Here is a 60,948-nt window from a genome sequence, read left to right on the forward strand (position 1 = left end):
GAGAAATTAAGGAATAGATCTCATTACAATTGCACCCAAAACCATAAGATACCTAGGAATAAACCTAACCAAGGAGGTAAAGGATCTTTACTGTAAAAACAACAGAACACTTATGAAAGAAATTGAAGAAAACACAAAAAAAATGGAAAAACATTCCATGGATTGGAAGAACAAATATTGTTAAAATGTCTAAGCTACCTGGAATAATCTATGCATACAGTGCAATCCCTATGAAAATATCATGATCATTTTCACACAGCAGGATCAAATAGCCTTAAATTTGTATGGAACCAGAAAAGACCCCATATATCCAGAGGAATGTTGAAAAAGAAAACCGAAGCTAGTGGCATCATAATTCCAGACTTCAAGCTATATTACATAGCTATAATCATCAAGACAGTATGGTCCTGGCACAAAAACAGACACATAAAACAATGGAGCAGCACAGAGAGCCCAGAAATGGATCATCAACTCTATGGCCAACTGAACTTTTACAAACCAGGAAAGAATATCCAGTGGAAAAAGCACAGTCTTTTCAATAAATGGTGTTGGGAAAATTGGACAGCCACACGTAGAAGAATGAAACTGGACCATATTCTTACAACATACACAAAATAGACTCAAAATGGATGAAAGACCTAAATGTGAGACAGTAAATCATCAAAGTCCTAGAGAAGAACATAGGCAGCAACCTCTCTGACCTCAGCAATGTCTTTGACCTTTAGCAAGGGAAAGAAAAGCAAAAACGGGGGCACCTGGGTGGTTCAGTGGGTTAAGTCTCTGCCTTCCACTCAGGTCGTGATCTCAGGGTCCTGGGATCGAGCCCCACACTGGGCTCTCTGTTCAGCGGGGAGCCTGCTTCCTCCCCTCTCTCTGCCTGCCTCTCTGCCTACTTGTGATCTCTCTCTCTCTCTCTCTGTCAAATAAATAAATAAAATCTTAAAAAAAAAAAGGCAAAGCAAAAATGAACTACTGGGACATCATCAAGATAAAAAGCTTCTGCATGGCAAGGAAAACAGTCAACATAACTAAAAGGCAACCTATGGAATGGGAGAAGATACTTACAAATGCCATATCAGATAAAGGACTAATATCCAAGATCTATAAAGAACTTATCAAACTCAACACTCAAAAAAACAGATAATCCTGTCAAGAAATGGGCAGAAGACGTGAACAGACATTTCTTCAAAGAATACATACAAATGACCAATAGACACGTGAAAAGGTGCTCTACATCACTTGGCATCAGGGAAATAGAAATCAAAACTACAATGAGATACTACCTCACACCACACCGGTCAGAATGGCTAAAATTAACTCAGGAAACAACAAATGTTGGCAAAGATGTGGAGAAAGAGGAACCCTCTTATACTCTTGGGGGGAATGCAAGGTGGTACAACCACTCAGGAAAACAGTATGGAGATCCTCATGAAGTTAAAAATAAAGCTACCTCATGACCCAGTAATTGCACTAGTAGGTATTTACCATGAGGATACAAATGTAGTGACCTGAAGGGGAACCTGCACCCTAACATTTATACCAGCAATGTCCACAATAGCCAAACTGGGAAAAACCAAGTTGTCCATCAACAGATGAATGGATAAAGAAAATGTGGTATATCCACAATGGAATATTACTCAGCCGTCAGAAAGGATGAACACTTACCAGGATGTAAACATTAACATGGATGGAATTGCAGGGTATTATGCTGAATGAAATAAGTCACTCAGAGAGAGACAATTACATGGTTTCACTCATATGTGCAACTTAAGAAATAAAACAGAGAGAGGATCATAGTGGAAGAGAGCGAAAACTGAATGGGAAGATATCAGAGAGGGACACAAACCATGAGAGACTCTTCACCATTGGAAACAAACTGAGGATTGCTGGAAGGGAGGTGGGTGAGGGGATGGTGTTAAGGTATTAAGAACGGCACGTGATGTGATGAGCACTATATGTTATAAGCACCTGATGAATTACTAAACAGTACACCTGAAACTAATGATGTACTATATTTTGGCTAATTGAATTTAACTAAAAAATATTTGTCTCAGCTAAGGATAAAACTTAATAGTATTCTTTCTAAAAATAACTACACCATCAATAATGATAAGAATGTGGTGAGCTAACACGCATAGGAATAGAATATATGTTATTTCTCTAATTCAGGAAGCTTAATGGTAACATAATAAGTCAATATTTTGATGTGCATAGACCAGCAGTATAAAACTCTGGCAGATTAGACTGTTGGAAACATCTCAAAAAATTTTTGCTCAAGCTATCTCATGGATTTTTATTTATCATCTCTTTAATATATGATAGAGTCTTACTCAATGAATGACAAACAAAAATCATAATGTACTTTAGTTCATTTGCAGCATAATATTCTTGCAAGCAACCAAAATTGTCTATTAAAATAAGGCAAAATTAAACAAAATAAATTTTAAAAGTATCAATTATACATACAATATATTCTTTAAATATAATGATAATTTATTATCATTAAATAATATTATTTAATTATTTTATTATTTAATTAATAAAATTAATTAATTTAAAAATTAATTAATAAATAATAATTATTTAATTATTTAATAATATTATTTAATGATAATATTTTAGTAATATTTTAAAATTAAAATTTCTTTAAAATAACTTATATACATGGATTAACATTTTTTTGGACATTACAAGAGGGTATAAAATTGAAAGGAAAGGTCATTTCCTTTTCCTATTCCGATTTCATTTCCTATCACTACCACTGTTTAGATTTTGCTTTAATTTCTTTACTAAGTGACATTATGAGGTTTTTTTTTTGACATTATGAGTTTTAATAGTAACTTTATTGCACTGTTTCTTGATTCATCAATTTTTGGAAACTTCTAATAATGAAAGAGGAAGAGGAAGAAGGAGGGGAAGGTGGAAAAGAGGAGAAGGAGGAGAAAGAGGAATGGAACATTGGACAAATATCTTCCTGGAATTAACAAAGCCATGAATTGGATCATGACATCTAGAGTATAGTATAGACTGTCCATAAAATATAAGAGTCTAAAAACAAAGCAGCTGCATATAAGAATTAAGCATGTCAGAGTACCTGGGTGGTTTAGTAGGTTAAGCATCTGCCTTTAGCTCAGGTCATGATCTCAGGGTCCTGGGATCGAGCTGCATGTTGGGCTTCCTGTGAGCAGGGAGCCCTCTTCTCCCTCTCCTCCCTGCTCGTGCTCTCTCTTGCTATCTCTCCCTTTCTCAAATAAATAAAATCTTAAAAAAAAAAAGAATTAAGCATGTCATAAATCCAGTATTCCTAGCAAATGGGGGAATAGCTAGAATGTTAAATTTAGTGTTACTGATACAAATGGACATCCGTCTAAAATGTTTAAGAGTTAGAAATTTTTCTTCACTCCTTAAACCAAATATGCCAGATGAAACCAAAATTGTAGTGAAAAAGAAATGAAATTGCAGCCTCAATATGGAGGATTTTCTAAGGATTTATTGAGCTAGCACATATTTACTGAATATCTTCTACATGCCAGGACTTTTCTAGCTATTTGGGATACATCTATAAACAACTTAAAAATTCTCTCTTAATGGAGCTTACATTCAAGCAAGGCAAATATGTGATTAAAAGAACAGACAAGGGGCATGATCTCAGGATGGGGCTCTCTGCTCAGCAGGGAGCCTGCTTCCCCCTCTTTCTCTACCTGCCTCCCTGTCTCTTTGTGATCTCTGTCTGCCAAATAAATAAATTTTAAAAATCTAAAAAAAATAAAAAATAAAAGAACAGACAAAATAAAGAAGTTATGCAGTGGGTTCATTGAGACATGCTATGAAAAACCAGAACTGATGCAGAATAAGAAGGTGATATCTAAAGAGAGTTGAAGAAGGTGAGGGAAAACGCAGGGGAAAGAGCATCCCTTCCCTCCACTAGAAGCCACGAGGGCAAAGTTTCTGAACCAAGAATATCCCTGGTAGATGAGAAGCAAGAAAGAGGCCAGAGTGGTGGAAAGAGAGAGACCAGGAGGGTCAAAAGTCGGAGAATGAACGGATCGTGGGCTCTTGAGGGCTCTGTGAGACTTTGGCTCTTACTCCTACACAATGGGGGCTGCTCTAAGGAGATCCAGAAGAATCACTCCGGTGGCTGTGTTGGATTGACTTTGAGAGGAAGAGTGTAAAAGTGGGGGCAGAGAGCACAGTTGAGGGTACGCAGAGTGTCCCAGGTAGAGAAAATGATGCCCAGAACAAGAAAGTAACTGTGATGGAGATGATGGGGCATGGTCAGATTCCATGTGTAACTGAAGAGAGACCCGACAGTTTCCCTGAGAGACTGGATTAGGGGGTTAAGAGAAAAAGATGAGTGAATGGTGACCAAGTGATTTGGCTTGAATGACTGAGGTGGTTGGGGAAAGAGAAGCAGCAGGTGGAGTTGGCTTAAGAGGGAAACTCAGGGGTTTCCTGGATGAGATATCAGGCATTCTAAGCATAAAATGCCTGTTTGGCATCCAAGGGAGACTATCAAGTAAGCAGTTGCTTCTGCAGCCTGGAGTGTGGGGGGGAAAATATCTGACTAGAGTCATCAATTAGGGAGATGTGACCTATACATGTGACATAAAGCCTGAACCTGAATGAATGAATGAAGGAGGGCACTCAACGGGCAGGTGGACACAGAAGAGTGTACATAAAGGATAGGACAAAAGCAAAAAAATGTAAAGGAAATTTTAAGAATTTACCTATAAAATAATGTAGGACTTCTTCGTGTTAAAAAAAGAAAATATAAATAAAAATACAAAATAAATTTGAATCACATACAACAGGCATAGGATTACTTACCTTGATATGTAAAAATGTCTTAAAAAGCAATAAAAGAAAAACAACTATATGAATAGAAAATCCAGCCAAAGACACCAGGGCAGACGATTGAAAATTAAGGAGAGGAAAAAAATCAATAAGATTTGACATTGTTATATTAAATAATAAACAAATACACACAAGTGGAAATAATAAGAAATACCATGCTTTTATCAAATAAGAAAATGATTTTTAATAATAAAACACTTATAGAAGACAAGATGATCTCCGTGCTTTGCAAAGTAAAAAAGCATATCTCAAAGCAATATGTACAGAATATCTCATTTTCATTAAAGAAAAGATAGATTACGTTAAATCATCAGAGGATGTGATGCTACACATATGATATGATGTAAACTGTAAAGGGGAAAGTACGTATATTAACATAGAGACATTTTTATACATGGAAGGAAATATGCCAAAATATCAATAATCATCAGTGATGAGGTTATAAAGACTTTATCGTACACTTTATACTGTGTTTCTCAAAATGTCAACTACTAGCATGCATATTTTTGGTAATCAGGGAAGCAGTGGTTTGAAAAAATCACTGAGAACAAAAAATTCCCAGTAAATACACAGTTGACGGAGACATTGATAAAGTATTAGCTGAACATAAACCCACACAGCAGTGAACAAGGCAACCAAAGTTTAAATTTTCTCCTCTAGCTGCAAATAAAATACTTCACACAGATTTGCAAGGCCGTGTTACTCATGTCTTGTTCTTATAATTGCAAAGCTAAATGTGTTTAGTTTTATAATATTGCAGGGACTGAGTGAATACTATCATTCCACAGAGAAGTGCTGAAATAAATTAAGCAGACAACGATCTGTCTAATGTGGCTTACACAGCCCTCTCTGTCACTTGTTCAGATTTATTTGCCTCCTTTTTCCTGAAAGTCCTATTATTAGGTCACTTCTTTGGAATACAGAAAGCACAAGCAGGTGCTACTTAGATGAGGAGGAAGGGGTCCAGAATCCCTTTGTGCAAATGCACAGTAATGTGGACTAGTCCCTGAACTTGAGAAACTGGGCCTCCAGGAGGAGACAAAGAACCTGACCTGCAGATAAACTTGAACCCACACACTGGGTAGGCATGATGGATTGAACCTACACATTTATCTTCAGGGCTTCCTGAAGTCCCAAGGAATTTTTAAAGAACCTGGAAAATTTAGGTTTTTATTTAAATGTCTCCGAAAGGAAAAAAGAAGTGAGAGTGGGAAGAAAGGGACGAGAGAGGACCACAGTCTGTTAGAAGGAGGCCTGTGGACAATGGTCACTGACTTAACAGAATGGAAATGAAGGGTGGTGGGTGGAAAGGCACCAGCAGGAAATAAGCAGGTCTGGACCGCAGGATCCTGAAAGAGTCAGCAACTGACAACAGAGGTTCTTAAGGCCAGGTTCAGAATGTGGCTGAAAATAAGGGATTGATTTAAAGTCCACATAAAAAGCAGTCACATGGGGCGCCTGGGTGGCTCAGTGGGTTAAAGCCTCTGCCTTCAGCTCAGGTCATGATCCCAGGGTCCTGGGATCGAGCCCCACATCAGGCTCTCTGCTTGGCAGGGAGCCTGCTTCCCTTCCTCTCTCTCTGCCTGCCTCTCTGCCTACTTGTGATCTCTTTCTGTCAAGTAAATAAATAAAATCTTTAAAAAAAAAAAAAAAAGGCAGTCACATTCTCAGATTTCCAATCCCAGCCCCGAAAGCAAAGAGTTCCTCCCTCTCCTTCCGTGGAAGTGGGCAAGCCATCTGCACACACAGGTTTCTGAAGCAGCAAAGAATAAACTGAGAGGCTGATCTTAACACAGTTTCTCTCTTATAAATCATAATGAGTCCAGTGAATAAAGGAACATACTTCTGGGACTCCAGATACTAAAATATGTTACCATCCGAGTGGACACCTGGAAGAGTGAGCCCTCAGAGCTGATCCTATAGACATGGCAAGTTTGCATGAAGGAAGCACAGATACAAGAAAGCTTCCTGGCTCATGTCATTTCAGGAAGGCTTTTATTTGAGACTTTGAGTTTAATGTTAGTCCACATTTTAGGAGCCGTTGTTACATATTGGTCAACGGATTTCAAAGCTTTATGACTTTCATGTGTCAAAATGAAAACACAGCCAACAAAATGAAATGAACCAGGAAGATACTTCAGTAAAAGAGGACAGAGAATTGACTTGAAATTTATTCAAATGCCCCTGAATTTATTAGTTGCACCTTGTAACAGAGGTTAACGTGTACCAACATTGTTTTCATTTATTTCCTTAATACCAAATTAATGTTAGCAAAGAGGAATGAAATTCTCAGTAAGTATCTTGTACTTACCATATCTGAGTTGAATTATTAAATCTTCCTGGACCTATTGGATTAGTTTAATTTCTTCACCCATGACTTGTTATGGTCTTCACTTCTACAGCTTTCACTTTTAATCATTAACTAAACTAAATGCACTGAAAATAACTTGGAATTCTGTGTAATATTATAATAAGTTTTGTGTGGTGTGTATCTGTGTGTGTAAACTTTTATTTATATTGTGCATGTAGAAATGTCAGAGAGAGACACACAGACAGAAACAGGAAGAGAGAGATTCCACAAATACATTTTGGGGTGTTTTTTTTTTTTGGTATCTGCTGCAATCATATGCTACCACGTCATTAACACAAAATATATATTTTCCTCCCACCTTTCCAGTTATGCCACTGAATTTAGCCCTTTACAAATAATATTCATAATATTGGCTGATGAATTTGGTGTGGAAAGGAGAAAATGTTTATTTTATTTTATTTCCTGAGACTTGAAAGTAGCCACACCAGGCTCACCTTGTAAAAGCTAATTCTGGGGTTTGAAGGAAGCTCTATTTGCCATGGTGCAGAGAAACAAGAAGCAGCAGGGAAATTGCAAGTCTTGCCAATCGTGAGTTCTGCCATTCTGGGATGCAGAAATACAAAATTAAAAAGGCCAGTCCTGGCCCCTGTGATTTCTTTTTCTCTGGGTCCAACACTTTGGACTCCAGTCAACCCCAGCAGCTGGCATCCCAGACGAGTCTTAGTAGGTCAGGTTAGAATCCTGGCCATTCCCACTCAGCCCTTAATCTGTACCCACCACACACAAGGGGCCATTTGAATGAGACCTTAAGAACCAGAGCTCTGCCTATTCTTCATTTTGGGCAAGATTCATCTTTGTTCCTCAAAAGACAATGGCTGTTCTCCTTTCCTCCCAGTTGAACTCTTGGCAACCTACAAAAAGCAGGGCATCTGTCTCTGTGGTCTTAATTTCCCACTGAACTCACTTTGTTCTTATTGTACACATCAGGTCTCCAAATACATTTGAAATATATTCATGGGTCTTGAATGAACACTATGAGATTCATGGATGATGTGCATTCTCTCGCCAGCTGAGTGAGTTTGGGAACTGGTGATAACGCATAGGGGCAGTCAGCAAGAAGCTGGCAGGACCAGAGGCAGGAATCCCCATCAGCAGTTGGGCCACATCTGTCAGTCACTACTCAAGTGGCGTTCCTCTCCACTCAATCTGGAAAATGTGAACATTTGACTATGGAGGAAATACTTGGTGAGCTCCTACTATGAATCAGGACTGTGTACGGTGGTGGTGGTACAAAGTCAAATAAGGGATCCCAGCCCTCACTATGTTTCAGCTTCGTGAAGAAGAGGAGTATATCAGAATGGGATATTCACTCACTAAACAAAGGTATTTATGCACTACTAAGTACCATGCCTATGACATGTCTTGTCATTGACTTCTTTTTTTCGCTCACACCCACATCCTGTCTGTTCTAAGTCCTGTCAGCTCTATCTTCAGGGTATATTCGGGACCCAGCACTTCTCATCGTGACTGCCAACTGCCATGCCTTGAGCTTTCAGTGTCTCCTACATGAAGTATTAGAGAATCCCCCAACTGACCACCTCTAGCTGTTCTGCACACAGCGGCCTCGAGTGATTCTTTCCATCTGTGAGATGCCCTTGTCCAAAGAGACGGCTCCCAAATAGAGAGAAGTAAAAGCCAAATTTCCTCAGTGGCCCACTCAGTGGCCTTCTAGGACTGAGGTCACTGTCACCTCTCTAAGCTCATTGGATTAATTTCTTCATCCATCCCCTCACACCTGCCTTCCTTGCTGTCCTCCTTGTGCTAGTCACAAGTTCAGCACCCAGCCCAGGGCCTCTGCACTTGCCATTCCCACCTGGAACGTTCTTCCTTCAGATAGGCACATGGACACCACATCAACTAATTCAAGCTTGTGCTCAAATATCGCTTTCACAAGGATGTTTTTTCTGATGGTGTAAAAACATTTTCATCTCATTGCCAATCTTGTTTTATGTATATCCCCACCGATGCCTCCAACCTGCATTATTTTGAGCTAAATACTAGACGTCATATCTTTTCACCTGTAAATGTTTCACAAATAAAGATTTTTTTGTTTCAAAAACTCCACAATATCTCTATCACATCTAACAAATTGACAAATTCTTAATGCTATCCAATATCCAGTAAGTATATACATTTCTCCCAATGACCAATATGTGTTTTTAAGTTTGTTTGATTCAGAATTCAAACAAGAATCTCTCTTAAGGTTTTTAAAAAATCTATTCTCTCTGTCTCTCCATCTCTTCCTCACCCTCCCTCCTTCCTTCCCTTCTCTAGCTTTCTCTTTCTTCATCCCTCTCTTCTTTCCTCTTTCCCAATTTATTTGTTGAAGAAAGTAAATGGTTTGTCCTATAATATTTTATATATTCTAGATTTTGCTGATTGTAAACTATTTTTTATATTCCCTGTAAACTGGTAATTCAACCTAGATATTTGATCAGATTCAAGTTAAAAATTTTAGCAAAAAAATACATACGTAATGTTACACATTTTAATCAATAGGCACATAATGTCTGCTTCTCTCTTTTTTTCTCTCCCCCCCCCTTTTTTCTGTATATATCTGAAGCCATTAATAGATCCACCCATTCCTGGATCTATTATTTCATTAGAGGTAAAAAAAAAAAAGATGTTGATATTCAGTGCTATCAAGCCATTCCCAATTTTTTTAGCTGGAAGAGATAGTAATAAGTCAAGAAATAGTTGTGCTAGGTTTGGATGAGGTCATCCAAGAAGAGGATGTAGAGAGAACCCTAGGGAATAACATTTCAGGAGAAATGAGAAAAAAAAAGCTGAAAAAGAAACCTAAAAAATTGGGAGTCCTGAAAAGAAGGGGAATACCATCAAAGAACCCAATATAGAAGAAACTTTTCAAGAAACAGAGAGGAGTCACAGTGCCAGATGTCACAAAGAATAGGGGAAAAAAATCATTTAGAAACAGCATTAAGTTATGCTCCTTACCACAGTTCCCATTATTGTGTTTGAAAGAATCAAAGGAGATTTACATTATTTATCTCCTGACGTGACATGTCCTGCATCCAAAACTGACTTCCATGTGACAGCCTCTACCATGGGGGGAAGCAGACTTATCAGGCTAGTGGATAAGGCAGGTGCATTCTAATCTGAGAAGGTTGACCTATCCAGGTATAAATGGTCACTGGAGGGGCGCCTGGGTGACTCAGTGGGTTAAAGCCTCTGCCTTCAGCTCAGGTCATGATCCCAGGGTCCTCGCATCGGGCTCTCTGCTCGGCAGGGAGCCTGCTTCCCCCTCTCTCTCTGCCTGCCTCTCCGCCTACTTGTAATCTCTCTGTCAAATAAATAAATAAATTCTTAAAAAAATATATTTAAAAAAAAATTTTGAAAAAATGGTCACTGGAAAATGGATTCTAGTTCTTCCATGATGAATCAATGACCAGGACTCTATGTAAGCAGTCTCAGTTGTGGTCACAGGTGAACCACCTGAAAGTCACCAAATGGAGAACACCATGGGGAAGGAAGTGGAATGATTCAAAATGACTTGGATATTGAGTGGTGAAATCCCAAATAAGGAAAATATCAACCAGCAAAGCAACAGCAATTAGCCCAGTGGGTGGTGGAGAAAGTTGACATTGAGATAAGGAGCTCTGTTGAGGGCCAGGCTCTGTGTGTCCAGACACCGGCCACTTTGGCATGGGCTCCTGCACATGCTGCTGGAGTCATAGGTGGATTGTGGGGCTATTCCAGACAGCTCAAACACTACCTGTTGAAAAGCAGTTGTGTGATAGAGAGGATCAAAGATAATAACAAGGGGTACCTGGGTGGCTCAGCCATTAAGCGTCTGCCTTCGGCTCAAGTCATGATCCCAGGGTCCTGGGATCAAGCCCCACATCAGGCTCCCTGCTCTGTGGGAAGCCTGATTCTCCCTCTCCCCCTCCCCCTGCTTGCGTTCCTTCTCTTGCTGTGTTTCTCTCTGTCAAATAAATAAATAAAATCTTTTAAGAAAAGATAATAACAAATACCTCTTTAACAATTCTACTAAATTCAAAGCAACCGTATGACTCTCTTCCCACATAAAGCAGGGACTGGGAAAAGACAAATTCCAGCCCCAACTCTGCTTCTTGTCGAAAGAGTGAACTAAGGCAAGTTATATTAAGACCCTGAGTTTTTTATGTGATTGGTTTTTGCTTAAGATCTGTAAAATAGAGTGATATTTCCTATCTCTTAATTTGTATTGGGAATAAAAAGGTATACTTTTTAACCTATCAGAGAACCACATCCAAAATAAATACTCTAATCCTAGAATGTTAAAAGTTTAAGTAACCAGTCCTAAAGTCAATCAGGTAATGCCTGGGTGGTGAGCAGATTTTGCATACCTGGCCCTGGGCACGGAGTTTCCTGTCCCATCATGTTGCCTCCCTTCCTTGGGCTCAGTGTTAAGGGCACAAACAACACACAAACTGCTCAACTCCTGGCGAATACCTCGGGCCGCGGCAATATCTTTGCAAGCTCAAAAGTGAGCTGCAACAAAATAGCACTTACAAGACTCAAGCTTTAAGAAGAAAGACACTATTGCAAAAGGATCAAAAGAAACAAAGGAAAATAATTTATTCTTCCCCCTGTAGCCTAATTAGCAACAGGGTCATTTAGAGGCCTCAAACTAGAGAGTGACCTTAAAAGACTTTGGGCAGCAGTTTGACCAGTGTTCATATTGTTTTTGGAAGCCAGGCACTAATCTGGAAATTGGCTGCATGGTATTTACCAGGAAGTAGGTAAAGAGTAAGCCAAAGGAATTTTCAAAGTGGCAGGACCTGGTATGTCCAAAGAAGTAATAAATTTCTCCCAAAAATCTTGGACTTTGTCGCTATTCTTGGAGGAACAAGAACATCAGTAATTAACATTTCAGGGTTCACGTTCACTTATGAAATTGTAGGAAAGTTAACTAGAACTCTCAGAATACTGAATGAATGTTTTATTAATCTTCTAAAACTGGATTGTGAAGTTGGTTAAAATTTATTACAAATCACAAAGTTATATACTTACTATGGGTGAATTCTTTTTTTTTTTTTTTTTTTTTTTTTTAAATTTTATTTATTTACTTGACAGAGAGAAATCACAAGAGAGGCAGGCAGAGAGAGAGGAAGGGAAGCAGGCTCCCCGCTGAGCAGAGAGCCTGATGTGGGACTCGATCCCAGGCCCCTGAGATCATGACCTGAGCTGAAGGCAGCGGCTTAACCCACTGAGCCACCCAGGCGCCCCACTATGGGTGAATTCTATAATATGTAAGTTATGCCCCAGTAAAGCTGTTTGAGAAAAGAGAAACAAAATAAAATTTATACCCTTAAAAAGATTAATTAAATCAATGCATTTTAGCAAGACTTATCAAGGAGAAGAAAAGGATAAAACACAAATTACCAATATTAGGAATGAAAAAGGGAACATCACTACATATCCTAGAGATATTAAAAAGATAACAAAAGTACAGTAAAAACAACTTCACAACTCTAAATTTGACAATTTTTGTGAAACAGATTCCTTGAAAAATACTACTTACTAAAAGTAACACAAAAAGAAATAAAAAATTGTAAATATTTTCTGAGGGCAGAATAACTTAGATACCAAATTTCACAACCACATTACAAATATATACATGCAAAAATATGACATAAAATTAGTAAAATTAGTAATCAAATATAATATATAGCATATATATAGTAATCAAATATAGTATATAGAAGAATATTATATATGTATATTTATTCCAGGAAATTAAGGGTAGCTTAATTTTTGAAATTCAAAACTTTGAATTTCAAATTCAAAACTTTTGAATTCCATAATTCAAAAATTATGTTCAACATAATTCACCACCTGTGGTAGTTTTAAAACATGCCCACAGACGTTTTAATACTCCTCCCTTCAATTGTAGCATGTAATCTCCCTCCCTTTATTGTCAGCTGGCCTTAATGATTCCCTTTTAACTAATAGAATAAAACAAAGGAATGGCATCTAACTTTGGAAACAAGGCCGTTAAAGGACCTGGGCAAACAGCTTTGTAGTGATGATACTAAAGCAAGCCTATGAAAATCCCCACTTAGTAAGAAACCATAGCTTTTTGCCATTAGCCAGAGTAAAAATGAGGTTTCCTGCCAAAAGCCATGTGAGTCAGCCATCTTGGAAGTGGGTCTTCAAGCCCCAGTCAAGACTAAAGACAACTGTAACACTGGCCACCATTTTTCTGTAACCTGAGGGGAAACCCTGAGCCAGAAGCACTAAGTTAAGCTGCTCATAGATTTCTAGCTCTCAGAAATTGTATGAGAAAATAGATAGGTATTGTTTCAAAATGCTAAATCTTGGAAAAATTCATTATGTGGGAATAGATAGAACTTATATGCCATGATAATTTACAATAGTATACAATAACTTACAAAGGAGAATATATATATATATATATGCACACACACACACACACATACACACACACATATATATATGTAATCATCACCATAGATACAGAAAAATCATTTAATAAGATCAACACAATGATTTTTTAAAAATCCTAGCAGACATGAAATAAAAGGGAACAGATATCCTATTTTTTTTAACTCAGGATGAACAATTTTTTCACCTTCACTGAGATATAATTGGCATATAACACTGCATAAGTTTAAGGTGTACAACATGATGATTTAATATACATATGTATTGGGAAATGATTACTAAGTAAGGATAGTTAACACATCCATCACCCACATAGTTACCTTGTGTGTATGTTATGTGTGTGTGTCTGTTGAGAACTTTTAAGATCTCTCTTAGCAACTTTCAAAAATACAATACAGTATTGTTAACTACAAGCACCATGCTGTACATTAGCTCCCAGAACTTATCCATCTTATAACTGGAAGTTTTTACCCTTGAGCACTTTCATCCATCATACTTAATAAATTATTGAAAGCTTTCTCTTTGAAATCAGAAATGAGACAGAGATGTCTACAATCACTTCCTTTTTTTTCTTTCTCTCTAAAGATTTTATTTATTTATTTGACAGAAAGAGAGAGTGTGTGTGCAAGCAAGGGGAGTGGGAGAGGGAGAGGGAGAAGCAGACTCCCCACTGAGCAGGGAACCCGATGCAGGACTCGATCCCAGGACCCCAGGACCGTGACCTGAGCTGAAGGCAGATGCTTAGCCAACTAAGCCATCCAGGAGCCCCCACAATCACTTCTTCTACTGAACACTGAATTGGAGATTCTAGCCAGACAAGGTAAAGAAATAAAACGTAAAGAGATACTACAGAAAGAAATAAAATCTCATTATTTGTGTGCATACAAATCCAAAATATCACCTTTAATAAGTTATTTTTTAAAGAGAGAGAGAGCGTGCATGCACGAGTCAGGGGAGGGGCAGAGAGAGAGAGGGGGAGGGAGGGAGGGAATGTTAAGCAGGGTCCACTCTCAGAATGGAGCATGATGCCAGGCTCAATCTCTGACCCTGAGATCATGACCTGAGCTGAAATCAAGAGTCAGATGCTTAAACAAGTGAGCCACCCAGGTTCCTCAGTTATATAAGTCATATTAGCAAAGTCTCTGAATACAATGTCAATATACAAAAACCACTTGTATGGAGCAACCAAAACACATTCAGTTCATAGGAGCAGAAAATATCACAACCACTTTGGAAAAACTACTGGAAGTTTTTATAAAGCTAAGCCTACAACTACCCTTGAGCCAACAATTCTATTTATCTAAAACCAATGAAAATTAATGTTCCTGAAAAAACTTGTGTAAGAATGTTTGTAATAGCCCAAAACTGGAAACAGCCCATGTGTCAATTTGTAGGAGTATTAATAAATAAATTGTGGCATATTTATAAATAGAATACTGCTCAGGAACAAAAAGGAACAAATTATTTATATACACAACAATTGTTTGATTCCATTTATATAAACGTCTCATAGGCAAAAACTGAACTGTGTTAAAAAATTTAGGACAGTGGTTGACTCTAGAAGTGTGGGAGTGGGAATTGGCTAGGATGAGGCATGAGGGAACACAGCGATGGTAATGCCCTGTATAATTACGGGGATTTGGGTTGCATAAGTATACATTTATCAACCTCGAGTTATATACTTCAGATTTATTCATTTTGTTGTATGATATTTTACCTCAAAAGAAATAAGGAAATTATTTCTGAACATACTGAACTCTAGTTGATGGTAATGCATACTGAAGTAATTAGAGAGAAAATGCTAATGTCTGAAACTTATCTCAGAATGCAGAAAAAAAATAAGATAAATTAACAGATGAATAAAGGGTTGCACATATATATATAAATATGCGAAAAAGCAAGATAAAATGTTAATATTAGAATCTAGGTGACAGGGTATAAGTGTTCACAGTAAATTTGTTCAAATGTTCCATACATGTTCATAATAAAATGTAAGGAAAAATTCGGTTTCTATGTAACAGCAAAAAGATGAAAATTTTAATAAGATATCATCTGCACAAGTATTGAAAAACATTAAACACCTAGAAATGAATCTAACGAAATATGTACGATATCTCTACAGAAAAAAACTAGAAAATATTGTTATAAATAAAGAGCACATTAATAAACAGAAGAATTTATTATACTCATGGTCTAGAAGATACAACATTGCAAATATGTCAATTTTTCTCCAGTTGATACGTAAATTCAATTAAATCCCATTCAGTACCTGGGCATGTTTTTGTTGTTGTGTTGAAGTTGACACGCTGATTCTAAAGAATTACTTGTAAATACAAAAGGTTAGGAATAGATAAGGCTATCTGGAAAATGGAAAACAAAGCTGGAGGTCTTAAACTGACAATTGTGAACACCTGTCATAAAGCTATAGTATTTAAGATGAGGTGGAATTAGTGTAAGGATAGACAAATTTGCCAATGGAATGAACAGAGGATCCAAAAGCAGACACAGCACACACAGACACCACCAGGTTTATAACAGTACACCGGACAAGGTCAAAAAGAGATACCCTTATGAAAAATTTTAATCTTGGCTCCTACCTCAAAATATACACACAAAGAGAGCAATGTAAGGCAAAGTGCTAAATATTTTAGAAGAAAATAAAGGAGAAATCTTCAAGGCCATTCAGAAGGCAAAGACTTCGTAAGCAGGACACAAAAAACACTAACTACATAAGAAAGGGAAATAATAAATTGGACTACAGTAATTTAGGAAAATTTATTCACCAAAAGACACCGTTAAAGGAATAGAAGCTACAAAGAGAGGGAAAATGTTTATGTGACATATTTCCAACAACAGGGTACATCCACAATGTATAAAGAGCTACAGGTCAATAACAAAAAGACAGAAATCCAATTTTTCAAAATGGGATAAAACTTAGACACAATATCACAGGAATTGATTTGATTTCTTTTCTTCCTACAGGGCTTCTTTTTTCCTCCAGTTCTATCAAGATATAATTGACATGCATCACTGTGTAAGTTTAAAGTGTACAGCAGAATGGTTTGACTAACATATATCATAAAATGATTATCATAATAAATTAACTAGTTATATATATAAACTAATAAATAAAATATATATCAATAACTATATATAAAAATATATAACTAATAAATAAAATAACTATATATAACTAATTATGATATATATCATATATCATATATAACACAATATATATAACATATATAGCATAATATATAGCATATATATAACATCATATAGGTGCAATAAAAAGAAAGAGAAGAAAAAAATTATCCTTGTGATGAGAACTCAGGATTCACTCTCTTTAACAATTTGCTTGTATATCATACTGCAGTGTGAACTGTAGTCATCATGCTGTATGTTACATCCTTGACACTTATTTATGTGAGAAACTTATCATAATGAACAATAGAAATGATCCCTGAAATTTAGTCTTTCCAGCACTTCTTATACTACTCACTCTTCTAGGCCATTTTCTATTTTACTAGGAATCAATCTTAGATATTATTATTATTAAAGTTCTCTTCCGGGGCCCCTGCAGGGCTCAGTTCGTTAAGCCGCTGCCTTCAGCTCAGGTCATGATCCTGGAGCCCCAGGATCGAGTCCCACATCAGGCTCCCTGCTCAGTGGGGAGTCTGCTTCTCCCTCTGACCCTTCCCCTTCTCATGCCCTCTCTCTCATTCTCTCTTTCAAATAAATAAATAAAATCTAAAAAAAAAAAAAAAAATGTTCTCTTCCATTGGTTCTGTTCAGTAGAACCTTCCATTGAAAGATTCATCAGTTGAGTTGTAAGGTTTTTTCTTGCTCATCCATTTGTATGGGTTTTCCCTCAACCTGTATAGGTCAGGATTTTGTCATCTCTTAGAAAGTGATAAACAAGCAAGCAGCTGGAAAACTTGGAGCCTTCAGATGGAGGAATCTCTCGGGGCTCGTGCTCTCTGGGCACAAATAAGAAAGACAATCCTCTGACAATCACCTAATCAAATAGGAATTCCACTCAGAGCTGCAGTTCCTTTTAGCCTGTTGGTGTCAGCAGAGTAAGGGGACCACCATCGTTAAAGAATTCCATACACAAGCCACTTCCCCTAACCAGTCTACTGGTTAGTATCTCTTGGGTGACCCTAAAGTATTAAGCCTTCCTAGGGTCTTCCCTTGAGAGACAAACCTTCTCTCTGATTCCTGGACCCAGGTTCCTATCCAGAGACCACACCTACTAGAGCTCTTGGCCATAGGTTTGTCCATGCGGCCCTCTAGGCCCGGTCCTCGGAAAAGCATGGAGTCCAAGAGAATATGATGGTATGTATGAGTGTTTGGGCTTCCATCTTCCCAGGTGTCTCCCATAATAAAGGCAGATTTAAGTATAGACTGATGCTACCAACTAACTAAATTCACGAAACAGAAGTTTTTCTCTCACTTCCCCCACAGATGTCTCATCCATCCACATGCACTTTGTGCTGGTGTCTGTTTTGTCCTTTGGTGTCTGCTGGATATGAAACTCTGTCCTGAGCCTCACTCTGTTCAGAGCCGTGATTATTTAAATAACTCTGCCACATTCACCCCACCCACTAGACTCTTGCTTCAACCTCAACTGACATTAAAGCCAAAATCTTGAGGCCTTCCCCATGAACAAAGAGCCACTTTCCCCTTTATACCAACATAAAGACTTCCTGCAAGCTGACCTTAAATGATTTGGACTGTTGGGTCCTCCTCTTGGGGTACAGTGCATCCTAGAACTCACACTTTTATCTTACTACTCTGTCCCTCAGTTTTTGGCGTGCCCATGAGCAGAGCCAAAGAACATTCTAATATCTATCTCTTTTTAATTTTTTTAAAGATTTTATTTATTTGTCATAGAGAGACAGCACAAGCAGGGGAGCAGCAGGCAGAGTAAGAAGGAGAAGCAGGGTCTCCACTGAACAGGGACCCTGACAGGGGGCTCAATCGCAGGACCCCGAGATCATGACCTGAGGGGAAGGCAGATGCTTAACCAACTGAGTCACTGAGGTGCCCCAATCTCTTTTTACATTTAAAAATGCCTCCTGAGTGGCATTGGTTACGGGAAACCATCATCACTATCTAATTCCAAAACTTTCGTTATCCTAAACAGGAATTCTGTACTCATTAACCTACTACACATTTTAGATGATGGGTTTTCATTTCCTGGATTGCTGGATTCAAGATAAGATGGATTCAACAATTACTAAGTTAAAGCCTTTTCTTATACTTAAAGTTTCATTATAGGGTGCTTTTCTTGGTAAAGGAGGAATGACAATTCATTCTAAACCTCGTCTAGGGGCGCCTGGGTGGCTCAGTGGTTTAAGCCGCTGCCTTCGGCTCAGGTCATGACCTCAGGGTCCTGGGATCGAGTCCCGCATCGGGCTCTCTGCTCAGCAGGGAGCCTGCTTCCCTCTCACTCTCTCTGCCTGCCTCTTTGCCTACTTGTGATCTCTCTCTCTGTCAAATAAAATTTAAAAAAAAAAAAAAAAATCTTAAACCTCGTCTAGTGATCTTGACTGTTTGGGAGCTAACCTTATTGTCTTTAGAATGGTTGGCTCTCCTCCAGAACCATGACATTGACTTCATCCTCTATTTTGTGATCAGCTTTTTTGGACACAATAGTTATATTCCAGGCATTGGGTCAGATACAACACAGATTAAGATGTGTCCATGAAAAATATCTTATGACATTTTAGCAATGCTACTCAGTCACTCACACACATACGCCATGTCCGTTTAGTAATATTTTTATTACCAACATGGTGGAGGTAGGTCAGAGGACAGAGTAGAATGCAGACACCAGGACTATGCTCATGAGAAAAGGGTATGAACTTCAGTGCTATGGTGCCAGGACATCTGTTTTGACTTTTCAAAGTATTGTTTGTTTGTGTTTGTCATTCATTATACTGTGCAGTGGTACAAGAGTGGACTCTGGAGTCAAGCTCTCTTGGTTCAAAATAGAGCTATGGAATTTAGTAGACTTTAGAACTTCTTAAGCCTTTCATTTACTAAGGTAAGTTAACAAGCCTTTTTAAGTCTCAATTCTCCAAGCTGTATAATACATATAAAAATTATAACTATGCCATAAGGCTGTCATGAGGATTAAGTTAAGTAAACTTTCTAAATTGTTCAGCTCAGTGTCTGGCCTATACTTGGGGCAGTTATTATAATATTAAATGGACAAATGAAAGAGATCAATAAATAATTTTCAAAAAGTAAAGTGTTTAGGTGTTATTTCTGAGATACAAAAGCATAACTGAAAAGATATAAGGATTTTAACTAACAATACTGTTCAAAATGTTAAATTTAGAGATTATCAAAACTGTTTCTTTAAATAGTGCTTGGATGTCAAGTTTCTGCATGGAGCAAATTAAACATTCTTTTCATAGCCTTTCCCTTTCAGTTCTAGATGCCAAGTTTCAGACAAGCACCTGAATTCCAAGTGATATCCAGTGTAAGACACTTTCATGATTAATCTATAACCTTGATTTAGTCCATTTGTTGTTGGCGGGATGGGGATTTTGGCATTCAGTCATCATGTGGGGATTCCAGAGAAAATTTCAAGTTGTGAGACGTTTGTCTTTGCAGTTTGAGATTGCTTTAACTCCAGCAGAACATCCCATTTGATGTATTGCAACAGTCTGGGCAATTACACACCTGAACGTGTCCTTGGAATGTGCTGAGCCACAAACAAATGCCAACTATTCCAGCTATGTGTCCACAGTTCAGCACGTATCTTTTTTCAAACAAGAATCGAAACAGCCCCTGGTCCCATTGCTTGACCATGTTCAAGAACCTCGCACTCTCAGGTCAAATGGTAAACATCCGTCAATAAGGATGATTCAGAATGAGGGCTAAAAAATAAATAAATAAGGGACCCAGGCGAAGCCACAGTATTAAGTTCAGAGTTTCTAAGAGATTGTGAAAGGAGCAGTAATTAGGTCTAATCATAACTAGTCAATGATTTCCAAAAGATTAAATATATCCAATGGATACAACAAATTCTAGACCTCTACAGACTTGGTAGCCCAAAAATGTTACCACCAATAGGAGAAGTAGCAGGTGTAGATTATCTGGGGAGCATTCACGGCCCACAGATGTTGGGACTAATACTTGATTCCAGATACAAGAAGAATCTAGCAAAACTAATATAGGGAGAAAGCTGAATAAACAAACAAACATAGTTCCATTGTGACTTACGCTGTAAACCAAGACCTAGTACTTGGCAGATCAGTCATATACCTTGCGGTGGGTAGACACAAGGCAGACCCAGTGCTCCTTCGGGCACTGCCCAACACAGTTCCCAGGAATATGGCAGAAAATCATTTGCAGATTTCATTTTGCACTTGAGGAAAAGCTGCCAATATACCTAGGTGTATACACTGTGGGATCAGAAGGCCTGAGACTGCAGGTAGCAATTTGGGGTTAGGAGAGATAAGGACTGGCATTTGAAAAATCTTTTAATATGATCAATATCAGTCATAAGGAATTAAAGTATTCTTAATATTATATATGCAACACTTAATGTACCTTTTTAATATTTGTCCAGTTGTTCTTAAATTGATACTACTACACCAATATGCCAAAATATTTGCATTTTTGATGCAGAAAAAAAGAATATAAGTGCCACATAGTTATATTCTTGCTATAAAAATGAGTATACATTTTTTCCAATTTTTTATTCAAGTAAATATGTTTAACATTATATACACCACCTTAACCATTTTTTTATTTAAATTCAATTAACCAACATATAGTACATCATTAGTGTAGATGTAGAGTTCAAAAATCCATCAGTTCCATATAAGACCCAGTGCTCTTCACCTCACGTGCCCTCCTTAATTCCCATCACCCCGTTACCCCATCCCCCACCAACTCCCCAGCAGTAGCCCTCAGTTTGTTCTCTATAGAGAGACAATAGTTAAGAGTCTCTCATGGTTTTTAATCCGTCTCTGATATCTTCCCACTCAGTTTTCCCTCCATTCCCCTATGATCCTCTGTTATATTTCTTAAATTGCACGTCTGAGTGAAACCATATGATAATTGTCTTTCTCTGATTGACTAATTTCACTCAGGATAACACCCTGAAGTAATATGTAAATGGTAAGTGTTCATCCTTTTTTGATGACCCACTAATATTCATATGTGTGTATATATATATTTATTTATATATTATATATATTAATAATTAATAATATATACATTCATATATTTATATTTATGAATTATATATTTATGAATATTATATATATATATACACACACACATGACATCTTCATCCATTTATCAGATCCTACTGGCTAGTATCTTGGTGAGAATTTTGGCATCCATGTTTATCAAGAATACTGGTCTACGATTCTCCTCTCTAGTAAGGTGGCTTTGGGATCAAGCAATCCAGACCACAAAGAATGAATTTGAAGTTTTTCTTTCATTTCTATTTTTTGAAACAGCTTCAGAGGAATAGGTATTAGCTCTGCTTTAAATGTTTGGTAGGGTTCCCCTGGGAAGCTGTCTGGCCTTGGAGTCTTGTTTGTTGGGAGACTTTGATGACTGCTTCAATTTCCTTGCTGGTTAGGTAGGGGTCAGTTCAGGTTTTCTGTTTCTTCCTGTTTCAGTTTTAGTAGTTTGTAAATTTCTAGGATGCATCCATTTCTTGCAGATTGCCTAATTTGTTGACATATACTTACTCACAATATGTTCTAACAACTGTTTGTATTTCCTTGGTGTTGGTCATGATCTCTCCTCTTTCATTCATGATTTTGTTAACGTGGATCCTTTCTTCTTTTTGATAAATTTGGCTAGGGGTTCATTGATCTTGTTAATGATTTCAAGGAACCAGCTTCTAGTTTCACTAATGGGTTCTACTGTTCTTTTGGTTTCTCTTTCATTGATTTCTGCTCTACTCTTTATTATTTCTCTTCTCCTGCTTGGTTTAGGATTTATTTTCTGTTCTTTCTCCAGCTCCTTTACATGTAAGGTTTGATTGGGTACTTGATACTTTTCTAATTTTTTGAGAAAGGCTTGTGTTTCTATGTACTTGCCTCTTAGAGCCACATTTGCTGCAACCCAAAGGTTTTGAACACTTGTGTTTTCATTCTCATTTGTTTCCATGGATTTTTAAAATTCTTTAATTTCCTGATTGACCCCTTCATTCTTTCCTAGGATGCTCTTTAACCTCCAAGTATTTGAGTTCCTTGCAAATTCCCTCTTGTGATTGAGTTCAAGTTTCAAAGCATTGTGGTCTGAAGATATACAGGGAATAATCCCAATCCTTTGGTACTGGTTGAGACCTGATTTGTGACCCAGGATGTGATCTATTCTGGAGAAAGTTCCATATGCACTTGAGAAGAATGTGTATTCTGTTGCTTAGGATGAAATGTTCTGTGTATATCTGTGAAGTCCCATCTGGTCCAGTGTGTCATTCAAGGCTCTTGTTCCCTTGTTGATCTTCCGCTTAGATGGTCTGGCCATCTCTGTAAGTGGGGTATTAAGTCCCTATTATTATTGTACTATTATCAATGTGTTTCTTTTATTTGGTTATTAATTGGTTTGTATAAATGGCTGCTCCCAAGTTAGGAACATAAATATTTACAATTGTTAGGTCTTCCTGTTGGATAGACCTTTTCAATATGATAGAGTGTCCCTCTTCATCTCTTATTACAGTCTTTCTTTTAAAATATAATTTGTCTGATATAAGGATTGCTACCCAGCTTTCTTTTGATGTCCATAAGCATGACAAATGGTCCTTCACCCCCTCAGTTTCAATCTGAAGGTGTCTTTGAGGCTAGAGTCTTTTGGAAACAGCATCTGGATGTGACTTGCTTTTTTATCCAATCGGATACCCTTTGTCTTTTAATTGGGGCATTTAGCCCATTTGCATTCAGAGTAAAGACTAAAAGATACTAATTTTGTTCCATCGTATTACCTGTAAAGTCTCTGTTTCTGTAGATTGTCTCTGTTTCTTTCTGGTCTACATTACTTTTGGGTTCTGTCTTCACTTAGAGGATCCCCTTTAATGTTTCTTACAGGGCTGGTTGGTGATCACAAATTCAATTAGTTTCTGATTTTCCTGAAAGCTCTTTATCTCTCATTCTATTCTGAATGACAGCCTTTCTGGATGAAGTATTCTTGGCTTCATCTTTTTCGTTGTTGTTTTTGTTTTGTTTTGTTTTGTTTTTTGTTTGTTTGTTTTTGTTTACCTTTAGTACCCTGATATATCATGCCAGCCCTTTCTGGCCCACCAGGTCTCTGTGGATAAGTCTGCTGCCAGTCTAATGATCCTATCTCTGTGAGTTGAAGACCTCTTTTCTCAAGCTGCTTTCAGGATTTTCTCCTTATTTATGAAATTTCAAGCCTCACTATTATATGTCAGGATGTTGATCTATTTTTATTGATTTTGAGGGGGTTCCCTCTACCTCCTGTGCTTGAATGCCTGTTTTCTTTGCCAGATTAGGGAAGTTCTCAGCTGCAATTTGCTCAAGTATACCTTCTGACCTTGTTTCTCTTTCTTCTTCTTCTGGAACCCAAATAATTCTAATTTTGTTTCACTTTATGATATTGTGGATCTCTCAAATCCTCCCCCTAGTGATCCAGTAGTTGTCTAACTCTCTTTTCCTCACTTTCCTTATTCTCTATAATTTTATCTTCTGTATCACTGATTCTCTTTTCTGCCTCATTTATCCTGGAAGTAAGGGCCTCCATTTTTTATTGCATCTCATTACTAGCTTTTTTTATTTTGACCTGATTAGATTTTAGTTCTTTATTTCTCAGAAGGAGATTCTCAAGTGTCTTCTATGCTTTTTTGAAGCCCGGCTAGTATCTTTATAATCATTATTCTGAATTCTAGCTCTGACATTTTACTAATATCCCTATTTATTAAGTCTCTAGCAGTTAATATTACCTCATGTTCTTTTTTCTGGGATTTTTTTCCATCTTGTTATTTTTTCCAGAGAAGAATAGATAAATGAGAGAAGAAAATACAGAAATATCAACCCTAAAAAAAAAAGAAAGAAAGAAATATCAATCCTGACCCTTGTGAAATACACACTAGACAAATCAGAAGAAGAACAAAAGGGAAAAAAGAGAGAATATAATCAATCAGGTGAACAGAACTGGATGAATACACCAGGTCCTGAGTGTATTTAGGTCTGTTTATTAGAGGACACTAGATCCCAAAATTGTAAAGAAAGGAAAACTTACATATGTACAAAAATAAAATTGAATACATGAAAAGAAGCCAAAAAATGCAGAATATTTATATAAAATATAATGTAAAAGTGAATATTAGGAAAGTCTTAAAAAATCTGATAAAATAAGAAAGTAGTTGAAAAAGAAAAAAGAAAAAGGAAATTTTAAACTGAAATACTAAAGAACCATGAGGGGAAAAAAACCTCAAATTCTATATACTATCTTCCCCTAGTGCTGGGGTTTTTCAGTTCTGTGTGATCAGTAAACTTAGTATTAGCCAGATGTCCCTGCTGGTCTTTTGGGGGAGGGACCTGAGCACTAATTCTCAGGTGTCTTTGCCTGGGCAGAGTTGCAGCGCCCTTGCCAGGGGGCCAGGCTCAGTGTAAGCAGCTCTCAGTTGCTCTATGTGGCTTTTGTTCCCTGAAGGCTTTTTGTGCTACTTCAGAGGATGAAAATAAAAATGGTGGTCCCAGATCTCCAACCTCGGAGCTGAGAGATCATGGCCCCACTCTTCAGTGTGCCCCCAGAGAAAAATAGTCAGTTACTTTTGTGGGCACCAAACTCTGTGGCATGCATCTGCACCACTCCTCTCCCGGGAAGGGGGAGGGTCTTGATGGTTCTGCCCCTTCCTGGGCCTCATCTAGGAGAGCAGTTGCCAGATTGTGCCATGGTTCATAGTTTGTGGCAACACTAAGCTGAAAGCCCATGCCTGGGCTTGCTGATTGCAGCTGGTTTCCCTACTCCAATTTTTGGGAACTCTGCTACTCTCAGGCACCCCCATTCTTTCTGTGACCCTGGGCGTCCTGACACCACAGCGTCCCACCTAGGATTCTTCCCTGCTTCATCACCTGAGCACCTTTCAGGCAGGGACCTCCCTCTCTGGAGCAGACTTCTAAAAGTTCCAGTTTTGCTCTCTGTTGCTATATCACTTTCTGGTAGCCAGCTTACAAAGCCTCCCTCCCCTCCCCCATGGTTTACCTTCTGGTATACACTTCAGATTCACTTCTCTGCACCTCCCACCTTGCAAAAAGTGGTCAGTTTTCTATTTGTAGCATTGCAGCAGTTTTTCTCTTAGATCTCAGTGGAGTTCACTGGTGTTTAGAATGATGCCACCTAGCTGAATTCAAGGGGCCAGATGAAACAAGGGTCCCTACTCCTCCACCATCTTCCCCCTCTCTGCTCTACATTGGCTTTTATGTCAACTATTTTCAGGTTGCATAAACTCTGTAATTATTATTGTAAGTTCTTCATCCTGTAATTTACTTCAATTTTAAATTTTCTGTGTGAAGACATTTTTGCTTGTCAGTATGTGTGTCTGGTAGTTTGTTATTTTTCTTCTGGTCGATGCTGCCAAATTAATTACAAAAGCACTGCATTAATTTACATTACATATATTTGAATGAGGGCAACCACCTTCATCTCCAACACAGCAGCTGTTTTGCCATCCCACAATTATAGAAGATATTTCTTTGGTGCCTTAAGTATAATTTCATTCATAAATAACAATGTTGACCAATGTTTAATGTTTCCATATTAAAACTATCTTGGGGTGCCTGGAAGTCTCAGTCAGTTAAGTGTCTGACTCTGGGATCTCAGCTCAGTTCCTGATCTCAGGGTTGTGAGTTCAAGCCCCATTTTGGGCTCCACACCCATGGAGGCTACTTAAACAAGCAAACAAACAAACAGTCAAACAAAAACATAACTATCTCCTACTAGGTCAATTTTCTTTTTTTTTTTTTTCCATTTTATTTATTTTTTCAGCGTAACAGTATTCATTCTTTTTGCACAACACCCAGTGCTCCATGCAAAATGTGCCCTCCCCATTACCCACCACCTGTTCCCCCAACCTCCCACCCCTGACCCTTCAAAACCCTCAGGTTGTTTTTCAGAGTCCATAGTCTCTTATGGTTCGCCTCCCCTTCCAAATTTTTTTTTTTAATAAACATATAATGTATTTTTATCCCCAGGGGTACAGGTCTGTGAATCGCCAGGTTTACACACTTCATAGCACTCATGATAGCACTTACCCTCCCCAATGTCCATAGCCCCCTCCCCCTCTCCCAATCCCACTGCCCCCCAGCAACCCCCAGTTTGTTTTGTGAGATTAAGAGTCATTTATAGTTTGTCTCCCTCCCAATCCCATCTTGTTTCATTTATTCTTCTCCTATCCCCCTAAACCCCCATGTTGCTTCTCCATGTCCTCATATCAGGGAGATCATATGATAGTTGTATTTCTCCGATTGACTTATTTCACTAAGCATGATACGCTCTAGTTCCATCCACGTTGTCGCAAATGGCATGATTTCATTTCTTTTGATGGCTGCATAGTATTCCATTGTGTATATATACCACATCTTCTTTATCCATTCATCTGTTGATAGACATCTAGGTTCTTTCCATAGCTTGGCTATTGTAGACATTGCTGCTATAAACATTCGGGTACACGTGCCCCTTCGGATCACTACGTTTGTATCTTTAGGGTAAATACCCAGTAGTGCAATTGCTGGGTCATAGGGTAGTTCTATTTTCAACATTTTGAGGAACCTCCATGCTGTTTTCCAGAGTGGTTGCACCAGCTTGCATTCCCACCAACAGTGGAGGAGGGTTCCCCTTTCTCCGCATCCTCGCCAGCATCTGTCATTTCCTGACTTGTTAATTTTAGCCATTCTGACTGGTGTGAGGTGATATCTCATTGTGGTTTTGATTTGTATTTCCCTGATGCCGAGTGACGTGGAGCACTTTTTCATGTGTCTGTTGGCCATCTGGATGTCTTCTTTGCAGAAATGTCTGTTCATGTCCTCTGCCCATTTCTTGATTGGATTGTTTGTTCTTTGGGTGTTGAGTTTGCTAAGTTCCTTATAGAGTTTGGATACTAGCCCTTTATCTGATATGTCGTTTGCAAATATCTTCTCCCATTCTGTCAGTTGTCTTTTGGTTTTGTTAACTGTTTCCTTTGCTGTGTAAAAGCTTTTGATCTTGATGAAATCCCAATAGTTCATTTTTGCCCTTGCTTCCCTTGCCTTTGCTGTTGTTCCTAGGAAGATGTTGCTACGGCTGAGGTCAAAGAGGTTGCTGCCTGCATTCTCCTCAAGGATTTGGATGGATTCCTTTCTCACATTGAGGTCCTTCATCCATTTGGAGTCTATTTTCGTGTGTGGTGTAAGGAAGTGGTCCAATTTCATTTTTCTGCATGTGGCTGTCCAATTTTCCCAGCACCATTTATTGAAGAGGCTGTCTTTTTTCCATTGGACATTCTTTCCTGCTTTGTTGAAGATGAGTTGACCATAGAGTTGAGGGTCGATTTCTGGGCTCTCTCTTCTGTTCCACTGATCTATGTGTCTGTTTTTGTGCCAGTACCATGCTGTCTTGATGATGACAGCTTTGTAATAGAGCTTGAAGTCCAGAATTGTGATGCCACCAATGTTGGCTTTCTTTTTCAATATTCCTTTGGCTATTCGAGGTCTTTTCTGATTCCATATAAATTTTAGGATTATTTGTTCCATTTCTTTGAAAAAATGGATGGTATTTTGATAGGGATTGCATTAAATGTGTAGATTGCTTTAGGTAGCATAGACATTTTCACAATATTTGTTCTTCCAATCCAGGAGCATGGAACATTTTTCCATTTCTTTGTGTCTTCCTCAATTTCTTTCATGAGTACTTTATAGTTTTCTGCATATAGATTCTTAGCCTCTTTGGTTAGGTTTATTCCTAGGTGTCTTATAGTTTTGGGTGCAATTGTAAATGGGATTGACTCCTTAATTTCTCTTTCTTCTGTCTTGTTGTTGGTGTACAGAAATGCAACTGATTTCTGTGCATTGATTTTATATCCTGACACTTGACTGAATTCCTGTACAAGTTCTAGTAGTTTTGGAGTGGAGTCTTTTGGGTTTTCCACATATAGTATCATATCATCTGCGAAGAGTGATAGTTTGACTTCTTCTTTGACGATTTGGATGCCTTTAGTTTCTTTTTGTTGTCTGATTGCTGAGGCTAGGACTTCTAGTACTATGTTGAATAGCAGTGGTGATAATGGACATCCCTGCTGTGTTCCTGACCTTAACGGAAAAGCTTTCAGTTTTTCTCCATTGAGAATGATATTTGCGGTGGGTTTTTCATAGATGGCTTTGATAATATTGAGGTATGTGCCCTCTATCCCTACACTTTGAAGAGTTTTGATCAGGAAGGGATGCTGTACTTTGTCAAATGCTTTTTCAGCATCTATCGAGAGTATCATATGGTTTTTGTTCTTTCTTTTATTAATGTGTTCTATCACATTGATTGATTTGCGGATGTTGAACCAACCCTGTAGCCCTGGAATGGATCCCACTTGATCGTGGTGAATAATCCTTTTAATGTACTGTTGAATCCTATTGGCTAGTATTTTGGTGAGAATTTTTGCATCTGTGTTCATCAAGGATATTGGTTGTAGTTCTCTTTTTTGGTGGGATCCTTGTCTGGTTTTGGGATCAAGGTGATGCTGGCCTCATAAAATGAGTTTGGAAGTTTTCCTTCCATTTCTATTTTTTGGAACAGTTTCAGGAGAATAGGAATGAGTTCTTCTTTAAATGTTTGGTAGAATTCCCCTGGGAAGCCGTCTGGCCCTGGGCTTTTGTTTGTTTGGAGATTTTTGAAGACTGTTTCAATCTCCTTACTGGTTATGGGCCTGTTCAGGTTTTCTATTTCTTCCTGGTTCAACATTCATTATTTTTATGTTCACTTTTTTAGAGGCAGAAGGGGCAGAGGGAGAGGGAGAAAGAGAACCTTGGAGCCCGATGTGGGGCTTGATCTCACAATCCTGAGATCATGACTTGAGCTGAAATCAAGAGTTGGACACATCCAGCTGAGCCACCAGGACACCCCAACATACCTTATTTTTATGATCAGAAAAAGTAATAAATTTCAAAGAAGAAAATAATATTGCATATGACCAAATCAAACCAAATATTTTCTCTATAATTTATGTTTCACATTTAGAGTAAGAAAAGATAGGAACTGATTAATTCTTAATCATAATTTCTGATTCATTCATTTTATATTCTATTTTATCATTTTATATTCTATTCAAATCTTGAATAATCATTTTTCTACATTTTTCTCCACTTCAGAACATAAGGTCTATGAAAGAGAGATTTTGTGTCTTTTGTTCAATGCCATATCCCTACTCCTAGTGCTTAAAACAGACCAGCAGGAAGAGTTTAATATATGTTGGCTGAGTTAATAATTAGGTAAGCAATTTAATGAGAACTTTTTGTAATGAGTTTCTCCAAACCTATATTTCTTTATTTTTTCAAGTATTTTAAATTTCCTTCTAAAATTCAATTATTAAATTTTAAAGTCATTTATTTATAATTAAAATTATAATCCCTATTGGTTCCACTAATTTAATTGTCTAGGAACATGACAGTATGACTGCATTCTAATGATTGTGGTCATATATTATGTTTTTATATGTTTAGGCTAAAATCTATTTGAACTAATCTTTTTCATAGCTTTATAATCTATTTTTTGATAGATAGCTTTATAATCAGATAAATGTAGTACTCATTTAACTGTGTTAGACACAAATTATTTTGTGACTTACATTTGATTCACACCTATTAATTCACTTGTGAGGATCAATTTTTTTAGCCAATCCTCTGCACAGTCCACATTCAGGGATCCCAGGAACCTGTTTTACTGATGCTAAGGAGGAAGAAATTTAGAAAATTCAGAAAAGAACTGAAGTCCAATCGGCCAGGTAGTCCTTCAATCCAAGACTCCCTCACACACCACTGGTCTGTTAGAACTAGAAATGGTTGCTAGAAACAGAGCTTTCACATGAGCTAAGAAGAGAGAGTTAAACTGAATACCTGAGACTCAAAGGGAGGACAGAAATGGGAGGAAAAACAATGGATGAAAAAAAGCTGAAAGCCAGAAATAATACGTCTCAAAATAATGAATGAGAAAAGTCTTCAACTCTTTGAAGAGACCTCAACATGTCAACAAAAAGGGAAAGATACAAAGAATACAAACGTAGTGATCTGAAGGGATACCTGTACCCCAATATTTATAGCAGCGATGTCCACAATAGCCAAATAGCCCATCAGTGTATGAATGGATAAAGAAGAGGTGGTACACACACACACACACACACACACACACACATGCACATACACACAATAGAATATTACTCAGCCATCAAAAAGAGTGCAATCTTGCTATTTGCAATGACATGGGTGGAACTAGAGGGTATTACACTAAGTGAACTAAGTCAGTCAGAGAAAGACAATTATCATATGCTCTCACTCACATGTGGAATTTAAGAAACAAAACAGATGAACATATGGGAAAAGATAGAAAAATAAAATAAGATGAAATCAGAGAGGGAGACAAACCATAAGAGACTCTTAAGTCTAGGAAACAAACTGAGGGTTGCTGGAGGAGAGGGGGTGGAGAGATGGGGTCACTGGGTGATGGGCATTAAGGAGGTCACATGATATAATGAGCACTGAGTGTTATATGCAACTAATGAATCACTAAATTCTACCTCTGAAACTAGTAATATACTATATGTTAATTAATTGATTTTAAATCTTAAAAAAGAAGAAGATGTTAGTTGAAAAACACTTTCAAAAAAAAAAAAAAAGAAGGGAAGGAGTATGGGAGAGAGGAAGGAAGAAGACTATTTCCTTAATATTTTCTGATCATAAATATGTTCAGGGTAGGAAAATTAGAAAACAAAAAGTTATGAAAAGGAAAATATAATTTATCCATAATATGACAAATGAAGAAATAACAATTTCCACCTTCTAAAATATCATTTTGTGGCCAAAAAGTGAGGTCTGTTTATGTTTGTATTTTCATCAATATGTTCCCCTCCATTCATTTCCTGGATATAATACATTCTTTTTTTTTCATCTTTTTCAAATAGGGGATAGATAGATTTCATTGCTTTAATGCAACCTGATCGCATTTTATGGGTGTCAAGTTTCTTACACTTAGTTATTACAAATCTGTTGCTGCTCAACAATTTTTCTCAAAACCTAGCAGCTTATTATCCCACGGTATCTCTAGGGCAGGCATTGGGAAGTGGTTTATTTGGATGCTTCTGGCTAAGGGTCTTTGACAAAGTTCTAATCATGGCATTGACCAGGGATTTCATCATATCTATGCTCAAGTGGGGAAACCCACAACCAAGACCCCTCACCCAAGATCCCTTGTTTCTGGCAGGCCTTGGGTCTTTTCTGGCTCTTGTTGGTAAAAGATTGAATATAAAAATGAACAGTACCAGAATATATTTATAAAAATAGAGCTCCCATCCACAACCTGCCGCAGTCCGCAGAAGGAAACCAGACTGGCAGGAACTCAGATCGCTATCTCTAGTAACAGTACAGGAAGCCAAACAATAATTTCTGTGACAATGAGCCCAAAATTGCCAGGACTTGATCAATAACTACAGATTCCCAAATTTTGTTCCTGCTTGAAACTTAGCACCATTGTGGGACCAACAAGAGAAAGCGAACTCTTCACCCCTAACGAATCAACAAGGATGCCCCACTCTGTGCAGCCACTACTAGCCTCCCCATGTCAGTAGCCTCCAATCAGGGCAAACCTGAAGCCTTCTCTTCTTTCTACTATAAAGCTTTCCCACTCCTTGACCTGCTTTTGAATCTCTGACAAAACGAAAGTAACAGTGGCCGACTTCCTTGTTTGCTACAGCTTTGAACAAATAGCCTTTGTTCTCATCGAGTTAGTCTTTCTTTATTTCCACAGTTAATTGGGGAGGCCCTAGTGAAACCAGTCTGCACCGGCCACTGCTGTGGATCCTGCCTTCAACAAGGTATGATACCCACGGATGCCCTGTGCTCCAATGCTCCTGGCTTGTTCAGCCCAGGAAGACATGGTAAGTCAGCTTTGGCTCTCTTTAGAATGACTTCATTGGCTACCTGAGCTTTGTTATCCATTCTCCTTTGTTTGGGATTCTTGGTGGAATCTAGCCATTCCTGTCATTCCTTTTTGCTGTCTTCTGTGTCACTGTTTCATGTTGGGCTGTTGTAAAAAAGAGAATCGTTCAGAATACAAGCACAGGCCCTATTAGCCTGTCGTTCAAGTCGACCTCATAGACTGGCGAGTTTTCAGTGACTCGTATCCACTTAGACAAACTTTGCTGTGGGTCACCAGTAAAGCTGGAGGAGGTTCTCCTTCCGTCTTAATTTTGTGTTCTGTAGGGTTGGCTTTGATCCAGAGGCAGCAGACAGCCCCACCTGCAGGGAGCACAGACTGTCAGGTCCTGGTTGGGGGCAGCCAGCTGTCCGCTGAAAAGCCCAAGACCAGGTGCCCAAGCATTGCATTGCTAATGACCATCGCCAAGTTTCCCGGGGTCCTGTAAGTCTAAATCCTCTCCTCTACCAGGAAAAACTCCTGCTTCTTGTGTGAACTCTCATTACAATCCTAATTCTTGTGCCCATCTTTCTAAACGGCACGACTTCACCAAAGATTATTTGGGCCTTCACTGGCCGTTCTGGGAAACATTTGATTTGAACAAAATTGGTCATTTGTGAGGTGCCTTTGGAAAGAAAGGGAATGAGTTCTCACAAGTCCGGTGAACAGCATGTCTTGATTGGTGTGTGAGGACTCCAAATGAAATTCTGAATAAAACAGTGCTTCACTCTAGGAGCCTTTGGCCAAGGTCAGTAAGCTGGTTCACAAGTTAAGCAAGAAGAGGCTAGATGCATTTCCCCAGTAAATGCTCCCCTCCTTGGCCTTCAGTTGCATCCTTATCCGGTTGTTTCTCTCCCCTCTTGCAGCCAACCTGCTGGAAGTCAGACTTGGAGGAAATCAGACAGTTCTGTCTCGTAAAAATCCAAACAGCAATCACTATAATAATTGGCCTCAAATGGCCAGGACTTGATTAATCGTTGACAGCTCCCCTTCATTTTGTCCCCCTTTCCAGCTTAGGATCAATCAGAGAAATGCAAATATGTACCCCTAACAAATGTCAGAGTGTGCCTCACTTCTAGCTGCTGCCTGTCCTTTCCACACACCAGCAGCCTCCCTTCAGGGCACCTGGAGCCTTCCCTTTTTTCTACCAGAAAGTTTCCCCACATTTCTGTCTGCCTTTGAGTCTCTGATGATGGAAAACCCCTTTGCTAGAACAAGCTCTGCTTCAATAGTCTTCACCTCTTTTCCTTTGATTGGCCTTCATTTATTTTCCACAATGGAGAAAAAGAGAGAGGAAAAGAAAAAGTCGCAGAGTAGAAATGGCTTCCTCAGAGCAAGTGCCCAAAGGAACAAGAGAGGGCAGTCCAAGACCGGAACCACAGTTCTTTTGTCAGCTAATCTCAGAAGGGACATCCTGCCACTTTCTATGTTCTATTCTTAGAAACAAGTCACTTAGTCCAGCCCACATTCAGGGGACCATACTACACAAAATGTAACCAAGATGCAAGGATATTGGAGTCCGTCTTAGCGGCTTCCCACCACACATAGTGTAGTTACTGATACTCTTAATACCCATTTGGTAAATGATTGTATATTATTTTGTCTTTCCTTTACTTTTGTCATCATCTCTTGATGTTTTAATACCATTTTCCGCAAGATTGTTTTGAATTTCCACTGTATTTTTCGTTGCATTAATCACATTTTTTTACTATGCTTTCGGAGATAAACATGATACGACGATATTTTTTTTTAAAAAATGACCAACTTGGGGCACCTGGGTGACTCAGTCAGTTTGTAAGGACCTATTTAGCCAGAGCGACTCCATCTTGGTTAAAGGCCATTTTGTTGTTTGTGCAGTAAAACTTAAACTGACCCTGCCATCCCCCATGCCCCCCAGAGAAACTTACCTAATTAGAAGCAAGTCTGGGAAACCAGTATAATATGGTCAGCCAGTTCCTAATAACAGAGACCAGAATACAAGGCCAGATCGGCCAGTTCTTGATAACAGAGCCCAGAATACAGGACGAGTCGGGCCAGGTGGAGACATCCAATCAGTAAGAAACACACATACTTTTCCCCTAACCACCAAAGAATGTAAACCCCGCCGTTTGGGCACCAACCTTGAGCACCAATTCTGACCAGAGTAATAGGTTAGGTCAAACAGCTACTATAGGGTAAATTGTAGTTCAATTGGTCACCTGCATGTGACCTAACATGACTACAATCTCATTGGCCACCTATGTGTGGCCAGACTTTTGCTCTATAAAAGGTAGTCCGTAAGCTGGGGGTGGTCGCTCTCTTCGGAGAGGGCCCTGGCCAGTCAGTCTGACTTCTAATGCTTAGCATAGAATAGAGCTTTGCATAACTTTCACCTTGTCTCAGTCTCATTCCCCTGGCCAACCAGTCTAATCTTCTAATACTTATCATAAAATAAAACTAAATAACTTTCACTTTGTCTCAGTCTCGTTTCGTTTAATAACGGACCTAACAAGTTCAGTGTCCCACTGTTGATCTCAGCTCAGGTCTTGATCTCAGGGTGGTGAGTTCAAGCCCCACATTGGGCTCTATGCTGAGCATGGAGCCTCCCTTAAAAAAGGAAGGGGGGACCAACTATTTCCCTCCCTGAAATTCTATTTCATCATTACTTCATCATATAAGAGCAATCCTTTAAGGTGAATTTACTTCTCCTCCCCTTTAGTCTTCATCCCACTGACATCTTTAAAGAAGTCATACGCCTCTTCCTCTGCCCAACCCCAAACAACTCTGTTTTCTTAATGTAAATTAGTACTTATTAGGATTTCCTTTAGAAATTGTCTCTTTGTTTGAAGAGTTGTCATATGTACTTGTTTTCCTAAGATGCTTAGTGTTAACCTTCACACACACACACACAATCACACATACACATGCAACATGCCAGGTTTGTTTTCAACTATATCCCCTTCTTTTTCCAGTCTCCTGTCTAAAAGTCCCGGTTCTGTTGATTTGTTTCTACATTTTTTTTGTTTCTATATTTTTTTAACTTTTGGGGGGGTTATTATAATATCCACCAAAAGACAAATCAAGAGTGAACAGTTTGATGACTGATCACAAGGTTAACACCCTCGTGTAACCTTCACCATGTCAGGAAGTAAAATCTTGCCTGCACTCCAGAAGCTCCCCTCCTGTCCCTGCCAGTCTGGATCCCCTCCCTTCACCCAGAAGGAACCACCATGCTGACTTCCAACGCATGGTTTTACCTGGTTTTGGATTTATGTCAAAGGCATGGGGCAATATGAATTTCTTTGAGCATGGCCTCTTTCACTCAATATTATGTTTGTGAGATTGATCCGTGTAGCTCTAGTTCATTAATTTAAATTAATAGATAACATTTCCTCATATGAATTACCATAATTTGTCCTTTCCACTCCTGATAGACATTTTAGTTCTCTCCAATTTAGAGCTATTGTAAACAACGCTGCTATAAATACTTTGTACATGTCTTTTAGTGCACATGGGTATGAATTTTTGTCAGGTCTAATATCTAGAAGTTAGATTGCTGTTTGGCAGACAATGCATTTTTCACCTTTAGTAGATAGTTCCAATTTCCAGTGGTTGTGCCTCTTTTGTCCCCCTCCCCTCAACAACATGCAAAAGTTCCTTGATTCATTTGTTTACTTATTTTTTTAGGTTGACATTTATTAAGTTTAATAAAGACTTACTTGAATATTTACACCTAAGACTAAAAGATTTCAGAGTTCTAAACTTTATAATTATTCTCATAATTTTACCAGCATCCTCAGAAAACCAGAGCCTTGCTATCATTCATACTTTGTGTGCCCAGACCTGTGTTGAACACAAAGGGCAGGGTCAATGAGAAAACCCAAGAACCTGATGGTATGGCCGTCAGATTATTCTTGCCACCTGGAAGCTCTTTTATTTCTTCTTTCCCATGAAATTTCAATAGTAATTACAATAGTTAAAATCTGGCAGAAGCTTAATGAAGATAGCTATATTCTTACAACCAAAATTACTGGACTATAATGATCTTTTAATTTAGCAATTTTCACAATGGGAACAGATTATTAAAGACTCATTTACTTGATTTGTATATGAGCAATTCAGAAAATGATGAATAATATCCACAGTTCTTTAACGGGCCACTCAATCATGTTTGTCAGAGCCAGTCTTGGTTACTTCTTTTAGTTGATTACAGCCACTATCATTGTCTATGACTTCTCTTTAGTACAGAACACAATCTATCTGTTAATTTAGTCAGTCATTCAGTAAGTATAACCCAGCTCTGTGTCAATGTTGCCTGGAGCAGGAGGAGAACAAGGTGAACACGGGGTCCTATTAAAGATAGATGCACTGGGCATTTTTTTTTTTATTCTCCTTCCTGAAATCCTTCAAAACAACCAGAACATGATGAAAGGGGGAAAGAAAAACAGCACTTTAGGAATCAAAGAAATGTCCTAACTTCACGTGACAAACAACGAAGCCTGTTTGCCAGTTGCTACCGTCTGACCTCAGGACAGGTCAGGCAGGACTGCGGATTCCCTCCAAAAGCTCCAGTCGGGAGATGTGTCAGTTAGATCACTGAGATCACAGCTGCGAGATGCAGAGAGACAACGGTGACCGCAGACTGTCCCCAGGAAGACCTGCGTCAACACCGTGGAATATGGAAGAGACGAGACTGTATCAGTGGGCTATTGCTATTGCTTCCCAGTAGGCAGAGTCTGCCAAAGGTGAAATAAATTGTCATTTTTAAAGAACAGCACAGGAAAAGGTAAACAGGAATTCTCCAAATTATACAAGAAAGCTTTTATAAAATAAGGAAATATTTGACTATGCAGATTAACCCAGAATAAACACATTAAAAAAATTCACAGCAAGATATAGCCAGTGAAATTACTGTATGTAAAGGATAAAGAAACCTCAAAGTATCCAGGGGTGAAGGAGTGGGGAGGGTGAGAAGAATTCAGGTTGTTTGTAATAACCAGAAATGCAGGAAGACAATGGAACAATGCCCATTCGAATTGTTACACTCAAGTTTTCCTTCAAGTATAAAGGCCAAAAAGATTCTCAACCATGCGAGAATGTAGGAACAATTACACCAATAATATTTTTTAAATAAGATTTTTTTTTTAAGTATGGAGCACAACCCAAGGTTTGAACTCACCACCCTGAGATCAAACCTGAGCTGAGATCAAGAGCAGACATTTAACCGACTGAGCCACCCAGGTGCCCCTAAATAATATTTTAAACACAAGGGGGACGTCTAGGTAGCTCAGTCTGTTAAGCGTCTGCCTTCGGCTTACGTCATGATCCCAGGGTCCTCGGATTAAGTCCCACAATGGGCTCCTTCCTCGGCAGGAAGCCTGCTCTCCCTCTGCCTGTCGCTCCTCCTGCTTGTGCTCTCCGTCTCTCTCTCTCTCTCTCTGACAAATTTAAAAAAAAAAAAAAAGATTTTAAACACAAGGCACAACAAAAGTGCTTAATAAAATCCATCCACCGGGGTGCCTAGGTGGCTCAGTGGGTTAAAGCCTCTGCCTTCGGCTCGGGTCATGATCCCAGGGTGCTGGGATCGAGCCCCACATTGGGATCTCTGCTCAGCAGGGAGCCTGCTTCCTCCTCTCTCTCTCTGCCTGCCTCTCTGCCTGCTTGTGCTGTCTGTCAAATAAATAAATAAAATCTTTTTTAAAAAATAAATAAATAAATAAATAATAAAATCCATCCACCAATCCAAAGACAGCATTCATTTGTCTTGAGTTTTCAACCTGTTTGAGTATACAACTGTGAAAAGAGAAGTGGTGAACAGTGATTGTAAGAAAGAATATATTATTGCCATGGACATTGAATATATGTCCATTTTGAATATATATTTGAATATATGTCCAATGTCCATTGAATATACAATATATGAAAATATCAAATGCTTGCAAGGATACAAAGAAACTGAATCACTTATCCATTGTGAGTGGGAATTTAAAATGGTATACAACCACTCTGAGTATAGCAGTTTCTTACAAAACTTATACCATATAATCCAACAAATATATTTCTAGGTATTTATTCCAGAGAAATGAAAGCTTATGTTCACTGAAAAACCTATACATAAATGTGCAGAGAAACGTATGTGTGATAGCCTAAAAACGGAAATAACCTAAATGTCCTTCAGTGAGTTACCAGATAAGCAACTAGGAAACATCCATTCTGCAGAATATGACTCACCGATAAAGTAGAACAAATTACTGATACATGCAGCAACTTAGTCAATGTCAAGGGGATTCCACAGAGTGTAAAAAAGTCAGTATCAAATATTTACATAATGCATGGGTCCATTGGTGTAATATTCTTGAAATGACAGAATTACAGGGAGAACAGATCCTTGGCGCAAGGGTTTGAGGGATCCTTGTGATGGAAACTATTTTGTATCTTGGCTGTTGTGGGGGGGAGGGGGCTCACACAAATTTACACATGTGATAAGATTGCATAGAACTACCCGTCTGTGAAACTGGGGAAAACTAAATAAGATTGATGGGTCACATTCATGCAGAGTTTTTGGTTGTGATGCTGCACGCATGCTAGATGTGATCTTTGAGGGAAACTGGGTGAAGGGTAGAAAGATCTCTTTATATTATTTATTTTATTACTTTGTAGATGTGAGTCTACAATCCTCTCAATATAGATGTTCTATTTGTTGGGGCGCCTGGGTGGTTCAGTGGGTTAAAGCCTCTGCCTCCGGCTCAGGTCATGATCTCAGGATCCTGGGATTGAGCCCCACATCAGGCTCTCTGCTCAGCAGAGAGCCTGATTCCCTCCCCACTTGTGATCTCTCTCTGTCAAATAAAGAAATACAATTTTAAAAAAAAAAGTTCTGTTTGTTTGTGTTTTTTTAAGATTTTATTCATTTGTCTGTGAGAGAGAAAGAGCATAAATGAGACGGTGGGGGGGGCAGTTGGGGGGGGGGAGTGTAGACAGCAAGGGAAAAGCAGACACCCCGCTGAGCAGGGAGCCTGATGCTGGACTCAACTCCAGACCCTGAAATCATGACCTAAGGGGAAGGCAGATGCTTAACCAACTGAGCCACCCAGGTGCCCCTCAAAATAGAAGTGTTTTGTTTTGTTTTTTAAGATTTTATTTATTTATTTATTTATTTATTTATTTATTTATTTGACAGAGAGGAACACAGCAATAGAGGAAACACAAGCAGGGGTAGTGAGAGAGGGAGAAGCTGGCTTCCCACCAAGCAGGGAGCTCAATGTGGGGCTCAATCCCGGGACACCGGGATCATGACCTGAGCTGAAGGCAGATGTTTAAGGACTGAGTCACCCCGGTGCCCCAGAATAGAAGCTTTAAAATGTATATAACATAAATGAGAAAAATCAGGGTTATAGGAGAATAAATAAAGACTAATATTGAAATATTTAGTTAACTCAAATAAGAACCTTGGTCTTTTATAAAGTAATAGACCTTGTACAACTTTTCTTTTTAATGTAAAGAGATTATTTAGAATTGTGATGGAAAAAAAAGCTTCTGTTGTTTTTTCAAATTAACTTAGTTGTTTTTATTTTTAAGATTTTTATTTCTTTATTTGACAGAGAGACAGCATGAGCCCAAGCAGGGGGAGCTGCAGAGGGAGAGGAAGAAGCAGGCTCCCTGCTAAGTAGGGCTCCATCCCAGGACCCTGGGACCATGACCTGAGCTGAAGGCAGATGTTTAACCAACTGAGCCACCCAGGCGCCCCAACTTAGTTTCTTTTAAGTTCAAATAAACTTAAATGTAATATATGTAATATAACTTATTTTGAAATAGCGTAAGTAATTTGACTCTCTTTTTCTAAAATTATTTGTCTTTATATTTTTTCTATCTTCATATCTGCAGCTACACAGTAACAGATATTTAGAAAAAAAAAATCACCAGATACCAAGAAAGGCTATCTTATTAATGATATTTGAGGTAAGTTTTTTAACTTTCTTTTTTGTATATTCATGACTTAAATTGTAGATGTGTGCCATTTTTAACCCCAACATATAACAACCAAAACCAAAATCAAATAATAAAACAATAGTCCCTGCCCTTGAAGGGCTTATTGTCTTGCAGGAGAACAAGCGGGTAAACAAAAGATTCAAAAGGAGGGTCGAAGCTTCCTTTTTGACAGCACAGAGAAGGAACAGACTAAAACGACCTGAGTTCTGTAACTGCCCAGGGGGTGAGGAAGCATTTTACAATATTGTTTTTTAGAATATTCAGTTTGGGGCACCTGGGAGGCTCAGTGGGGTAAGCAGCTGCGTTTGGCTCAGGTCATGATCCCAGAGTCCTGGGATTGAGTCCCACATGGAGCTCCTTGCTCGGTGGGAAGCCTGCTTCTTTCTCTGTCTGCTGCTCCCCCTGCTTGTGCTCTCTCTGACAAATAAATAAAATCTTAATAAATAAATAAATAAAACATTCATTTCTTGGTAATTTTACAAGTTCTATCTGGAAAAAGCACACACAGTAAAAACTATTTCAAGTCAGACTTTCCACAGTAAAATCCACTTTGGTTAGTTTTGATAACTTACTGGCATGGCTGTGTAAAAGCTGAAAAACTGAAAGTGGAATAGCATGGACTTGGAGGCCAAGAGGTCGTTTATTTATTTTAATAAAAAAATAGTTTTAATAAATAGAACCTTACATGAATAAGACGCTTTTCAAAAATTCGTTTTTATCATTTTCACGATCATTTTCTGTCTTTGTAAAAGATGTTTTAAAGCCAAATACTGTAGTGTGCTGTAAAAGTGTAACCTACTTTTTTCACTTATATATAAAATAAAAAGGAGCATTCAGAAGTTTAATTTTCATAATTAGCTGGAAATTCTCCCAGACATTGAGGAGTAGGTATTAATTTGCCCTTTATCTCAATCTCTGAATATACAACTCATTTTCACTCCAGACTTGGTACCACACCAAAAACTCTCATACTAGCAGAGATGTGTGATCTAAATCGTTCACTGAATCTATGTCTAATATTTGTATGGCTGACTGCTTGTCACCATCTATTTACATGACATAATTGTGTAATAACATCACTGGCCATGATTAAACCATGGAGTTGGGCATTCATCAGAACGATCTCGCCCACAGTGCTCCCTGTCCTGACATATGGTCACTGAGCTCCCGGCTAAGCCCGCCAGTTTTAGGAAATTGACCACTTGCCAGTAGGTCATGATTGCAAAGTCCTGCACGATCTAAACAAAAAAACTTCTGTGGGACTGATCTCATTACTCCATAGGCATATCCTGTATATTCTATGCCAATCGCTATTATGTTCAAGATAACGTTTTAGGTTGCAACTGACAGAAATCCATCTCGATCACGTGTAAGGAGTAGAAGGAGTCCTTCTGTGGAGGAATGGCGAAGTAAACGGTACAATCCAGGAAAAACCACCACCAACAACAACAAACACAAAACCATCCTTGGGATCTTTGCTGCTCTGACGACCTTGACATTAAGAATTTGGCGATTGGGGTGTCTGGGTGGCTCAGTGGGTTAAAGCCTCAGCCTTCAGCTCAGGTCATGATCCCAGGGTCCTGGGATGGAGCCCCTCATCTGGCTCTCTGCTCAGCAGGGAGCCTGCTTCCTCCTCTCTCTCTAACTGCCTCTCTGCCTAATGTGATCTGTTTGTCAAATACATAAATAAGATCTTTTACAAAATAATAATAATAATTTGGTGATCTTCCCTCTGCGGCACAACCCTTAATGCCCCACTACACACCTGTTTCCGTTTTAGTTGAAACAAAACAGAGACAAAGGAGTTCACTCTCCTCTAGGGAGCTGGTGGTGGGTGGTTCAGCGAGCACCGAGCCCGTTAAGTGTCTGGGTTCTGAGGGAGAATCCATCAAGATATTTCTATTAATTTATTGTGAAACCTTTAATCTCGCAATTGACTGATGGCCTTTATTTTTTTTTAAGATTTTATTTATTTATTTAACAGAGAGAGACACAGTGAGAGGGGGAAACATAAGCAGGGAGAGTGGGAGAGAGAGAAGCAGGCTTCCTGCTGAGCAAGGAGCCCAATGTGGGGCTCAATCCCAGGATCCTGAGATCATGACCAAGCCGAAGGCAGATGTTCAAGGACTGAGCCGGGAGGTGCCCCTCCTGTGTTAGATTCCTCCCCATGTCCTGCCACAGTACACCGCACGGGCACTCAGTGCTACTTTTTGTAACAATGAAAATATGGCTCGAACCACTTTCACAAGTTTGTAACACACAAGCAATATATAATTGCAACACTGTCCACAGACCACATGAAAGAAATGTCATTTGGAAGACAAGATGTGATGATGTTTGCGGGGTACTTAACTCAGAATACATCGCATGTGGCCGAGTAATGTTTATGAAAACCTGATGTTGTATTTCCTGATGTGTGTGTGTGTGTGTGTGTAAAAGTGTCTGTGTGTTGGAACTTAGGGTGTATGCTTTCATTTCTTTTATGGTTTTGAAAAATAAATAGGGTGGGGTAGGGACGGCAGCAGAGACTTACCTCACCTTACAGTGGCTGGTTGCTGAAAACCACATTTTTATACACATGTTATTACAGAAACTTACTGTGTTTGTTCATTTAGGAATAATACGTGAGTTTCATCATCACAAATGACTACTGTGCTCCGAGGAAAAATTCCACAAATTCTCATTTAGGAGAGAAAATCAGAAATGAAGCCAGGCGCCGAGATTTCTCCCTTAGAGAAACAGCAAGGGTACTACTCTGTGATGTTGGGCAAATGATTCAGCCTCTCTTGAATTTTATTTTCGTCGTCAGGAAGAAACAAAATCTCACTTTAGAGAGTTCAATACTCTGCCGCGTGACAAACACTTCTTACGTTCTGTCTGGGCCTCAGAAAAAAAATTCAAACGCCCCCAGATGTTTATCGTTTAAAATCAAAGTTCGGGGGCTCATTACCTCACGGGATCTCAGCTGCAGCACGCTGCTGCTTACCTCTAATTAATTCAGGGAGGCCCCAAAGGGCATCCAGATATGTTCGAAAACAAACACGTGTCACCTGGAGGCTGACCTGTCCTCGGCCCTGGCGATCTCCGCTATTGCATCCCGGGTGTTCCCTTACTCCCAGTCCTCACCGGTTGTCAGTCCCAGCTCCTCTGAAAGAGCGTAGCCCCAACCAGGGCATTTCCAAAGGCTTCCAAAGCTGCAAACGATTCCAGTAACCCAAACACTTTATCCTCACTTTATTTTTTTTTTCTAAAGATTTTATTTATTTATTTGACAGACAGAGATCACAAGTAGGCCGGGGGGGGGGGGCGGGCAGAGAGAGAGAGAGAGGAGAAAGCAGGCTCCCTGCGGAGCAGAGAGCCCGATGTGGGGCTGGATCCCAGGACCCCAGGATCATGACCTGAGCCTAAGGCAGAGGCTTAACCCACTGAGCCACCCAGATGCCCCTTATCCTCACTTTAGGCATCTCCTTCTGCCTTCCCTTCCTACACATTGGCAGGGGATTATCTTTAGAGCTACCTTTTAGAATTAGGGTCAGTGTTTCTTTCTTTCCTGCTCTGACAGTACACGTTGGGTATGTACAGACACGGGTGCCTGGGGGGCTCAGTTGGTTCAGCGACTGTGGCTCAGGTCATGATCCTGGAGTCCCAGGATCGAGTCCCAGATGGGTCTCCCTGCCCAGTGGGGAGTCTACTTCTCCCCCTACTACTCCCCCCCCTCACATTCTCTCTCTCATTCTCTCTCTCTCTCAAATAAATAAAATCTTAAAAAAAAAAAAGTGCAGATTCCTTAGCAAAGCGTATATAATGCCTGTCATGCCATGACCCTTTTCTTCCTTGCTAGCTCAATCTCCTGCAACATCCTGGTTTTCAGAAACTTGGGTTCTGTCAATACGGAAAACCTTGCAGGCTGTTCTATAAGTTGTAGCCGTCATACGTGTTCTTCTTGCTGCTTTTCCAACCCTGTTCGGAAAGAAAGCCCGATTATCCACCTCATCCGTGAAGACTTGAGGCGATCTCGGAGGAGGGTTCATCTTTGCTTCCGCTCTACTCTGTGGTTGGTCTAAAGACATTTCTGACATTGTGTAATCAATTCTGTCGTTCATTTTGCTTTGTTTTTCAACTTGGATCTTTCCTACTAATCTTCCCCTCAGAGGCTCAGCCAATGTTTAAATTCCAACCCCTCGCACAGTGTCTGGCACGTACCCGGCATTCAATAAACAATTATTGATGAATGAATGAAGGAAGGAACCAATGGTGGTCATGGGAAGAGCCTGGTATGAAGTTACCCATCCCCGCGGGCTCTGCGTGACTGAGCTGAGTTTGCACTTTGGAGAGACCCTCAGCTCACTAGACACCATGGATGCAACAAACGACTTAGAGGGGAGAGCGCCTGCAGAAACACAGAGAACCCTTTCAAGTTCCAAATGATGATGGCTGCTGGGCTTTCTCATTAGAGCATTTGGAGTCAGGCATGCTTTGGGGGACTGAGCTGCTGGCAGCCAGTGGCAGCCACTGATGGCAGAAGCACGGATGGCATGAGCTGACGAACAGCTACAAGTGCAAGAAGGGATGGCTGAGTGACCCTGCGGGATGGGAGCTGATGACAGGCCTCCTGCTGCCGGCACACGTCATGGAAGCTTCCATGAGAAGCATCAGATAGCAGCCAGCTGGGCCGCCATCATTGCTCAGACAGCAAGGGACCTCTCCTTCCCAAAAGGCATTGTCTCTGGTCTCCCTGTGGGAAAAGTAAAGGATTGCAATATTATTCCTGCTCAGAGAGACAGAAAAAACCATTTCCCACCAGAAATCTAGGGAGCAAGAAGACTTCCGTGGGGCTTTCAGCTAGGGCGTAAAAACTTGAAATGAAATCTAATCTTCAAAGTTTGGTGGAGGGCAGGGGCAGGAAAAAGAGTTAGAATTCGCATGTCCTAAAAATAGAGTAACAAGACTGACTTTATTTGAAATGTAGAAAGAGAGAAGTGTTGAATAAGAACCAATGTAAATAACAAAAAGTGAGGAATTTCAAACCAAGATGGGGTGTAATGGCCCTTGGACTGCTAAAAAGAACAGAGTCCTTTTCCAGATTTCTCATCCTACAAAAGAAACTAATATGTGGAGTGTCTGATGCCAAAATTCCAGCGAATCATTTTAACTGCTAAGTTTTCTAAGTATCAAAAGGTTGATATTTCCCAAATTCTGCTAAATAGAAGGGTCTTCTTATTTTGTCTCCCTGTTACCAGTATGGCCTGTGAAATTCAAACAAGTCACCTAAATTTAAATATTTCTGAGAAGACTTCAAAACTGAGCGCTGTCTTTGCCGCAGGTGTTTCTTTTAAAAGTAAGTTTTTGCATAGAAATTAAATATCTAGGGAGGCCTGGGTGGCTCAAGTTGGTTAAGCGTCTGCCTTGGACGCTGGTGGTGATCCCAGGGCTCTGGGATCGAGTCCCACCTCCCGTTCCTTGTTCAGCGGGGAGGCTGCTTCTCCCTCTGTCTGCTGCTCCTGCTTGTGCTCTCTCTTTCTCTTTCTCTCTCTCGCTCTCTCTGACAAATAAATAAATAAAATCTTTGGGGAAAATTGCAAAAAAAGTACTTAAATATCAATTCCAAGGTTTTTAGGAATAAATATGAAGCATTTATTCAGATTAATTTGGATGACAAAATAATTTTGCTACTACTATTGTTGGGCATGATACTAAGTATACAATATTTCAAAATAAAATAGTGTTCATTGATCACAAAATAGTTAATACTCAAAGAAAAACATAAAAATGCAGAAAAGCAGACAAAGGAGAAAAACCTTTAGTTCCATTGTCCAAATAGAGCTGTGTTTCTAAGAGTGCATTTTCTTTCTTTCCAGTCTTTCGCCCTATTGTAAGAGTCTTGTTTTTATAGTTATCATCAGCTACATGTACAATTTAAGTTATGATTTTAAATGAAATATTGTAATTTCAACCATAAACATAACAATGGCCAACCGTTGGAGGACATTTTCATGTAGTAGCTCTTGGTACACACCACCTCTAATTTCCTTAATGCTGGATTGACTTCGACATCCCCATATAAAACGTCTAAATGGATTTTTAGGACTTCCATAAATTCACAGTAGATGTGGACTGGTCCTAAAAGGGCCTTATCCATCCACCAAAGCAAAGTTTCCAAGCTGGAAGAGTCCATAACAATTATGGATTTAAAAATGAGAACAATGTCATTTTTAAGTAGAGGAAATTAGAACCAAAAGAAATTATACAATTTGCTCGAAGTTAAATAGTGAATTAGTCTCCTGGTCGACCACTGCCACCGGGCCCTCTGGATTGCTCTCTAGTGCTTTCCACAACACCCACTGCCTGTCAATCATTTGTTGCTAAAATTAGTACCCACTGGAGGAGGCTTTGGAGCTCTCCCAGCCCCTCATCCCTCATTCTTAGTTCCTGGGCTAGGCCAGATTTTTGGAAAGCTATAACAGAAAGAGGATGTAAATACTACATTTCTGTTTTGAATTCAGAGATAGTGTCTGCAAACTTGTCCTACAATTCGTGAGTCCTCTCAGGGGCTGAACTCTTTGTTTACTGAGGAGGGAGATGTATTCTCTGATTCAACCCCACAACTGAGAGAAGCATTTTAGCAGCAAGAATAAAATCTCAATATCAAATCTACCCTTTGTTCCCCTGTCTCTCCAGCTGGACCTGACTTGGGGTTATCTGAAACGGGGCTGGTATTCTTGGAGGAGAGAAGATGACCTAGAAATAAGAAAAAAATTATCCTATAGGGGAGCTATGGTCACAGATAGAACACACTAATTCCCATCTCTCTTTAAGGATAGAAGGTCGTTTTAGGACTTGCTCTCCTTTTCGCTCACCTCCCCATCATCAAGCTGTCTTGTAGGAGGGGAAGTTAATTTCAGATGAAACTGGAAAAGGGGTTGCTATAAAAACTCTCCTTCTAATCAAATTCAAGTTCAATATGTATTAGGATATCTCTGAACTTCCAGTGACTCACCCATGAACTTGACTCAGGAGACAAGGTACCTCAGCATTCCTCCTAGTACATTTCCTCTTACTCGAAACACAGTTCTCCGCCCAAAGTTGTCTGTCCCGGGAATGCAAACATAGTGCTTCTGATGAGGGAACACCTTATCCTGTGACAGAGGTGACAGTCATCAGTGGAGAGACACAAACCCACAAAATCAGAGAGGGAACTAGTCTGCTTGCCCAGGGCCCTCCCCGCTTTACAGTTAGTCCTTGGCATACCAGGGCTCCACGCAGATTCAACTGGTCCGCTAATTTACAAAGATAACGTGTCATAATTTGTTACGACTGAACAGCATCACCTCGCTTGTCCAGAGCTCCATTAGCCCAAGTCCCCCTTGTCAGAATTCAGCCTAGAACACAGGAGGGAAACTGACCCCTGAGAAGTGTGATGAACCCGGGCCAGGTTCGGGCTCCGAAGTGTAGATACTGGCCTCATGGCAGAGACCTCATCCAAAGCCAGTTTCACATCTGTCTTTCCCTATTTCTAACCAGCGGGAGCACGAGATTCCTCAGCCCACAAAGAGATTAGAAATAGCAAATATTTAAAAGGTCGTTCTCTTGCTCCACTGACAGATGGTGAAGGAGAAATACTAAATGTTAATAAATGCATCGTCATCCAGATGGGGATTCAGTTTGGAGGCTAACACCCCAACCGCCTTCATGAGCTCCTAGCAGACCACCACAGGACAGGACAGTCTATCCATGAGTGTCCAGAATGACAAATGTCCGTCGTTCCTTCATGCCCTTCAGATGGCAGCTCGCACGTTAACTGCTCAGAAAAACCTCTCCAGTGATTCTACAGGAACCCGCCCTAACCCCTCGTTCTGTTTCTTAGCAACCTTTATGTTTTCTTTCTCCTCAGCACCTATCAAAATCTATAATCATGTTATTTATGACCTTACTTTTTTTTTTCTTTTTAAGTTTATATACCGACGGCACTAGATATGAGCTCTATGTGGCACAGGGCCATGTCCTTCTGATTCATCACTGACCGCCCAAATCCTGGCTCAGTGCTTGTCACACGTAAGGCACTTGATAAATAAATGTTGGGTGAATAAGCATGTTACCAGGGAGGCATCTACACTCCTTAATGACAATAGATCACTTCAGTAACTTTATTTTTTTCTAATTTAGGAATGCTTCTTAGAAAGATAGTTAAAGGGACGTTATTTCCTGGAAGGATGGGAAGGTCTGGAGAAGGTAACCGCCGTTTACTGAGCAGCTATCATGTGCCAGGAATGTTAATCCTCACAACAATGCAGTAAAAGAGGTATGATTAGTTCTCTTTTCACTGGCGAGGAAACTGAACCGAAGCGACTTTCCGATTTGGTGCAGTTAGTGGAAAAGCCCGCACTCAAGTCCGAAGCCCAGATCCCATCATTGAGATTGCTAAAGCTTCAATTATCTTCACTTGTGGGGTAGCTCTTGTGTTATTTCAGGTGCTGGATGGTCCAGAACGAAGATCTGGGCTCCGAAGGGACAAATTAGGAAGGGAGAGGACTCATGGAGATCGTGGCTGAGTCAGGTTTGAGAAACACAACAGAGATGAGCCCCAAAGTGCAGACAAGGAATTAAGAAGGGACAGAATCAAAAGTCAGGAGTCCTATGAAGACAGGATCTGAGTCACTCTTCAGCGCACTAAAATCTGGCTTCCAACCCCCAGACTTTCCCCAAACAGCTCTCATTAATGTCACCAATGACTTTGACATCAACAAATCCGATGGGTCATATTTATTCTTCATCCCGCATGGCTTCTCAGTAGCCTTTGGCTTTCTGACCATTTCCTTCTTCGTGAATCATTGTTTACCCATGGCTTCCCTGCCACCCCGTCTCCTGGTCTTCCTCTTCCCTATCTGCCTCTCCAGCTCCGTCTGATTGTCCCTTCATCCTCCCCTGCCTGGGCAATAAATGTGGGGATTTCAAGATCAAGGTGAGACTTGTTTCTCTTCCATCTCCCAGTCTGTACACTTTCTCTCTCTAGGTAAACTCGTCTATCCCCATGGCTCTAGGTATTATTGATGCTGATGACTCTTCAAAATTTTATTTTCTGTCTTATACTCTTCTTCGGAGCTTCAGACTTGATTTAGCAATTGCCCACTTGGCACTGCTGTTTGGGTATTTCAAATGCAGTTCAAATTGAATATGTTCAAGTACCAACTCACCCATCGCAATCCTGATTGTCTTTAATGGTCCTTATCTCATTGACGGAGCCCATCAACCCATGTGAGCAAGGCAGAAACTTAGCATGATCCTGTTTTTTCCTTTCTGGAGCCACACTTAATTGGTCTCTCTACCTCTGTTCTTGGTCTCCTCCAATCCATTCTGTGTTTTTACCAGAGATATCTTTTTTTATTTATTTTTTAAGGGTTTATTTTATTATTTGACAGACAGAGATCACAAGTAGGCAGAGAGGCAGGCAGAGAGAGAGAGAGGAAGGGAAGCAGGCTCCCTGCCGAGCAGAGAGCCCAATGTGGGGCTCGATCCCAGGACCCTGGGATCATGACCCGAGCCAGAGGCTTTAACCCACTGAACCACCCAGGCTTCCCCAGAGATATCTTTTTAAAACACAATTTCCGATGGTGTCATCCCACTATAACCATAGAACAAAACTCCAGTTTCTACACGGTCCATACATTCCTGAATGATCTGACTTCTGCTTTTATTTGTAGGCCCATCTCAATGTATACTAACTCTCTATTTTGGGGTTCTTGCCACCAATGGCCTTCTTTCAGTTTATGCAACATATCCTGCTCCCTTTGGCCTCACGTCTTTGACATCTTCTCTCTCTCTTCCTGCGGCGTGCTCACTCCCTGCCACCAGTCCTTAGACTAATCCTGGTCAATCTTTAGATCTCAACTCAAATGTTACTTCCTCCGGATCCCTGTCCATTTTGGACTCCATTACATGCACAGACACAGGATTAAGTTCCTCTAATACCTAATATACTTGTTCATAGGTCCCTATACATTGCATGATTTGATTAATATCTCTTCCTCAATGAACTATAATCTTGGGGGCGGGGGCATGGAGATTGCTCATCATTGAGTCCCAGGGACAAGGACAACATTTTGCACAAAGATGATCTATGGGTTTTGTCAAATTTATTTCTCAAATAAAGAAAATCTTTTTTAAATTTTTTTTAATAAAATCTTTTTAAAAGGCAAAGGAGATTTGGTGTTATCAGTAGAGAATATGTGTCATTTATTTATAAGGCAATATATATTTTTTTAAGATTTTATTTATTTGACAGAGAGAGCGCACAACCCGAAGTGGCAGCAGGGGGTAAAGCAGGCTCCTTTCTGAGCAGGGGGCCCAATGGTGGGATTTGATCCCAGGACCCTGAGATCAGGACCTGATGGGAGGCAGATGCTTAACTCAGGTGTCCCAAGGCAAAGAACTGTTTATCTTTAGATTTCTTTGACTTTACAAAGCTGAGTCACTGCTAGTGACTTTTTGTTGTGATTGTTGCTGTTTTGCTAAATTGTATTTCCCCATTAACTTTCAGTTCCCTATGTAAAATAAATTCACATTATAGACATTTAAAATAAGCTTTATCGTTTTTTTTTTAAATTTGGACAAAAGTGCCGTTAACATGGCAGCCTAGTCTGTGCTAAATGCTGTAGTATTGATGGCAGTTTTGCATAGATCTATGATCATGTCATCAGCTCCAGACAAGTCTCTCCTACTCTTACGTCCAACTTGTCTTTCTCCAATAAGAGAGATTTCTGAAGGCCGGAAGACCATCATCAGCAGATTCAAGTTGCTAGGGTTGGTCCAGCGTCCAGCACTCCTTCTCAGTCTGCCTGGTTGGGGTGGCACTGACCCGTCCCCAGCTCTGGGAAGGGCGAGTGACCCATGTCTGATCAGAGTACAGCTTCCCTTGGCCAAGGTGACTGGCACACAGATGGACCCAGGCAGGCCAACGGGATTCAATTCTTTTCTCTGAACTGAATGGGAAGGAGAAACTCCTTGAGAGGAGAGAGCGTGCCATGGCTTTCTGCACTCTTGCCCCCACAAGATGAAAATGGAGCCAATACACAGAAAAGCAAAAGTGGGAGACGGTGAGATGACGGCACAGGCATAATTTGAGTGTGAGTGCCGGCATGGATCTAGGGCAGGGGTGAAACTTCTTTTCTGTAAAGGGTCAGCTAGTAAATAGGTTAGGTTTTGTGGGCCCATGGTCTCTACCGTGACTACCCTACTGGCCTCACTGCATGAAACAGCCACAGATGATATGTAACCTAATGATCAAGGCTATGTTCCCAAAATGTTATTTACTGGATGCTGAAATTTGAATTTCACATAATTTGTATGTGCCCTGAAGCATTCTCTGTCATTTGATTCCCCCCGAACCATTTAAAAAGTGCAAAAAAAACATTCGTAACTTGCTGGCTTTACAATAGGCCATGAGCCAGACTGGCTCGCAGACTGCACTTGCCAACACCACTCGAGGCTTTTCAGTAGCCCGTAGCCTAGCTTGTAAATTCTCTTTTTTTGCCTTAAATCAATCAGAGTGTGTGGGTTCTTTGTTTTGTTTTGTTTTTTTCTGTCATTTGCAAGTGAAAAAGTCCTGACCTTATCCCACACCTGGAATTTAGTTTCTCTTTCTTTTTGGCTTGAACAGTTCTGAGGTCTAGAAAACTCCTAGAAATGAATGTCTAAGAAACTCTTTTCACAGGAGCTAAGGTGGGAAAAAGTGTTTAACAATATCTCAGCTGGGAGTTGTAGGAAAGCTGGGACTTCCGAGATGCCTCGCTTCAACATTCATATGAAAAATTCATTAGTAAAATTAACAATGCAGTTTGTTATAAATTTACTAACTTAAAAAAAAAAAACTAACATAAGAGCCTGAAATTGGAAGAAAAGAATTTATTTCAGTATGGCGTATTTGTGTCTGGCCCTTTCCAGATCAATCTCCCCTGGCTATATTATATTTTAACATTAATATTTTCACCATGGTCTCAGGCGGAATTTATTACCAACCCAGAGTATACAGCTGACAGTGTTTTGAACAGTATCCTACCCTCAATCATGTACTGCTAATTCCTTGTGTTCTCTGTTAGTCTGCGTACATCTTTCTTTCTGCCAATAACCTCTTTATTTGTCATTAAGTTGGTTTCTGGTGTTTTAAAAACTGATCATCTAATCAATTTATTTATTTATCATTTAATTTATTTATTATTAATTATTAATTTTAATTTTTTATTTTTATATTATTAAAAATCTTTTTAAAAAATATTTTATTTATTTATTTGACACAGAGAGCGGGGCAGTGAGAGAGGGAACAGAAGCAGAGGGAGTGGGAATGGGAGAAACAGGCTTGCGGCCAATCAGGGAGCCCAAGGAGGGGCTCGATCCCAGTACCCTGGGATCATGACCTGAGCCAAAGGCAGAAGCTTAACGATTGCGCCACCCAGGCGCCCCCGATCATTTAATTTAAAGCAAAGTAGCGACAAAGAGCAAATATAAAAAATTGATCTCTATGCTAATAATTAACCCAATATGCTCTACAAGCTTGAAATACATGCTTCAAATTACTTTTGAGAAGAGGAAATTGATTTTATTGCCACAACGTGCCTCCTGAAGTTGACGCTTTAATTACCCAGATGTGCAAACGAATGATGAAAGGAGGAGGTTTAAATCCTATTGAAACACTAACAGAGCCTTAACCCTTTTAAAAAGTATCCACGAATGACACCTTGCTCTTTGTTCTACCCGAACAAAATCACTGCTTACATGTTTGCATCTTATCTCTCAGGAAAATAATTTTTACACTTAACATTGTTGTCATTATCGCATCCAAACCTCTGCTTGCGAGAGATGACTGGGTGGCTCAGTCTGTTGAGCATGGGAAATCTTGATTTCCGCTCAGGTCATGATCCCAGGGTCTGGAGATGGAGCCCTGCCTTGGGCTCTGGGGTCAGTGGGCAGTCGGCTTGAGATTCTCTCCCTCTGACCCTCCTACCCTCCTGCCGCCCCCCTTGCATGCTCCTGCACACACTCTCTCTCAAATAAATAAATAAATAAATAAAACCTTCACATTCTGCATGCGTTTCTATTTTAAATTGCCATTGAAATTCTGCATTGCTTCCTGTTTCTACACAGTCTTCATTGTGACCATTTTATTGGCAACATTACGTTACAAAATATTACATTTCCTTTATATAGCATGCAGAAAGATTGCATTTCCTTGATGTTCTAGAAGATGCTTCGCCGAATATTCCCATTTAGATCTCCGAATCCATTTAGAATCCCTGAGGACCTTTTAGGACTTCCTTCACCATTTCCTCCTTGGAAAGGAAGCAGTCCCTTCTTGATCTGGTGACTGTTCTCTCCAGGTTGTTCATCTACTTTATGGATATACCAAAAACAAAAGTAGTAATTCCGTTACACGTCCTTTAGCTAAATATAGATTTCTTACATTTAACTAAAGGTGGTTGTTACAGTCGGAACAGCAAGCTCATCCCCCGTGAAGACAGACTTGGAGGGGGGTGGGGTCGACCTGAGAGGTTTCATGACTTCGCAAGCACCTCCCCTTCTCCCTTTTCCCTCCTCCCCTCTGCCCTGCAACCAAGAGTGGTCAGACCTCCAGCAGGGAGGGCAGCCAGTGCGGCAGCGGCAGCCTTGGTGAGCTCAGGTCTGGAGCCAGTGTCCCTGCACTGCATAAATAGTACATTTTCTTTCATCGGGTCACTTCCATCCAGGACGAGTCAAGCTCCTCTGGTCTCTAAACAGTCAGAAAGGAGGTGTGAACAAATTCCTAGCAGCAGGAACATGAGACCGAGGACTCACCCACACTGGGAAGGCCAGGAGGGCAGGCGGGCCTCACCCCGTGTCATTTCTGAATGATCCAGTTCTCTGCATAAAGGCTAGGTTATAACAGGTGCAGGTTGATGTTCCCCCTCCCAGGTTAGATGACAGATGGCACGCTTTGGTGTGTCATTTGTGTATCTGTCCCATACGTTGAAAGGCGACATTTGGATGAATGTGACATATTGTATTGTTGCCTTAATTGGGTCTACACATTTTTAAGATCCTGAAGTGGGTTTTTTTGTTTTGTTTTGTTTTTTTGTATTGTTCTCAAAATTTTAGAATGCTACTGTAAAGGAATAAATATCTAGCTTCAACCTGAACGCACTGGCCCTATGTATATATATCAAAGCCACTGATAAGTGATTAAGTTTTCTCTTCTTTGATTCCCAAGGAAGAAAAATATTTTTCATATCTATTGGTTTTATTCCCATTTGAGTCATACTTTCATGTTTTATGTGCCCCTTATTTGGATGGGTTTTTGTTTTGCTCTTCATTGTCATCTATAATTCTGTTTGAATCCTTCTCTGGGGGCCCCTGGGTGGCTCAGTCCTTAAGCCTCTGCCTTTGGCTCAGGTCATGATCCCAGGGTCTTGGGATCTAGCCCCTCATGGGGCTCCCTGATCGACGGGAAGCCTGCTTCTCCCTTTCCCACTCCCCCTGCTTGTGTTCCCTCTCTAACTGTGTCTCTCTCTGTCAAATAAATAAATAAAATCTTTTAAAAGATTCTTCTCTGGTTATCTTCCTGTACTGTCCTTCTCATTTTAGATTTTTATGTATGGATTGTGCTCCATTTCCTTTCATATTTTCACCTTGGTTAGGTGGTAAATATCCTCATTTTTAATACCGTGCATGTTTACTTTAAGCTCCTATAAAAATATTACTTTTTATATCTAGTTAATCAAATATATTAGAGATCCTAACTAGGTTGGTAATTAATGTTGTAATTTGTGTGTAGTTTTTCTAATCTTTATTATTTTCATTTTAGCTACAGTTTAAAGATTTTATTTATTTATGTGAGAGAGAGAGAGAGAGCATGAGAAGGGGGAGGGTCAGAGGGAGAAGCAGACTCCCCACTGAGCAGGGAACCCAATTAGGGACTTGATCCTGGGACTCCAGGACCATGACCTGAGCCAAAGGCAGTCACCCAACCAACTGAGCCACCCAGATGGCCCCAATTTCAGCTACAGTTTAATATTTTTAAGTTATTTTATTAGTGTTTTATGAGAAATAGAGTGTGCAGTTTCATTAATATTTAGTATGTCCACGTTTCCTCAAGAAGTCTGAAGAAAGTGCACCCCCCATGAAGAGAGATTGATCTCTGATCTTAATTTACCAATTAACATCCCATTCTTTTTTTTTTTTTTTAAAGATTTTATTTTATTTATTTGACAGAGAGAGAGAGATCACAAGTAAGCAGAGAGGCAGGCAGAGAGAGAGAGGAGGAAGCAGGCTCCCCGCGGAGCAGAGAGCCCGATGCGGGGCTCGATCCCAGGACCCTGAGATCATGACCTGAGCCGAAGGCAGCGGCTTAATCCACTGAGCCACCCAGGCGCCCCTAACATCCCATTCTTAATGCTTAAAGAGAGTGTAGGCACTCTTCTGGTGAAGTCCAGGTGACTTGTGTTATACATGAGTCAACATTATTTATTACAAGAGGCATCCACTAGGAACTCCTTTTCTATTGTTTTCTTGGGGCAGGTTGAGTCATGGTAAGGAAGCAGCAGGATACACAGCCCTCCTGAGCTGTCTTAGTCATGCCAATAACTGTTATCATGTCCCATCTCACCTCTAGATTCTATCCAAACGGAAATTATAGGAAGTCTGAAACATCAATAAAGATTATTGTTATGCTAAGCTTTTAGAGTTTGCAAAAATACAACATTATTTAGAGCAATGTGTCACCAACCTCTTCCATTTTCTAGCTGTGGGCACATACATGGAGAAATGAGGGTAAACACAACTCTAGCATCTGAATGTTTCAAGTTATTGCCAAGACACTGTGTAAATAACATCTGCTTTACCTTAAAATGCTTAGCTATTCCTTGCCAATGATGGCAGAATTGTAGTGGCAGCCTTACCAAAATACAGCAGCTTGAAGGCAGACTTGATACAGCAACAGAAAAGGAAAAAGGAGCAGTGAAATAGCATTTGCCCGGCAACTCAGCAATTCTGCTCCTAGGTATTTAGCCAAGCGATATAAAAACACATGTCTACACAAAGACTTGTACCTAAATATCTATAGCAATTTTATTGATATCGATAATGGCCAAGAATTGGGAATAACCCAAAGTCCAACAATGGATGAATGGATAAACAAAACATGGCGTAGCCATACGATGGAGTCCTAATTCAGTAGTACAAGGAACAAACTACTCATAAGCACATCAACATGAATGAATCTCAAAAGCCAGACACAAACTACTTCATACTGTATAATTCCTTTTGGAGTCTAGATTCCTTCTGAAGTTTTAGAAAATGCCAATTTGTCTATAGTGACTAAGGTAGATCAGTAGTTGCCTGAAGCAAGGGACAAAGAGAGGGGTCTGCAAAGGAGTACGAGAAACCTTCTGGGGGAGAGGAAAATTTCCCCTCTCTCTCTCTTTTTTTAAAGATTTTATTTTTAAGTCATCTCTACACCCATTGTGGAGCTCGAACTGACAGTCTCGAGATCGACAGTCACGCACTCCACCTGCTGAGACAGCCAGGCGTTCCGAAATGCCCCCAGTCTTGATGGTGGTTGCTACTTCACAGAGGTTTGTAATGTCAGCAGTCATTGAGTTTTGCACCTTATTTATTTATTTTTTAAGAGTTTATTTATTTATCTGAGAGAGAGAGAACGAGAGAGAGCACAAGTGGAGAGAGGGAGAGGGAGAAGCAGGCTCTCCGGATGCAGGACTCGATCCCAGGACCCTGAGATCATGACCTGAGCCGAAGCAGACACTGAACCCACTGAGCCACCCAGGCGCCCCCTGAATTTTACACTTTAAAGAGATACAGGTTATCCTATGTAAACTATACCTCCATCCAGTCGATAATAATTTATTTTAACAGGCAAAAGATTTAAAACAGACACATCACAAATGGTCAATAGGTACATGAAAAATCTCATTAGACAATAGAGAAATGCAGATCTAAGGCACACAAGCCATTTAATGCCTACATTTTACTGCATGCAGGTTGTAACTTGATTTTTGAAGTGCAGATCTTAAAAAGAGAATTAAAATAAATTTTCTTTTAATATCAGAAACAAAACACTTAGAAATTTCACTTGCAAATGTGTGCAATCAGTACTCCAGGTTATTCCTCTAGCATTGCTTGGAAATACTCTAAATGTCTTCCCATAAGGAACCAGGAAAATAAATCACAGAACTCACATGGGAGGAAGCACAGTGCTATGGCAAAAAGAATCCCATTCCTGTACCTGCAGGTTCTATGTAGCAGATTAACCCATCCCCACTGGAACCTGCTCTGGACTTGCTTGCAAGACATTAGACCAGGCCACTCCTCTCTTTGCTCTCTCCTCCTTATCTCCTGTACCTTATCTCCTGTTTTACATCGAAGGCCCCAGGGCTCAGGACTCTAATCATTTGTCGGTGGCGGGTACATTCTCTACTAATCCCATTATGATCTCTTTGGATCTCAGGACTTTGAGTAGTATCTGTACACTGATGATCCCAATTTTTACCTCTCACCTGGACCTCTGTCCTAAAGCCCAAACTCCTTGATCCCACTCGTTACCTAGTATCTCCATTTGAAAATCTAACAGATCTCACGTAGGGCAAGTTCAAAACCGGATTCTTAGATTTCCCCCTTCCAAACCTCTCTTCCTCTTCTGTTTTCCACATCAGTAAAGACTACCATCTCCTACTTGCCGACCAGGGCCTTGAGGTCATCGTTGGTTCTTGTCTTTCTCTCTTGACCCAGATTCAACTGATCCGTAATTCGTGCCCGCCCTTACACTCGAACTACATCCAGAACCTGGCTACGTGTTATTACCTCCACAGCACCCAGCCAGGCCCACGTCTCACCTGGGTTATTACAGCAGCTTTTTCCCTGCCTTCATTCCATTCTGGACACAGCCCTTGCCCCAGAAGGGATCCAGTTACCACCCAAGTCAACCATGGATGTCACTTCTCTGTTCAAATCCTTCCAATTTTTTCTCCATTTATTTTTTAGTAAAAGCTGAAAGGATTACATCACCCTCCCAAGGCCGGGCACTCCCCTTGCGTCTCTGATCTCAGCTCCTGCCCCTCTCCCACTTCTCACTCCATTCCAGCCCTGCTGGCTCTCTTGCTGCCCCCTGCTGAAACAAGTCCTCCTCCTCCTGCCTGAGTCACTGACTATCCTCCATGCATTCAAATGCTCCCTTCTGGGGCACCTGGGTGGCTCAGTCAGTTAAGCGTCTGCCTTCAGCTCAGGTTATGATCCTAGAGTTGTGGTATTGAGCCCTGCATCAGGCTCCCTGCTCAGTGCAGGGGCGGGGTGCGGCGGAAGGCGGGGGCTGCTTCTTCCTCCCCTGTTCCCCCTGCCTGTGCTCTCTCTCTCTTTCTCTCTCTCTGTAAAACAAATAAATGAAATCTTAAAAAAAAAAAAAAAGGAAAGGAAAGGAGAGAAAAAAATGCTCTCTTCTCAGTGAGGCCCTCCACATCATCTCGCTTAAACTCATTGCCCTTCATGCTCCTTCCTTCCTTTGTTGTTCTCCGCAGTACTTACCCTATAAACATCTGTGCGTACTGGCAGTCTGCCGCCCACTGGAGTATGTACTGGGAGCTGTTCGAACAATCTGGGGATGGAACCGTAAGCAGGGCTCAGCACACAGAGGTCTCTCGACCAAATGCGTGTGTACACGCATGTCTGAGGAGCTGACTACACGTGTAAGTGGAACCCATGGAAGGACATCTTCTACTCACTTTTCTCCTTATCCCCAAACAAGATATGCAAAAGAAGGCAACGGTCTCCCCAAGTCTCCATAGCTGGGTTTCCCACTCCTATAAAGGTGACAAATCAATGAACTGTCCGGGGGGGGGGGGGGGGGGGGGGACGGTCACCAGAAGAGCATCCGGGACGCTGCTGGAGAAAAATGGGTGATTTCTGTGGTTAAAATACCTTGGAGGACACTTGGGGGGGCTCGGTCGGTGAAGCATCTGCCTTCTGCTCAGGTCATGACCCCCAAGTCCTGGAATCCAGCCCCATGTGCGTAGGGCTCCCTGCTCAGCCTACCCCTCCCCTTGCTTGTGTTTGCTCTCCCCTCTCCCCTCTCTGTGTCAAATAAATAAAATTTTTAAAAAAAGGAAAAAAAAAAACAAAACATGCCTTGGAGAGGGCACAGCACCCTAGAGCTGGTCCTGGATTATCTGTTCATAGCAGAAGCCTAAATCCTCTGCCTTGGGGTCAGGTTACATTCTAACCAGAATCCTGGAACTAGGAAAGGGTTTTTTTCCAAAGGCATTTTCTGAAGGTCATCTCTTCCCATTTTCTGCGCCCAGAGAGCAGCCTGAGCTTAATGGGAAAACACATCATGGACCAGACTGGTCCATGAAGCTGCCCAAAGCCACAGAATTTATCTTAACCTGCTGTGGAGAACTTGGGGTCATCAGATCTTCCAGGGATAGGTAAAGATGTTGTACGCCAGGAAAAACACAGCCGGCTGACCTACCCAAGGGCTGGCAGTAGGGGACCATTCGGACCAGGTGATGGGGAGCGACGAGAGCTTCTCTGCTTCCCAGTTTCGGCAGGGTGGGGAGGTTGTTTCCACCAGATTTGGCCATGGACTAAGGTGAGGGGAGTGGGTGCTGGAGGAGAGACTTGGCTCTACACCAAAGAAGGCTGACCAGGAGAATCCTGGCTCTGTGTAGGGTAATCCTAAAGCAAAATAACACGTTGGGGAGGAGAGGCATCTCTGTGCTTGGCTGGGAGCCCTGCATCTTGGGACATGCCCTCTCTGGTGGCCGGCCAGGACCCCTGTGGTAGAGCTAGGAGAGGAACCCACTGCTTCTTTCGCTGGTTCCCTGAGGCCCCAGGTGTCCCCATGGTCCACTCAATGCCCAGCTGAAAAAGAAACTACCCCAGCCAGCTTCCCTGGAGACATCTGGGACCTCCCTCTTCTGCAGGTGCTGGGCAAAGGACACCACAGGAAATCTAACTCACAATTTCAAAGAGAAACTTGAGAAACATCCCAAGTCTCAGAAAAGGAGGCCGGGAAGGAACTAACATTCCCCTTCTCCATCCTACGGAAAGCAGGGACCGCCCCTCAATTCTCCCTGGCTCTTCCTGGTTCCAAGCCCTCATTTAAAAGTGAAAGATCTGCAAAGAGACAAAAAAAGCTCCCCAGGAGAAAAAAAAGGGGGGGGGCAAAC

At 40.2% G+C, this 60,948-nt stretch overlaps 1 long non-coding RNA gene across 1 annotated transcript; it reads left to right on the forward strand.

The window, feature by feature from the left end:
* The first annotated feature begins 32,548 nt into the window (after window positions 1–32,548).
* LOC123951393 lies at window positions 32,549–59,823 on the forward strand. Its single transcript, XR_006820465.1, has 5 exons — window positions 32,549–32,744; window positions 40,646–40,720; window positions 45,991–46,088; window positions 48,914–49,049; window positions 59,299–59,823. It is a non-coding gene; the product is annotated as an uncharacterized LOC123951393 (long non-coding RNA).
* The last annotated feature ends 1,125 nt before the right edge of the window (window positions 59,824–60,948 follow it).

This window comes from Meles meles, chromosome 10 (genome assembly GCF_922984935.1).
Source record: "Meles meles chromosome 10, mMelMel3.1 paternal haplotype, whole genome shotgun sequence".
Taxonomy (NCBI): Eukaryota; Metazoa; Chordata; class Mammalia; order Carnivora; family Mustelidae; genus Meles; species Meles meles.